This window comes from Ornithodoros turicata, chromosome 1 (assembly GCF_037126465.1).
Source record: "Ornithodoros turicata isolate Travis chromosome 1, ASM3712646v1, whole genome shotgun sequence".
NCBI lineage: Eukaryota > Metazoa > Arthropoda > Arachnida > Ixodida > Argasidae > Ornithodoros > Ornithodoros turicata.
The window spans coordinates 178,701,219-178,773,307 of NC_088201.1; the positions used below are offsets into that span (position 1 = coordinate 178,701,219).

The 72,089-nt window shown below is 45.4% G+C and overlaps 3 non-coding genes across 3 annotated transcripts; all 3 read right to left on the minus strand.

The window, feature by feature from the left end:
• Positions 1-30,263: 30,263 nt before the first annotated feature.
• Trnai-aau (transfer RNA isoleucine (anticodon AAU)) lies at positions 30,264-30,337 on the minus strand. The gene has a single exon. It is a non-coding gene; the product is annotated as a tRNA-Ile (tRNA).
• Positions 30,338-30,433: 96 nt separating this feature from the next.
• Trnai-aau (transfer RNA isoleucine (anticodon AAU)) lies at positions 30,434-30,507 on the minus strand. Its single transcript has one exon. It is a non-coding gene; the product is annotated as a tRNA-Ile (tRNA).
• A 114-nt stretch (positions 30,508-30,621) lies between these two features.
• On the minus strand, positions 30,622-30,695 carry Trnai-aau (transfer RNA isoleucine (anticodon AAU)). Its single transcript has one exon. It is a non-coding gene; the product is annotated as a tRNA-Ile (tRNA).
• Positions 30,696-72,089: the final 41,394 nt, after the last annotated feature.

A 72,089-nucleotide genomic window follows, 5' to 3' on the forward strand; every position in this document is an offset into this window, starting at 1 on the left:
TTTTGTTTCTCCTCTTCTCTATTCAGTCATTTCCTAATCTCTCTCTCTTTCTCTCTCTCTCTCTTTTTTTGCGGGATCGTGATCTACCAGCGGTAATCCCCGAAGGCAGAGACAGTGTTGACACACACGGGTGGATTGTTGGGAACGTAAGTGACCCATTCTTACATGTGTTACACGTGGCGACCCTTGTTCGTCTTCAGCGGAAACGTCACTTGAGGATTTCATAGTAACTGAAATTCGGGGTGAAATCGGGTTTAACCCTAGTTGCTCTTGGGTCAGTTCGAAGGGGAATAACCGGGCGGAAGCGGGTTTAACCCGAAAAAGTCATTCCCTACTTATACCGCGTCAGCGCCGCGAAGCAACTGTGGCTATAGGGAGCGGCGTGCACACGTGCACAGATGAGGAGAGGACAGCAGGAAAGAGTGGGGGGCAGGGAGTTAATACGTGTCCTGGGCCGACTTTAAGGCAACTGTACCGACATTCGTATGGAAAGTGTGTTGGAAAACTCAGCGAAAACCTGAGAGAGGAGCGCGTAGCCGGTGCAGGTATTCGAACCCGTGTCACCTCCCAGTTCCGGCGTGGAAGGCGGTCAACCTAACCACTATGACGCTGCATGTGTGGGAACGTGCGCTGAATGATACGAACAAATCCCAATCCGATATTCAATTCGCCTTTGTCATATCGCCGTTCGAGATTTGTAACGGCTTCGTGACCACACGCTTAAAAATGAACTTGACCGCATAGCCCGCTCCTAACCAACCATCATCTCGAATGATATCGTTATCTGCCATGATTTGTTGAAAATGGGAGGCGTATGTCTTTTTTGTGACACTTATGCTATTCATAATTGCCACCAAAATGGCGTACGCCTCCCGTTTTCCCGTTTTCAACAAATCATGGCAGATAACGATATCATTCGAGATGATGGGTAATAGATTACCGTCACTATTACTGTCGTGGCGAAATTATTATTTTTCTGTTACAAATTACTCTGCTGAAATTGTAATGAAGTAACGGCGAAAAATGTAACGCGTTCTTTTGATGGCTACTTTCGATAACAATAACTCATATGGCTAATAAGAGTTCGTGAAAGAAATTACACATACCTTGACCCGCTTTCTGGGATTGGAGTTTGTCACCGTTGAACAGGATAGGAGCAACAACACTTTCTTAGGGTCTTTCCGTAATGCAAGCACATTATTCATTTAAAGAACGCATTGTTTTCGTCCGTTTCTCTCCGTCACCTTGTATACATTTCTGGAAAACTGTAGTCATGGTGATAAATTATTAGCAGAGCTAGTCGACATGGCAGTGTCGAAGAGGAAGGAACTGTTCTGAACGACGTATCTGTGGATCTCCTTCCACACGCTAAGAAAAAAGGCTGTGAAAAGGTGGTGAAAGCAATTATCATATAACCAAATTGCTACAAAACGACGTAAGCCCCTCTCGCTCGCCGAATCTGCAAATCTTCTATCTGTTACTTGAAAAAGGTAAACGATCGTTACGAGCTAACGAGTGGCGGGAAATTCAAGAAAGCGTGCGGGAAATTCAAAACGATTTTGCGCGTATACCACGCCCTTCACGTATCGCGCGAAGAGCACCGTGCACGTGTTTTATCAGGTGCCCTTCTCGACGAATGCCCCGCCCCTCGTTCGCTCGTAACGCGTGCAAGCGATTAAGCCCTCAGACACGGTAACCCTACCTTTGGTGGCAGACAGTGTAGTAGCAGGTAGAACTTTGTAACCTTTTAAGCACAACACATGCGACAACTATTACCTCATAAAAGTAACTGCTCCACCTTTTTTTTTTCTAACAGTGCAAGACGTTGACCCTTGAGGTCTTCACAACAGAAGCGCTCAACAGCGCTACATACATTCTAACTAGAAATTCCGGGTGACTCACTATATGCTACAAAATGGTACGGGCTTGACGTACGGGCGGCACACACAGAAGATCGCGGTCGGAAAGGATTAAAGCAGGTAAGAACTCCAATATTTATGCATGTATTTAGTTACGGGTTTAATAGATGCAATATTGTTCTTCTGCGCTTCGTAATTCTATTTACAATTTATTGGCATAACGTGTGCAGCGTTTATACAAAAACGCACTTTTTGTCGGATACGGGCGATAGACGCACCGCCATCCAGATACCTCTATTCAGTGTTACGTCATCTGAAGAATTGCAGCATCCAATGAGACGTCAACGCGGAGGTACACATAACGATCTGCCTTACACTCTTAAAAATGAGGGGGGAGGGGGGTAATGGCAGGATAGGCTCGCCGTTGTTGGCCACACAGAAGTGGGCGTCGTCACGACTATAGCAAAAAAAAAAAAGAACGCATAGCAAAACAAAACACAAAGGAAGGACGGACGAATGGAGGATAGAGGAGGTTGAAGGATGGGGATGTGGTGAGGGTGCACGAGTTCATCGGGGAATGAAGTTCACCACATGGCACGCTCTTAGCCAACCATAATCCTGAATGACAACGTTCTCGTCACTGATTTGTTGAAAACGAGAGGCGGAGCCTATTTTGTAGTCATAATGGCTCCGCATAATATGCTCCGCCTGCCGTTATGAACAGAGCAGGAGCGAGAACGTTGTCATTGGGAATGATGATTGGCTGGAAGCGTGCTATACATGTAGTGAAGATACGGACCTATCGGATTCATCTATACAAAAGGTATCACAACCGGCAAGTTCAAATCGCCGTTTGGGGACGACACAGTCGGCGCACTGTTAAAACAGAACTTCACCACATAGCACGCTCCTGACCAACCATCATACCGAACGATATCATTCTGCGTCATGATTTGTTCAAAACAGGGGGGAGGCGCCTATCTGGGACAAGATAATCTGTCAGATAGGCGCCTCCTCTCATTTTTAACAAATCAATGCACAGAATGATATCATTCGGAATGACGGTTGGCTACGAGCGTGCTATGCGGTGAAGTTCTGTTTTAACAGTAGGGGCTTCCTTGGTAGAGTTCATAGCCCCTTTAAGGTGACCTCAGTCACTCAAAATGTATGTGCGCCGGAATAATATACACGCTGTTTTCACTGCTTCCAGTTTGGTGCCAAAACGACATCTGGTTTCACAGGCTCTGCGCCAACCACTGTACCGATTGATACAGTTATTGCTCCTGATTTGAGGAGAGATGGGAGTCGTATACGCCTTTTTGTGGCAATTCAAATTGCCACAAAAAGGCGTACGTCTCCCATTTTCAACAAATCAGGAAAGCGAAAGATATAATTCTGCATGACGACCGGTTCCGAGCGCTCTTAATCGCTGAAGAACCGGAAGTCTTCGTGACACCGGAAGTTGCAGCGGGTGCTTGTTTATGTTTACCCGAGAACGTCATGTATTACGATAACCTCCACTCATACTATAGTGGAAAGCAAGGCACATTCTAAAAACTGAACTTCACCGCATAGCACGCTCAGCGCCAACCATTGCACCGAATGATAGTGTTATCGCTGGTGATTGCAAGACAGAGGGGGGCGTACGCCTTTTGTGTCAATTATCATATATCCAAATTGCCACAAAAAGGCGTACGCCTCCCTATCTCTTCGAATCAGAAGCGATAACCCTATCATTTGTCGCAATGGTTGGCGCAGAGCGTGCTATGCGGTGAAGTTGAGTTTTTAGAGTGCAGAGAGCAATGGCTGTGATGGATCGAGCGTGTGGCTTGATTTCGTATATGAATAACGTCTAGTCGAAAAGTAATCGATTACTCACAAAATCGATCGTAAATATCAGATTACTTGAAAAAGTATCCGCGACACGTTATACCAGACACATGTGAAAGGCCATTACATGTAAGCGATGTTGACTTGCATTCCAAGTTTTACAGCGAAGGGTGTAGCAGTCACGTAGAAAAACTCTGAGAAAGAAGGGCGTGAAAAGGCGGTAGCTTCTATATAGTTACTACCTAGGTCAACATAGCGTCTGATAAAGGGTGTAAAAAAGTGGTAAAAGCAGTTATATTATACATATTCAAATTGATACAAAAAGGCGCACGCCCTCCTCGCTCACAGCGAAAGATATAATTCTGCATGACGGCTGGTTCCGAGCGCTCTTAATCGCTGAAGAACCGGAAGTCTTCGTGACACCGGAAGTTGCAGCGGGTGCTTGTTTATGTTTACCCGAGAACGTCATGTATTACGATGACCTCCACTCATACTACACTCTTAAAAATGAACTTCACCGCACAGCACGCTCCTAGCCAACCATCTTCTCGAATGATATCCTTATCTGTCCAGATTTGTTGAAAACGGGAGGCGTACGCCTTTTTGTGACAATTATGAACTGCATAAGTGCCACAAAAAACGCGTACGCCTCCCGTTTTCAGCAAATCACGGCAGATAATGATATCATTCGAGGTGATGGTTGGCTTGGAGCGTGCTGTGCGGTGAAGTTCATTTCTAAGAGTGTAGTGGAAAGCAAGGCACACTCTAAAAACTGAACCTCACCGCATAGCACGCTCAGCGCCAACCATTGCACCGACTGATAGTGTTATCGCTGGTGATTAGAAGACAGAGGGGGGCGTACGCCTTTTTATGTCAATTATCATATATCCAAATTGCCACAAAAAAGCGTACGCCTCCCTATCTCTTCGAATCAGAAGCGATAACACTATCATTCGTCGCAATGGTTGGCGCAGAGCGTGCTATGGGGCGAAGTTGAGTTTTTAGAGTGCACAGAGCAATGGCTGTGATGGAGCGTGTGGGTTGATTTCGTATATGAATAAAGTCTAGTCGAAAAGTAATCGATTACTCACAAAATCGATCGTAAATATCAGATTACTTGAAAAAGTATCCACGACACGTTATACCAGACACATGTGAAAGGCCATTACATGTAAGCGATGTTGACTTGCATTCCAAGTTTTACAGCGAAGGGTGTAGCAGTCACGTAGAAAAACTCTGAGAAAGAAGGGCGTGAAAAGGCGGTAGCTTCTATATAGTTACTACCTAGGTCAACATAGCGTCTGATAAAGGGTGTAAAAAAGTGGTAAAAGCAGTTATATTATACATATTCAAATTGATACAAAAAGGCGCACGCCCTCCTCGCTCACAGCGAAAGATATAATTCTGCATGACGGCTGGTTCCGAGCGCTCTTAATCGCTGAAGAACCGGAAGTCTTCGTGACACCGGAAGTTGCAGCGGGTGCTTGTTTATGTTTACCCGAGAACGTCATGTATTACGATGACCTCCACTCATACTACACTCTTAAAAATGAACTTCACCGCACAGCACGCTCCTAGCCAACCATCTTCTCGAATGATATCCTTATCTGTCCAGATTTGTTGAAAACGGGAGGCGTACGCCTTTTTGTGACAATTATGAACTGCATAAGTGCCACAAAAAACGCGTACGCCTCCCGTTTTCAGCAAATCACGGCAGATAATGATATCATTCGAGGTGATGGTTGGCTTGGAGCGTGCTGTGCGGTGAAGTTCATTTCTAAGAGTGTAGTGGAAAGCAAGGCACACTCTAAAAACTGAACCTCACCGCATAGCACGCTCAGCGCCAACCATTGCACCGACTGATAGTGTTATCGCTGGTGATTAGAAGACAGAGGGGGGCGTACGCCTTTTTATGTCAATTATCATATATCCAAATTGCCACAAAAAAGCGTACGCCTCCCTATCTCTTCGAATCAGAAGCGATAACACTATCATTCGTCGCAATGGTTGGCGCAGAGCGTGCTATGGGGCGAAGTTGAGTTTTTAGAGTGCACAGAGCAATGGCTGTGATGGAGCGTGTGGGTTGATTTCGTATATGAATAAAGTCTAGTCGAAAAGTAATCGATTACTCACAAAATCGATCGTAAATATCAGATTACTTGAAAAAGTATCCACGACACGTTATACCAGACACATGTGAAAGGCCATTACATGTAAGCGATGTTGACTTGCATTCCAAGTTTTACAGCGAAGGGTGTAGCAGTCACGTAGAAAAACTCTGAGAAAGAAGGGCGTGAAAAGGCGGTAGCTTCTATATAGTTACTACCTAGGTCAACATAGCGTCTGATAAAGGGTGTAAAAAAGTGGTAAAAGCAGTTATATTATACATATTCAAATTGATACAAAAAGGCGCACGCCCTCCTCGCTCACAGCGAAAGATATAATTCTGCATGACGGCTGGTTCCGAGCGCTCTTAATCGCTGAAGAACCGGAAGTCTTCGTGACACCGGAAGTTGCAGCGGGTGCTTGTTTATGTTTACCCGAGAACGTCATGTATTACGATGACCTCCACTCATACTACACTCTTAAAAATGAACTTCACCGCACAGCACGCTCCTAGCCAACCATCTTCTCGAATGATATCCTTATCTGTCCAGATTTGTTGAAAACGGGAGGCGTACGCCTTTTTGTGACAATTATGAACTGCATAAGTGCCACAAAAAACGCGTACGCCTCCCGTTTTCAGCAAATCACGGCAGATAATGATATCATTCGAGGTGATGGTTGGCTTGGAGCGTGCTGTGCGGTGAAGTTCATTTCTAAGAGTGTAGTGGAAAGCAAGGCACACTCTAAAAACTGAACCTCACCGCATAGCACGCTCAGCGCCAACCATTGCACCGACTGATAGTGTTATCGCTGGTGATTAGAAGACAGAGGGGGGCGTACGCCTTTTTATGTCAATTATCATATATCCAAATTGCCACAAAAAAGCGTACGCCTCCCTATCTCTTCGAATCAGAAGCGATAACACTATCATTCGTCGCAATGGTTGGCGCAGAGCGTGCTATGGGGCGAAGTTGAGTTTTTAGAGTGCACAGAGCAATGGCTGTGATGGAGCGTGTGGGTTGATTTCGTATATGAATAAAGTCTAGTCGAAAAGTAATCGATTACTCACAAAATCGATCGTAAATATCAGATTACTTGAAAAAGTATCCGCGACACGTTATACCAGACACATGTGAAAGGCCATTACATGTAAGCGATGTTGACTTGCATTCCAAGTTTTACAGCGAAGGGTGTAGCAGTCACGTAGAAAAACTCTGAGAAAGAAGGGCGTGAAAAGGCGGTAGCTTCTATATAGTTACTACCTAGGTCAACATAGCGTCTGATAAAGGGTGTAAAAAAGTGGTAAAAGCAGTTATATTATACATATTCAAATTGATACAAAAAGGCGCACGCCCTCCTCGCTCACAGCGAAAGATATAATTCTGCATGACGGCTGGTTCCGAGCGCTCTTAATCGCTGAAGAACCGGAAGTCTTCGTGACACCGGAAGTTGCAGCGGGTGCTTGTTTATGTTTACCCGAGAACGTCATGTATTACGATGACCTCCACTCATACTACACTCTTAAAAATGAACTTCACCGCACAGCACGCTCCTAGCCAACCATCTTCTCGAATGATATCCTTATCTGTCCAGGTTTGTTGAAAACGGGAGGCGTACGCCTTTTTGTGACAATTATGAACTGCATAAGTGCCACAAAAAACGCGTACGCCTCCCGTTTTCAGCAAATCACGGCAGATAATGATATCATTCGAGGTGATGGTTGGCTTGGAGCGTGCTGTGCGGTGAAGTTCATTTCTAAGAGTGTAGTGGAAAGCAAGGCACACTCTAAAAACTGAACCTCACCGCATAGCACGCTCAGCGCCAACCATTGCACCGACTGATAGTGTTATCGCTGGTGATTAGAAGACAGAGGGGGGCGTACGCCTTTTTATGTCAATTATCATATATCCAAATTGCCACAAAAAAGCGTACGCCTCCCTATCTCTTCGAATCAGAAGCGATAACACTATCATTCGTCGCAATGGTTGGCGCAGAGCGTGCTATGGGGCGAAGTTGAGTTTTTAGAGTGCACAGAGCAATGGCTGTGATGGAGCGTGTGGGTTGATTTCGTATATGAATAAAGTCTAGTCGAAAAGTAATCGATTACTCACAAAATCGATCGTAAATATCAGATTACTTGAAAAAGTATCCGCGACACGTTATACCATACACATGTGAAAGGCCATTACATGTAAGCGATGTTGACTTGCATTCCAAGTTTTACAGCGAAGGGTGTAGCAGACACGTAGAAAAACTCTGAGAAAGAAAGGCGTGAAAAGGTGGTAACTTCTATAGTTACCACATAGGTCAACATAGCGTCTGATAAAGGGTGTAAAAAAGTGGTAAAAGCAGTTATATTATATTCAAATTGATACAAAAAGGCGCACGCCCCCCTCGCTCACCGAATCAGAAGCGGTAACCCTATCATTCGTAGGTAGCAGGTAGAACTTTGCTACCCTTTTAGGCAAAATATATGTGACAAGTATTACCTCCTGGGCCATTCAACGCCAAATGATCCAGAGGTGCCGCTCGACGCCCCGTAGAATTTCGTGTGAATTTTTTTGGTGGTTCCTTATGACTTCGAAAGCAAGAGAACATTGGTCTTTTCTAACGAAGTCGAAAATTATGGGCTGCAGAGCCCCTCAAAGATGCAGTGCTGGGCGAAAACCTGTGTAGTTTTAAGCAGGCACTACGACCCACGTAAGACACGGATCATGCTAAAAAGCATCTTATTTGATAGGGGAGAGTTCCTTTTATGGTATGGAAGTAATTGTCGCCATCGCACTCGACTGGCTCGACGCTTGTAGCGTGCACGAAATTTGTAAAGTTTGTGCAAGTTTACGAATTGTTTTGCGCATTTTTCTGCATCAAAATTTTTTGTTGCATAGCTCCCATATTGTGCTTTGAGCACACAAAAAAAAATCCAACCCCGCCGGTGCACTGTGAGTCACAGTAAAAAATCGGGAAGCTGTGAAAATTTGACGAAATGCAGATTTTTGACCGAAAATTTCGGTATGAGGAGGTCGGGATAGAAGCGTGATCAAGGTTTCATTCCATGCACCGTCATCCTAACAAGACGTAGCAAAAAACCCTGAGAGGGACTTTTTGATGAACTCCAACAATATTTTTTTAATTGAAGGTAACTTCGCGAACGTGTATCGTACTGAGCGGGTCACCCACAAAACATTCGATGGAAAGAACACACTAGGCAGTCGCATTATTGAAGAGCAAATACGATTACAAACACGTGTTTCCCTCCTTCGAGACAGGACGGTTGTGTAGTGTGCGCTCATCAACCTGGCTATCTTGTGCACCAACGAAATTTTAGCCAGCTCGTGGTGCTGGCAAGTGAGAGATAAGGAAAGACGTGAAGATAGGGGTCCATTCAGGCTTCATGGTACCATGTGGTTGATTTTCGGGCGTGTGGCATCCCGCATCCATCAGTAAAGTTGTTGACACAACTAGAGTAATCATAACATGAACAGTTGATCAAGTACTGCCTGCACCGAACACACGGAGAATGCTTTCATCAGTACGTTCCTGGGATGTTCCATTGTTCCTTTCATTTTTTTATGTATTTATTAACTCATTCCCATATTGGGAACACAACCTTTTAGCTGTCCACTCCTCTTGCACGTATATAAATCTTACATAGTAGCTGTGATGTACGATCTTTTCGCTTTGTGCGCCAACAGTTGAAATGTACGTATGAGAGAAAAATTTTGACAGTCACGGGTGCTATCGCTTTCGATGCCAGACATGCTATTTCCGGGTATTTCTGTTGTGCACAAAGCTATGATACATGACTCATTCAGGTCAGATCTAACGTTTCTTTCATAGTCATCTTGCATAGGGGGGATTGGGATTGGGCAGCTAAGAACGTAAGAATGGACCAGGAACGTACTGGTTAAAGTATGCCAGCTTGGTGAGCGCTCACTGCACAACAGTCGCGTCTCGAAGGAGGCAAACACGTGTTTGCAATCGTTATGTGCTCTTCAATAATGCGACTGCCTAGGGGCCCTTTACATCTAGTGTTTTAGGTCGTGAACAGTTGTTCATCCGGTACGATGCGCCGCAGCGCGCATACACGTTTGCGAAGTATAACTTTCAATTTAAAAAAAGTTATTTGAGTTTAACAAAAAGTACCTCTGAGATTTTTCTTCGTCTTGCTAGGAAGACGGTACATCAAATGACACCTTGATCACTCTTCTATTCCAACCTCCTCACCGAATTTTTCGGTAAAAAATGTGCATTTTGTCGAGTTTTCACAATTTCCCGATTTTTTACAGCGGCTACGGGGCACGGGGGCTATACGACAAAAAATTCTGAGCATGAAATTCCAGAATTTTATATTGCAAAAAATTCGTAAACTTGCACAAACTTTGCACATTTCGTGCACGCTACAAGCGTCGAGACTGCCGAGTGCGATGGTGAAAATTGCTTACATACTGTAAAACAAATTCTCCCCTATCAAATAAGACGTGCCTTACATGGGCCGTAATGCCGGCTTAAAACGACATAGGTTTTCGTCAAACACTGCAGCTTTGAGGGGCTCTGTACCCCATAAATTTCAGTTTGGTTAGAAAAGACCAATGCTCGGTTGCTTTTGGAATCATAAGATACAAAAAAAAAAAAAGATCGCAAAAAATCTAAGGGGGGGGGGCGGTCGAGGGGCACCTCTGGATCACTTGGCGTGGAATGGACCTCCTAAAAGGCGTTACTGTTCCACCCCTTTTATAAAGAGTGAATGGCACAAGACATAGCACTCTGGCATGAAGTACAATGTTTGTATGATGTAATGACCACATCTATGAATGTGTCGCAGCCTTGTAATCATACTTCCTTTAATCTTTTCATTCGATATCATCACGTATCACAATAATGTATGCTACCCATATCAAACGCTTACGGCATCCAAGGGGAGCTGTTGTACAGATAGCAGAGTCGATTGTGGTAACTCAATTATGTAACTAATTGAACTGACATGCCAAATTTCCGAGGACACGAAGGGCCCAATGTACTGTGTCCATTTCAATTCAAAAACATATGAAAGACAAATTTGTGACACACCATTTTGCTCATCCTTTTCAATTAAATGTGCTCCCAATTATTATTATTATTATTGATGTCGCTGATTGAATCAATTTTGAATCAAGTTGCAGGAACGATTACGTCAGCACTTGTATTGCAACGACCGTAGTGAATGAAATGATCTGGTCTTCTGTATTGTGCTGAGTTGTATTTCCCGTGAATGCAATTTGACCAAGTGACAAGCCTCTCGGCTTAGGCCTGCGTGCTGTACTTTGCTCGATTGTGCCTAATGGAAAAGTAAATTTATTATTATTATATTATTATTACTATTATATTTATTACTATTCAGTCACTGTTTGATTGCTTCACGGCGTGTATTTACCAACCTCTACACGCTATTGACGATAGTCTATTGTAAGTGGCATCTATCGTCAAACATAGTCTTCATATTGTTTATAGTGCATCTATTCAAGGCGTCACCGCAACAGTCACTGCCAGCACTTTGGCACGTCACAGGTCCATCCTCACGTTCTCGTGATCGTTACGTGAGCCCCCGTATATTGTTCATTCAATGAAACCCGTCCCATGCCGACAACAAAGAATTGATGCAGCAGAAACCGTGCACGGTGGACGACGCAGGATCGTATTCGGATCCCCCTAAGCAGCCGTTGCTCGGGTGAGTCGCATTAGAAGCAGACGACATATTCATAACCAGTTTCGTTCTCGTTCGCGACAAGCAAAGCGCATTCGTGCATAGAAAATGGAAGCGGGCTACAAGCAAGCATGGTACCTCCTACTTCTGGTCTTCATACTACTCCCTACCGTATTTGAGCCCACAGCAACTGTCGATATTCTGTATCCAGTCACAAAAGGAACAAACGCAGCAGGAAGACCACCAGCCTCATCCTCTTGTCGAGCAAGGTCAGACAGTAACGCCCTCGCTACTCGATCCATGTGCCCTTTCCACTACGAGATCGATACGGACACAGGTCGGAAGCCAGTCAACATCACCGTTGCAAGATGCCGTTGTGCAAGGCATCTCTGTTCTGATTCGGGGCCGTTCGAATGTACCTCACTCTTGTACCCGATGTTTGTGAAGAGAAGACAAGGAAGAAAGTGGATAGACGGCATCCAGGTGGTGTCTGCTGGCTGTGTTTGTGCTCTACCGTACAGTGCTAAAGCCGTTGACGGTCCCTACAGACTTGTAGGCTATAAAGACACGGATAATGGGCGCAACCCACAAAGAACCTACACTATACAAGTATAAGGATCGCGTGAAGCTTGACGTACATCCGTCACACTTCGGCACATTCTTGTTTACCGTAATATCACGCCTATTAGCCGCGGCTTATGCGCGATTTTCTTTTCTTTTTTCATGGGCGCTCTGCGGCTTATCTACAGGGGCGGCTTATCTGATGACTATGTTTCCCCGGTATTTTCCGCATACGCCGGTTTTAACGAAAGGGCCGACAGTGTCTCTGGAACAGCACCGCCCTCCCAATGCGGGAACAATGCGTAACAAGGGAGCGTCCGCAATCGTGTAGACTGACCTTCCTGGTGCCTTCCCCCAAGCAGCTTTAACGAAAGTGGTGACAGTGATTCGTGTCTTTTGGAAGGCCACTGAACTGTCGATGCACGAGAAACACCCGACCAGGGCACAATCCGATCTTGGTAGAACACTGCACTCTTAAAAATGAACTTTACCGCATAGCACGCTCCTAGCCTAGCATAATCTCGAATAATATCGTTATCTACCTTGATTTGTTGAAAACGGGGGGGGGGGGCACACGCCTGTTGTGTGACACTTACGCTGGTGATAATTGTCACAAGAAAGGCGTACGCCTCCCGATTACAACAAATCAGGGCACATAACGATATCATTCGAGATTATGCTTGGCTAGGGGCGTGCTATGCGGTGAAGTTCATTTATAAGAGCGTAGAACCGACCTGCTTTGTTGTACACCATGCCGATCTTGGAGTGTGGACCACAGGGCTTATGGCCTTCTCTATGGGCTTCTTTGTCGCACAAATCGGTCGTATCGTATTTCCTGCGGCTTATCTGCGAGGGCGGCTTGTCTGCCCGAAAATTTTCAAAGCGTACTTAAAAACCAGTCCTACAGCTTATCTGCGGTGCGGCTTTATACATGTGAAATCACGGTATATTCCGTTTTTTTTCTCTCTCTCTCTTTCTCTCAAGTGCATAACGTAACAGTGCGGCGACAGATCGTTTAATAACGACGACATGCACATGAGTTACGCACACAACGAATCCCTGCTCGAAAATCCGTCCAGCAGAATCCCGAACGCTAGCCCTTTAGCGCGTCTGTTCTGAGCATGTAATACACATGTCATGACCTTTATAAAATTTTTTAACCTATAACAACAATAAAGTACCTTTAGCGTTGTGATTGCGTGTTTTCTGTATAGCTACGCTGCCCTACGCTGTTAAAGTAAAACTTCACCACATAGCACGCCCCTAGCCAACCACCATTCCGAATGATATAATTCAGTGTCATGATTCGTCCAAAACGGGGGGAGGAGCCTATCTGGGACGTGCGTAATGTGTCCCAGATAGGCACCGCCTCCCATTCTCAGCGAATAAGGACACAGAATGTTATCGTTCGGAGTGATGGTTGGCTAGGAGCGTGCCATGTGGTGAAGTTCTGTTCTAACAGTGTACTAACAACCTTTTAGGACAACACTCTTAAGAATGAACTTCACCACAGAGTAGCTCCTAGCCAACCATCAGCCCGTGTGACATAGTTCTCCCCCCTGATTCGTTGAAAATGAGAGGCGTAGGCCTTTTTGTAACACTTATGCAGAAATGTTAATTGTCACAAAAAGGCGTACGACTTGCGCTTTCCACAAATCAATAATGATAGAGGTATCACTCTGTACAGTGGTTGGCCTTCAGCGTGCTATGTGGTGAAGGTTTGTGTTAAAAGTGCGGGTCTCCAACCTCCTTTCTTCTGACTGACAACGATTGCACTGAAAAAGCTCCGCTGCGTATAGAGCATGATTTTCGGCTATTTTTCCGATACCATAGCTCCTCATTATCCCTATCAATTGTCATTAATTTGAGTAAATTCGGCATGCTCCTCACATTGGTGGGGTAAAAAAACTGACCTTTACTTGGCAAATTTCCGAGTTTAGTTCTCAAAAATTTACGTAATTAAACTTACTTTACATGACATTCACATCAGGAGGCGGCAAAAACCTAGCAAGAACAAATGCCGTTGACCGCAAATAATTCTAGATGGCCTATTTTTAATTTGAAATTCAATGGCACGTTTTCTCGAACACCCTGTATATGCGCTTTACGTTCTCTTCAGAGGCTTCGTCGTTTTTACGCGCACACTCTTAGAAATGAACTTCACCGCATAGCACGCTCCTAGCCAACCATCATCTCGAATGATATCGTTATCTGTCCTGATTTGCTGAAAACTGGAGGCGTACGCCATTTATGTAACAATTATGAACAGCATAAGTGTCACAAAAAAGGCGTACGCCTACCGTTTTGAACAAATCAGGGCACATAGCGATATAATTCGAGTTTATTGTTGGCTTGGAGCGTGCTATGCGGTGAAGTTTATTTTTAAGAGTGCAGTCATCACATGCAGCGCCATTCGATTCATTTAATCCTAGATGAAACCAAGATTCGACTTACAAAACTGACTCATCGACGAATCCAACCCGACAAGCAATCGGAAACGAATGCCCCCGGATATGCAGTCAAAGCCAGCTGCTGTCTGAACTGCAGATGGTATATTTTCCAAGTGAGTGTTTCATGTTACGTTGAAGGAGACGTCCGCGTGCAGAGCTTCCGTGGAGGACTCAAAAGGGTTTCGGTGTTTTGCTACGTCTCCTGCGCTCTAAAAAGTGGACTTCACCACATAGCACGTTCTGCGCCACTATTGCAACGAATGATAGGGTTATCGCTTGCACGCGTTACGGTCTAACGAGGGGCGGAGAGCACTCGTCGAGAAGGGCACCTGATAAAACACGTGCACGGCGCTCTTCGCGCGATACGTGAAGGGCGTGGTATACGTCACGCGCAATGTGTCACGTGCCCATCTTTTTTAATTTCCCGTCCGCCTTTTTTCAACTTCCGCCACTCGTTAGCTCGTAAAGACCGTGACGATGATGAAGCGATTAAGACCCCTTATTCAAAGACAGAGAGGGCCGTACGTACGCCTTTTTGTGTCAATTTGGATATGTAATAATTGACACAAAAAAGCGTACGCCCTACTCTCTCCTCGAAACAGAAGTGATAACCATATCATTTGTGGCAGAACTTCAGTTTGCTCTTCAGTTTGCAAACAAAAAGAAGAAAAATCGCGGCCTCGTCTGCTTTCTCCGAGAATCCGGCCTCGCTCAAAGGCTATGAGTACTGCTCGGAGTTTTCACCAACTCTGGCAGTGACTGCCCTAGATCTAAACTTTCGGTCGTCATCATTCCTTCATCTGTTATCACATCATCATCTCACCTCATCCTACACTCTTAAAAATGAACTTCACCGCATAGCACGCTCTTAGCGAACCATAATCTCGAATGATATGGTTATCTGCCCTGATTTGTTGAAAACGGGAGGCGTACGCCTTTTTTGTGACACTTATGCTGTTCATAATTGTCACAGGAAAGGCGTACGCCTCCCGTTTTCAACAAATCAGGGCAGATAACGATATCATTCGAGATTATGGTTGGCTAGGAGCGTGCTATGTGGTGAAGTTCATTTTTAAGAGTGTGGCTGTGACTGCCCTAGATCTTAACTTTCGGTCGTCATCATTCCTTCGTCTGTTATCACATCACCATCCCACCTCATCCTAGCTACAGTCATACCGCAGCCCACATAAGTGAGGCCAACAACAGCAAACCGGTTTTCGTCACCACAAGCACCACCATCATCAGTTTTTCGAGTGTGCACTTAGCATCCGGTTCATCTCTGGTGCGCAATAGACCTCTCCCTGTTTACAATCAAATGATGTCAGACGTTACAACCGTCCGCCAACTTGGTAAACTGGAACCACTATAGCAAAAAAAAAAAAAGTCAAATAAGACACCAGAAAGCCAAGTTTAAATGATGTAAGATTTTTATGTAATTCCTTACATATCGTTAGTTGTATGGCCTTGCTTTGTTCCATTCTACCGACAGTCCCGTCTTTTCGGTAGCCCCTCCTAAAGATGGCTACCGGGCTCTTCCCTCTACAGGGGCCTGAGGGGCTCCCTTGGAGCGCACGTGGTGTCTAAGCAAGCCCAAACTAAGGCGTAATCACAAACTACATTCAGCGCAGGATTATGATATTGACTTTTAGACGGACCAGGGACGCCAATTAGGGACGTTCGGCTGGTCTTTCGCAAGGCGGCACTAACGCCGCTTTTCTCCCGTGGTGGTACGAGGCGGAAACGTTTAAAAGTAGACTCGCCAGGCGAATAAGGTGATTGCATGCGCCGTGCACGACCTTTCACTTGTTTCCGTGCAATATCTCAGAATGTACAGCCTGGGGCGCGGGGGAAAAAAGAGAAGAAACGAAAGCCTGGACCTCTTTACGGTTACAAAATGCACCATGCTCCATGTACCATGCAAAATGCTCAAGGAACACCAGAATATGCCTGTATCATGTCCGTTTTTCCTTTTAATACGGTAGCATTAGCAGTGTCAAAATGGAAAAAGTTGTATGTATGTATGCGTGTGTGTGTGTCCGTGTGTGAGATGGTGAAGCCTCACTAAGTGGACATGCAAAGGGGATATAAGAGGGTAAATGGAGATAAATAATTTTAAATTGACGTAGTCGAAGGTAATTAAGTGTATGAGGTATGAGTAATTGAAGGTAATTACAGGTAATTAAAGCCTAAAAGCAATTAAAGCAAGAAAGCTGAGCTTGAAGGAAATTAATGAAAGTTATATGTAAGAGAAAGATAAAAATGAAATTAAGGATTACCGCAGCTAAGCGCAGGTTACAGGAGGTAATCAAATGTCGCTAAACGTAATGAACGTCAATTAAAGGGGGAACTGAGAGTAACTAAAGCAAGTAAACATAATTAAAGTGAATAAAGGGAATTAAATGAAATTCGAGATTACCTCAGGTAACCTGCGGTTACCTTCGTTAATTAAAGGGTAATGAAAATTATTAAGGCTAATTAAAGGTTAATTAAATGGACATGCATATAGCAATTGAAAGTGTCGAGCAGCAGTCAAGTATACACTCTTAAAAATGAACTTCACCGCATAGCATGCTCCTAGCCAACCATCAACTCGAATGATATCGCTATGTGCCCTGATTTGTTCAAAACGGTAGGCGTACGCCTTTTTTGTGACACTTATGCTGTTCATAATTGTCACAAAAATGGCGTACGCCCCCAGTTTTCAGCAAATCAGGGCAGATAACGATATCTTTCGAGATGATAGTTGGCTAGGAACGTGCTATGCGGTGAAGTTCATTTTTAAGAGTGTAGACAGGAGGTGGACAACTATAGAAGTCGAGTTGAACCGGAAGTGAATATCGGAAGTCGGAAGGTATAGAGGGGAAGCGGACAACCGGAAGTTGGGTTTAGACCGGAAGTGAGTACCCGGAAGTCAAGTATGGACGGGAAAAGGCGCTTTTTGGCTTACGCATTTCTCTCGCATTTATCCCTAAATCGCCACTGACTTTTTTTTTTTTTACATTCAAACCCAAACGGATAGCTGTGTGATTCTGCAAGCTTATAAACTTGAGCTGTGCGGGCTTTGTATCTTCTTCGTGCCCCACGCTCAGGCTTCTTTCATCATAAATTTCGTCCACCAACTTGCCCGCGTCTACGCCATGCTGTTATAAACAGACCTATGTCTGGTGCTGCATAGTACGTGAAAATTATGAGTAATGTGTATTATGCACTCGCTTATTTTATAATTCTTAATCTTCTTCAAAGAGGAACTAAAATGCAAAAACAAGTTTACTTCACATCATGTTACACGCTATGTTAAGTTGGCATTTGTTGTCATAATTCAAAACTTTGATTCCGTTACGAAGCTACAATCAGAATTATATAGGACTCTTTCTTGCTTCGACACTAAGCAGTGAACGTGGCTTCAGCTCGTGCATCGGTATACATTGTGTGCTTCTAGCCCATGCTGCGCGCTTGGACGCGCGTGTCACGTGTCCGGGCGAAAACATTTTGCGAGTTACGAAGCGGACTGGTGTCACTCTCCGAAGGATGTTAAGGTAATAGTTGTCAACTGGAAAAATTGTCATAACTGTTGTTTTCTACAATTCAGTAAATCGGTATTTAAAAATGCAGTAATTCGCATCATGCCGCGCATGTTCGAAACACCAGGACCGGCGCCGTTCCTGATCGAGGAATAGGAGGGAGGAGGAGTGTCGTTGGGAGGAACCCGAGAGGTCTGCCTGCCTGATTAGGCGGCATGTTTCTCGGGAAGGGAAAGGTGGTGGAGAGGAGGAGAGGAAAGGGTGAAGTGGAAGACCGAGCGGAATCCGCTCGGGGGGAGGATAGCTGCGTCCATGGGCCGACTTCAGGGGAACTGTGCCGGCATACGCCTATTACACATCTGAGGGAAACCCAGGAAAAACCCCAGACGACACAGCCGGCCCGCGGATTCGAACCGCGGACCTCCCAGTCTCCAAGCGCACGCGTTACCGCTGCGCCACCGGAGCTGGTCCGTTCCTGATCCACACGCACACGATAGGCATTCGCGCGCTTCTCTACTGTCTCATTGGATGCCGCCGATCTTTGGATCCAGGGGATCCCGTTTGTTGCCGCCAAAGACGGCTCTGTTTTCATCGCGTTTTTCTTCTAATCGGTAGCGCTGTGTGAACTAATTTTGATTGCACTATACTTATTGAAACACGGACCCTCATTTGACAACAAGCCGTTTTTGCATTTTAATGCCCCTTCAATCTTCAATTTTCAGTTACATATTCTACAAATATAGCCGGAAGAAATTCCTAGACATCGAGTGCTCATAGGAGGAGTATGAGATGTCGCGACTGCATTCTTTCAAATCTCCCAAAATGACCATACCTATACGCAGGATCCACCGGGAGTCGTTCCAATTGGTTTTTGCATTTTATGCAGTTGTATTCTGCTCGAGACAGGTCTCTCATGAGGTTAGTTCTCATTCACAGTCAAGTGTTCCAAAGTCAATAATCTCAGGCGCAAAGACTTATCTAAACTATTGTTCGGATGTCTGTGTTCCCATCTGACTCCCATATTTCTTCCTTCCGAAACCGTCATGAAAACGTGACAAGTCGTAGCTCGGTTTTGTGTAAGCAATGAGCGAATGTAACGCTCATAAAAGAGCCGACTACTGACTGCACTCTCAAAACTGAACTTCACCGCATATCATGGTCTGCGCCAACGATTGCCACGAATGATAGGGTTATCAGTTCTGATTTGGAGAAGAGAGGGTGTGTACGCCTTTTTGTGTCAATTTGGATACATGATAATTGGGATAAAAAGGCGTACCCCGGACAGAACACCGCCTCCTACGGACGTCCGAAATACATTCCAATGTTGATATCCGAAAACTTACCTCCGTGGGACTCTCCTCGGATATTTGTGGAGGGGTAGCCGTATATCCGCAAGGGGTCTTGTTGCGGGTGTTTCACGGATTGTCAGCTCCGTGATTGGATGCTGTACGGATCATGTATTTCAAGAGAGAGTGAAACGCGGGACGATACAGCACTCGAGAAATTTAACTTTCCATGTCCCGGACTGACTGTCCCCGGGCTGTCCCCACTGACTTTGTCGAACTACATGAGTTAGAAACAGAGACATTACCTCTACACCGACTTAATACGCAAAACAATTCCTCATTTCAGGGTTGTTTGTGCGCGAAATCGAATTAAACTCAGACATCTCACCCTTCATTTCGACTCACAAGGCGAACAAGGCTCTCGAATGTGTAGAAGCTCGCGAGAAGAACATGGGGTAACTTCGCAAATAATCCTGGCGGTTACCGTGGTACAGGAAGCATCCCAATGAAGACTACTGAGAGGAATGCTCACATATTTCTGTGGTGGGTAGTCCTCTTGGACTGCCATAATAAGAGGGACTGCACACCCCTCCCTCTCCTCAGTCACCATCATCTCTCCCCTCCCTCTTTCACCCTGCCCTCTTCTCCCTCCCCTGGGTGCCCCAAGCCGCCATTTCAGAGCAGGCTAACCGCACCTTCCCCATACATCCTCCCTGCAACTGTTTGCAGCCTCCTCCAGCTGCAGCATCCTCCCTGCAACTTCCTGTTTGGAAGTGAATGCAACTTCATTTCCAAAGCTTTTCGGCTCAGTGGCCCAATCTCTTGTTGCTGTTTCTTTTTCGTTTGATTTCTTTTCTCTTTTTTGCTTTTTGAAACGCCGCGCTGACTTTCCCTCATGAGAAGCAAAGCGGAGCAACAGAAAGTAAAACGGCCTAAGGAAACACGCTGTAGATTTTACTACAAAGCGTATACTGACTTCCAAAAAGTAAAAAAGTAACACTCGCTCGAAATACACGCTGCATCCGAGAGAGCTCCTGTTTACATCCGTATCTCCTGGTTATGTCCACAAAGTGGTCGTTCGTACGAAGTTCGAAGCCCGGCCAAGTGGATCTCCGTAGTATATCCGCTGGAGGAATTTCATTATTTTGCGGATATCCGAATCTCCGTGAAAGTATATCCGACAGACATCCGTAGGACATAATTTTCTGACGCCTTCCTCTCTCTTCGAATCAGAAGCGATAACTAAAGATGAGTGTGCCGCGCAAGTTTGTTCTTTGCGGGCACACATTTCCGTGTCATCGCGGGTTGCGGGTAAGGTGCGGGTAGACCCGAACTACCTCTGCGGATTACGCAGGTATACTAGCAATACCCGCAAGCCCAACCAGTCGGATTTTGGTGTATGATCCCATTCATGGCGAACATTTGACCCAAAATTACTTTCCTTCCAAGTTGTTGTTTGCCACATATGGTTATCTTTGGCTATCTTTCGACACCAAGACTGGAACACTTCGCATTACGGTAAGCTGGAAACTAGGTCAGCCGTTGCCACAGCGTACGCGTCGGAAAAGTGGCTCACTGACGGACAGTGTCCTCAGCATCAATAAATCATTTCGTGCCGTCACAACCATACGGCATAACTGAAATATGTGTACGCTTTGGGCTGCTGGTATATCGGCGGGTGTGCGCATAGGCGTCGGGATGTGCGGGTGCGGATGCGGGTTGAGCCAATGACAATGTTGCGGATGCGGGTGCGGATACTGGTTGTGCCTCCGCTGGTGTGGTGCGGTGCGGGTACCAATTTTCATACCTGCACGCATCTCTAGCGATAACCCTATCATTCGTGGCAATGGTTGGCACAGAGCGTGCTATGCGGGGAAGTTCAGTTTTTAGAGCCTACTGAAAGGTATGGTCTATAGTGCTCGCTGCATTCGTTCCATAAATCATTGCTCCAACACCTTCGCTGTTACACCGTCTTCGTAAACGCGAGTAAAACATTTGAAACCGGAGATATGCAACTGTATGCATCCAGGCTTTATTCTTCAGTCAGGTTTCGCTCAGAGCTAGTATACTCTTAGAAATGAACTTCACCCCATAGCACGCTCTTAGCCAACCATAATCTCGAATGATATCGTTAGCTGCCCTGATTTGTTGAAAACGGGAGTCGTACGCCCGTTTTGTGACAATTATGAACACCATAAGTGTCACGAAAAAGGCGCACGCCTCCCGTTTTCAACAAATCAGGGCAGATAAGAACATCATTCGAGATTATGGTTGGCTAGGAGCGTGCTATGCGGTGAAGTTCATTTTCAAGTGTGTAGATCTACGACACCTACATTCTTAAAAATGAACTTCACCGCGTAGCACGCTCCTAGCCAACCATTATCTTGAATAATATCGTTATCTGGTCTGATTTGTTGAAAACGGGAGGCGCACGCCTTTTTTGTGACAATTATGAACAGCATACAGGCTGGTTCACATTGCAGCGTTTACGGCTGCGTACGGCTTCTTACGTGTACCTTCGTTCTATCTTAAAAGACATTCCGTTGCAGTGATTCGTTGTCCGCTGACGTAACACGCAAGCGCAGCCGTAAACGCAGCAGTGTGGATCAGCCTTAAGTGTCACAAAAAAGGCGTACGCCCCCGTTTCCAACAAATCAGGGCAGATAACGATATCATTCGAGATGATGGTTGGCTAGGAGCGTGCTATGCGGTGAAGTTCATTTTAAAGAGTGTGGGAGTCACATTTTACTCGTACACTCTTAGAAATGAACTTCACCACATAGCACGCTCCTAGCCAACCATCATCCCGAATGACAACGTTCTCGCCCCTGATTTGTTGAAAACGGGAGGAGGAGCCTATTTTGTGCCATTATGCACGGCACAAAATAGTCTACTCCTCCCGTTTTCAACAAATCTAGGGCGAGAACGTTGTCATTCGGGGTGATGATTGGCTAGGAGCGTGCTATGTGGTGAGGTTCATTTTTAAGAGTGTATTTCAAGCCTGTCCGAGAATATTTTCCCACGCGTGGAAGCCCGCATCTGTTCACGGTTTCCGTGTTTACAACTTACGGTGGAGAAACAATCCCCCTCTCTTTTGGAATCAGAAGCAATAACCCCATCGTTCTTGGCAATGGTTGGTGGACAGCGTGCTACGCAGTGAAGTTCTGTTTTCCTGATACGCTTTCAGACATATTTCGGCACATTTCCCTTAGAAGACGGCCCAGGACGCACATCATCGACATTCCGCCGCCAGGGGCGACGCGAATATGGAAATGGTCCATTTGGTAACAAAGCCCCCCTTACCACAGGCACCTGTGGGTTATAAGCCGGCGATTGTGGTTCATTACATTGAGCGCGACAAAAGCACCTGTCGACTAGTTGGTGGACTGCACCAAAATGACGCCAATCTGGTAGCAGATAAGCGGATTTCGCTTGGATTGAGGCCTTTTGGGCGGTGCAACGGCGTCTCTGACGGCAAAACAGGCTCCTCCCGTGAAGCGGCAAAATATCAAAAGATGGCCACTCTCTCTATATACGTCTCTGGACTGCCTCAAAGCCGTATATTAAAAGGGAGTCTGGCCATTAATGGGTCATGCCTATACCTGAAGCTCCACCCACTTTTTCAGCTTTCCGACCAATGAAGTCTTGAAATATGGGGCGCTATCAATCAGCGTATACTCACTATTTGCCCCCCTATCCAACGTGGGCAGCGCCATTTTGGGTGGCAAGTGGATTGGATGGGATTGAAATAGATACCTCTCGCAATCTGCAAAAGTAATGGATTGTTGGTGCAAATTTGATAAGCGCCACCTAGGGAGCGTAAGGCACGTCGGGAATTGTCGTCTGCTTCTGTCGTTGTACCGCTGCCGGCAGAACCACCTGCTGGGACACATTCTGTTGTCGGTATGATTTTTAAACAAATATACATGAATAGTTGGAATATAAGAGGCAAGAATGTTTATATCCATGAAATCCAGCTGTTAAAAATAAGATTGTACAGCACAGCGCCGTTTTTGTTATGATTTCGTTGTGATCGCCGTGTTCACTAGGCCTAACACCGGCGACAAAACGTATTATTTTCAGTTAGATATTGATGGATGAGCATAAGTTGAAACTGATTTCCGAGAAATTTATATTACGATGTACATTTGCAGCGTAAAATCAGGTTAGTCTGTGAAACTTTTTTGTCATGAAATCCCCGCTTCACTGTGTTTGTTTTCGTCGCCATTTTGGGTGGCAGTATGGTGTCATGGCGACCCCCTTGGTAAAACGCAAACCAATCAGAGGAGCGAAACTGTGATTGACAGGTCGGGCCTCTTTTTGTGACTCCTCCAAATGGCCAGACTCCCTTTTAATATATGGCTCTGGACTGCCTTGAACAGGAGCGCCCTCTAGCCCAGCCGAACAGCCCCATGAAGACACAAAAGAGACAAGACGCCATGATAACAAAAACGTGACCTCATTTGTGTGTACCACTACAACTAAGGCGCCACCTGTGACCTGCGCGAAGGAATGCGGTTTTGGGCAACGGCCACCCGCGCTGTTTCGATTTCGATACGTCGACCAACGTCATCATTACGTACATACCCAGGCAGCACATGGTGGGATAGTAGACGTCTAAACATGTCTAGGACGAAACTTTGAGGCTAAGTGTAGATGTCTTATAGACGTCTAACAGCCAATATACGTTATTTAGACCTCTACAGAAAGCCGTCTACTAGACATCGCTCAGACATTGCACAGTAGACATCTAATTTTTGGCGTATATATTTTGGCGTGGTGTATAACTTCTTAACGTACAGTAGACGTCTAATTTTTTATGTCTAATAGCTGGCTAATTGTAGACCATATTGAAAAACACCTGTATACGGTCACACGGATGACGTTTTGAACTTCCATGCCTTGATATACAGGGTGTCCCAGAAAACGTGTCATTGAATTATAATTAAAAAAAAACTACGCCACCTACAATCATGCGGTCAGCGGCATTTGTTCTTATTAGGTTTTTGCCACCTTGTAAAGTTAATGTCATGTACCCCAAGTTTAATTATGCAAATATTTGCGAACTGAACTCAGAAATTTGCCAAGGGAAGGTCACTTTTTTACCCCACCAATATGAAGGGCGTGCCGAATTCACTCAAATTCATGATAATTGGCAGTGATATTCACGAGCTATCCCATCGGAAAAAATAGACGAATATCATGCTTTTCGGAGCACCGGACCATAACGCGCGATGTCTTTCTGAACGCAATCGCTCGCAGTCTGACGAAAGGAGGTTCCGAAGCCAGCCCACAGAGTGATAGTAAGAAAAGTAGCAGCTCTTAAAATTGGGAGAGGGAAAGCATTATCCCAGCGAAAGTCGGACGTGATAAGCCATGCCTGCGTTATCTCTTTCTGCGATGCCGGGGTGGGCTGGGTTTCCAACCTCCTTTCGTCGGACTGACACAGACTGCGCTGAAAAATTCATCGTGCGCTATTCTGTGCGACCTCCGTAGAGCATGATGTTCGGCTATTTGTTCCGATGGGATAGCTCCTGAATATCCCTGTCAATTACCATTAATTTGAGTAAATTAGACACGCTCTTCACAGTGGTGGGGTAAAAAAGTCACCTTTACTAGGCAAATTTCCAACTTAAGCTCGCAAAAATTTACATAATTAAACTTACGTTACACGACATTCACATGAGGAGGTGGCAAAAACCCAGTAAGAACAAATACCGTTGACCGCATGACCCCATGTCATCATCACTTCTTCATTTATTGTTGTTGTTGACCGCATGACTCTAGGTGGTGTAGTTTTTTTATTATAATTCAATGAAACGTTTTCTGGGACACCCTGTATAGGGCCATCATGGTGCCATGCGTAGTCTTACCATACAGGCGATGTAGGACCTACCTGAAGCAATACAGAATTCGATAGAGATCAGATATCTCAAGTGAAACATGTTTAATCCCATATCACGCTACAGAGCATCCAAAGCCATAAGGTGGTTTTTCCCATCTTGCATAAATACCCCTGGGGACAATCTAGGCCGATGTGAGATGAACCGATGGGGTGTATATGTCCATCGTTCTGATGTACTATGAAGGAATAGCATACGGTAAAATTATTTGACAAATTTGTCGCAACAATGAAACTCCAGTGCTGTGATATATCTGGTCACCAAAAGCTTTACTTTTGAAGATCTGCACTGCACAGAAATGTACACTTCAAGTGCTGAAATTAACGTGATCCTATAAAAATAGCCGTGATTTTCAAAGTATGTACATGGCTGTATGGTTTGTATTGGTGCCCTCTCAGCTTAGTGCCAGTATGTTGGAATAAACACACGGTACTGTTTGCAAAGTTCATTGCAATCTATAAGAACATTGCATGCAGTAGTACACGCATATCATTAAAGCTCCTAGCCTTCTGCTGTAAAAAATTTTATCATTCCTGCAAAATGAGATTCATACGTAAATCCTCAGGGTTTCATGGGCGACAGAAAACAAGAAAAAAAAACATTCTCCCATGACTGCTTTCTGGCTTGTCCATCTTTTCCAGCCTTTCGTGTCCACCATCAATGCAGAATACTGATGACGTTCACTTGCATGCAGGGATCGGCAGACATGTACAAAATACCGCAAAAAAGTATTTGAAATAAGCAGAGTTCGAGATAACTCGTTACAAGTAACTCGTTACTGTAAGTAAGTTCCTTTTTTTGGTAACTTGTAACTTAACTCGGTACTTTTGCGCCGTGGTAACTTTCAGAGGAACTCGTTCCTTTTTCAGGTAACTTTGCCAAAGTAACTTAAGTTAAGTTCCAATGTACTTTTAACTCGATTTTCACTCACGTCCACATATTTTCTTGCTTTCTCTCCGGTTCCTTCATGGCATTTTTTGCCATAAAACGTGATATTCAATCAATGACAATATTTTATTGAGGCAGTAAGAACGGCTACCATTGAAATGAGGCTGAACCATTGTGAGCCCACAGGGAGTAAGATGCAAAGCGTTCGAATAGACCCCTACCAGACAAACGTCATCATGACATTGGTAGACAGACTGAAACCGAAACAAATCGGAAGGAGAGGGCCGGGTTCCACGAACGGGCACTTGTTCGCGCCTCCCATTGAAAGAAATGTAGGACCGAGTGTCACGTCCCTTTAAGGGACCATATCGTAATCCCTTCAAGACCGTGGCTTTCGGGCGCGACCTTCTTCACATCTAGCTTCGAGCGTAGTTCAATTCTACCAAATTTCGCGCTGTCGAGCACTATGACGTCATTTGTTTGCAAACAGGGAGAGGTCTATTGTTGGACATAAACGAAAACGATCTAAGCGTGTTGCACTCCTCAGCAGGCAACTCAAGGTCTAATTCAACTGCTCACGCGCGCTGCACCTGCTCCGAAGTAACTTGGAAGTAACTTGTTCTTTTTTTAAGTGTGAGGTAAGTGAGGTAACTCAGTAACTGCGAGTTACATTTCAGGCTGAAGAACTTCGTTATTAACTTAGTTACATTTTGCACACGGTAACTTAACTTGTAACGAGTTCTTTTTGACGGGTAACTTCTCAATCTATGGAAATAAGATACAGAGTACATCAGCGAAAATGTATTTGAAATACAGTACAAATTACTTAGGAATAATACTAAATACTTGAAAACGTAATTAAGCTACTCACGAGATACTTTCGTGCTCGGCATAAAGAACAGACACCACGATAGCCTTTATAGCCGTTAGTCTCTGTTTCGGCAACGCATTCGAAATAGGGCCTCGGATAAGGCCGAGGAAGTAAAGGCGCAGCCTTCGTGTGGGGCTCCATCCTGAGACGAGATCACGCGCGCAGCCAACAGTGACTGAAAACAACCCTCAGAAATCGTCTCCCTATATGGTATCTTTCAAAGCTGAAGGTGGTCAGCACTCAGGTCAATGGCATATCCGAAAAGCAGGTCCGGAATTCACCGAATTCCAGAAGCGGTTAGACCATCGACCTGAGAGCCACTTCTTGCATGGAAACTGGCCAGAGGTACAAGTCCCGCTTTGTTTCTGTGTCACAGGAGGGTTGTAGGGGATCCCATTCCACGCATGAGTATAGAACATCCACACTCTTAAAAATGAACTTCACCACATAGCACGCTCCTAGCCAACCATCACCCCGAATGACAACGTTCTCGCCCTAGATTTGTTGAAAACGGGAGGAGGAGCCTATTTTGTGGCCATTATGCACGGCACAAAATAGGCTCCTCCTCCCGTTTTCAACAAATCAGGGGCAAGAACGTTGTCATTCGGGATGGTGGTTGGCTAGGAGCGTGCTATGTGGTGAAGTTCATTTTTAAGAGTGCAGGAGGATGAACATGCGTCCTGGTACTCTGTACACGCAGAGAGAACAAAAATGGTGAGGTCATCTCTGGACTGCCCTACCCTGACCTGTCATCGGTAGTATGAGAAAAAGGGAAACGTCAGAACACTTCGGGGGGAAAAAATCCTCACGAGACTATGAGCCAGAATAATGAAAGTAATTGAAATACTGAGTAGAAAATGATTTTAAAAAGTATTTAAATTAGATTACAAGATACATTTCAAAAGATACAAAATACTGCAAAAAGTATTGAAATTACTGTGTTTCAAATACGATACGTAAGATACGTACATGTCTGGGGTCGGAACCGCTACCTTTTTCGGTTCGGTTTGGGTTCAGGTTCAGGCATATTGGTTTGGTTCGGGTTCAGCTCCGCAGCAGTACAAAATATTGGTTCGAACCGGTTCAGGAAAGTGAATTTTAAGCAAATTGCCATGGGCTAAAAACAAGCACATCCTTACGATTCTCAAACAACACAAATGTACTTTTGTTGTTATTGTTGCCAACACAGCAATGGTTCACAGTAACACTGCGTGTGACAATTCTATATTTCAGGTGTAATGCTACGGTGCCATACTATATATATACTTCCTATGTTCACTCACCATATACACCCCGTTACATCCTGCTCAGGGACTGGCCAGGGACTTGCAGCAACCAGTCTACCATATGACCAACGAAATGCGACTGCCAACTACAACTGCAAGGAAGTTTTCGTCTGATCTGGGGACAAAGTAGAAGTGTCGCACATCTTGAAGATATTGAGGTAGAAGATTAATATACTCGGAAATCCACTGTCACCTGATATATGATGGACTAGACCCGATACAAACACGTCAGAATTAATGACTGCGATTATTTACCACACCGTCACATGTATAGTTCAAGCTCCGTGTAATACGCTACATTGCGATTTATGTTGTTGTCTCTCTAGCGTTAGGTCTAACCCTCTGCTCTGTCTTCTATAGTCGTCATTTTGCCAATACATACGTCATTTTGGTATAACGTCACCCGGTTGTCCCTTCTGCGAGTACAGGGAGTCAGCAGAACATGCTTTCAGTTTATGTCTGTTGCCGGGTGCCCTGTGGCATCGTGTGGCAGGCCTCTATAACCTGACGGATGTTGAGTGGAGCACAGTTCGTGGTCTGTACCCCCTCCCTGTCTCGCAGCGGGATAGGCGGCATTTTGTGCTCTTGGTGGTCGAAATCAACTACCAAGTGTGGATTGCACGCTGTCGACGAGTGCACGCGCAGGAGAGCCGCAGTGTGCAGGAGGTGATTCGGCTAGTTAACGCCGGTATTCGCAAAGTTCTTTGCAGGGAGCGTGCGATGCTTGGTGCAGTTGAGTTTCACCGTCGCTGGATGACCTCTGACATCCTCTTCAGGGTGGACAATGGCAAGTTCCATGTTAACCTATGAGGTGTCCACATCCTCGTGTTGTTCTCCCACTTGCAGCTTTCCAGTGTCATGGACTGTTGCATGGCGAAACGGACACGTATAGCAATCTCTGAACAGCGTTAGTCGCTCTGCGAGAGTTGGTATTCAGAATGTTGTTCGAGTCTGTTTGAGATGCTACAAAAAGCCTGCCCCTGTGGCCGGCCTTCCATTTGATGCCAATACACTCTCTCTAGAGTCGTCGTCTTAGTTTAGTCCATGTGAAACGTTAGAGGGAGCCAGTCTGTGTGGCTGGTCTTCCGCTCCAGTGCCAATACATATAGTTCTCTTGTTTGATGAGAATACACTCCTCTGCCTCTGAACGCGCGGCCTATAAAATAGTTGCCGGGCAGTATCGCTTGCGGTGCTGTTCCTAAGAAGATTTTTTCTTAAAATGCACTGTTTGGAGCGTTGCCCGCTACGATGCCAATGCATAGATCTCATAGATCATAAAGTCAACAAAACACTATACATTTGGAGCGTTGTTATCTGGTATGTAAGATGGGCGCACAAATTCTGTGACTCATCTAATCAATCAACAATACAACAAGATAGAGACGGTGTAAAAGGGGCTACCTCCATAGTAGCTCTCTTACTTAATGACAATACATACTCGTCTTGTCGTGAGTCCGGTCCCTGCGAGAATGGCCGTTAGTTTTAGAGCACAAAATGAAAACATGGGCTGCTGGATGACAAAAATCGCGCATAAGGAAGCCTATAACTGCAAAAAGTACAACCCCAAAAACTGAGTGAACGCAATAGCTGCGAGGAGCAAATACCTCGCACAGTTGCAGTTTTGTTTTGTTCAGTTTCAGTTTCGAATTTGTTTGGCAACACGGCTCAATCCGCTGTGTAAATCTTACTTCCGATCTCTCACAACGTGCATTAAGTCTGAATCGTTTCGCGAACTGGTAACTGCTTAAATTTATTCCAGTTCAGTTTAGGTACTGATCCCTGCTTGCATGACAACAGTGTAAAAAGACAACGAGGATGAAACAAACTACACAGACATGAACTCACTTCGAATGCAATATTACTGCATGCAGCAGCAGACAAAGGCTGGTTAGAACACACATAACAGACACCACTACTGCCATCTGTGCCGACTGTTTTATGTGTTCCAACCCATGGTTTGTCTGCTGCTGCCGTTCTGCTGCCGTTAAAAAGCCGTTCAAAGGTAAATGAGAATTCAAATGGCCTGCACAGGGATCGAACCTGTGGCCTTCGCGTTATTAGCACGGCGCTCTAACCAACTGAGCTAGCAGTCCACGTGCACCGGTACAGATGTAGTCGTTCTGAAGACGAAGCGCGCGTAAAATAACGCAAATTATGAAAAGCCATTCAAAGGAAAATGAGAATTCAAATGGCCTGCACAGGAATCGAACCTGTGGCCTCCGCGTTATTAGCACGGCGCTCTAACCAACTGAGCTAGCACGCCACGTGCACCGGTAGGGATGTAGTCGCTCTGAAGACGAGGCGCGCGTAAAATAACGCAAATTATGAAAAGCCATTCAAAGGTAATTGGGAATTCAAAGGTAATTGAGAATTCAAATGACCTGCACAGGGATCGAACCTGTGGCCTCCGCGTTATTAGCACGGCGCTCTAACCAACTGAGCTAGCAGGCTTTTTTTTTTTTCTTTCACCGTTTATTATGGTTCATGGCGCTACGTACAAGAATGACATGAGTGAATGAATAACAATATTTACATTATGTACAACTCATTGAAAACTGCTGCACATTAACATAATACGGCAATACAAAAGCAAACTCCACAACAACCCAAACGTCGCGAAACGTTACAAACACAAAACCTCGCATGAACAAGGAAAGGTAAGCTTAGTATAATAAGGACACGTAGAAGAAGTAGGAGCATGAAGACATGAAGGACTGACTGGTAAGAAAAATTAGTAGTCTACGGGGCCCGTTCGTAAGAGATTAATGACGTTCAGCCAGGTGTGCGCAGTTTCGTCAGCGGATGTGAACACTAAAAAGTGCGCTAACGAAAACACCATGCGACGGAATATGGGCCAGGAGCCGACCGGTGGCTCATTTGCGTCATATATTCGTCGAGCTACCCACAGTGCGTACAACTCCAACAGGAGTAGGATGTCCAGAGGCAAATCGCATCCAGGCCTGACAGGAAGGAAGCGTATAGCACGGGAATTTAAGTAGATGTCCCTTTTGAATGCGCGCTGGAAAACGTCCCAAAAGAAGATGGCGTCTCGACAATAGAGAAAAGCGTTCTCAATGTTTTCCTCTTCCGGACAAAGGCGGCAATTGAAATTATTCCATGGAACCCAAAACCCTGTGTCGCGCAGCCACGCACGAAGCGGTAGCGTTCCAGTGTGTAACCGATAGAAGAAAGTCTTCACCTTTGGACGCACTAGCATGCGCCGTACACGCAAGAGAACATCACCACCAGGCTGGGGTGCAAACATCGTACGGTACATTGGAGGCGGAAAAAGCGAATCCAGAAGAGCGTGATAGAGGCGTTTCCGAGTCGTTTCAAAGATGAACTCTCTAGGGAACCTTGCCAGGAGGAATCTGAACGAGGCTGCTACCTCTTTGTAGAAGCCCCAAACAACCATAGGCGTGTCAAATACTGTCGACAGTAAGAGTTCCGGTAGCTCATCACGAAGGATGGCAGCAGTGCAGTGCTGGAGGAAAGGGTGTAGCTGGTCGCGTACAAAGCACACGCGCCAAACCAACTGACGAACGAAAAGGCAGGACAATCCCAACCCCCCGAGTTTGACGGGCCGGAACAGATTTCCACGTCCCATTGGTTCATACGACGAACCCCATATAAAGGTGCAAATGACCCGCTGGACTCGATTAATATGTGTTCTTGCGCACGGGAGTACTTGCAGGTAATAACTTATGCGAGAAGCAAGAAATGTATTTGCCACATATGCACGACCGAAAATGGAAAAGTCCAAAGGTTTCCGGGTTGCCACCAGGTAACGCAGGCGACTCAAGAAAGAAGTCCAAAACGACCGTGAGCGTCTTGAACAGTTGAGGTCAATTCCCAAGTATTTGGGAGCTTGCGTAGACCATGACAAGCTTGCCATAAAGCTCGGCGTGGAATCCCACCGCCCTAGCCAGGATCCACTGCATTTAGGCCAGCTAATGCGAGCGCCACTAGCATCACAAAACCTTCGCACATGACATATCGCACGATGGATGCTGCCAACTGTTCCGCAGAACAACGTTACATCATCTGCATAAGCAAGAACTTTAACTTCGAATGCGTGCCTACGAAAACCGCGAACATACGGGTCTGCCAAAACCGATCGGCACAGCGGCTCAATGTAAAGGGCAAAGAGGAGGGGGGAGAGCGGGCATCCCTGTCGCACTGAAGACCTCACAGGCATAGGGTCCGAAAGGCTTCCATTGACTTGGAACTGTGTGGTGACGCCCCGATAGCACAATCGCACCCACTTGAGCAGTACACGTCCCACGTTCACGCGACGAAGTAGCCAAAAAAGGAAGGCGTGACTCACTCGGTCAAATGCCTTTTCGAGGTCCAACTGAACTAATGCCGCTGATAGCCCGAAGAAGTTGCAACAATCGACCACCGATCGCGCCACATGCGCGTTTGTGAATATTGTACGCCCCTTCATTCTGTAAGTCTGATGTTCACCAACAACATAGGGCATTAGCTCCTGAAAGCGGGCAGTGAGAACCTTCGCAAGTATTTTGTAATCCACGTTCGCCAATGTTATGGGGCGGTAGTTGCTTAGTAGCACACGAGATTCTGCATCAAGTTTCTTGGGAATAAGAACCGTACGCGTACGTGTAAATGACTGTGGTAGCAAGCCACAAGAGAAGGCAGTATTAAATACGGTAGACAATATTGGCGCCACCGAGTCTTTACAGCATTTGTAAAACTCGGGCGTCAACCCATCAGGACCGGGGGCCTTCCCTGCCTGTAGAGTGGAAATGGCTGCGACTACTTCATCAACTGTGATGGGGCCGCTCACCGTATCCGCTACATCCTGTGGGACTTGCGGCAATAAGGCAAGCAGTGAGCGTGCTAGTGGTACGTTCTGCAACGGCACCTGCTGCCCAAATATCCCGGAAAAATAATGGAAGAACGCAGCTAAGATATCTGCTGATGAGGACACTGTTTCGCTGCCAACTCGGACAGAGGAAATGTGATTCTCCACTGCATGGCGGGTTTCTGCAGCAACATAGTACTTGGTAGGACGCTCACTGTCAACTAACGTACGAGCGCGGGCTCGCACGGCAGCACCGCTATACCTCGCATGCATCAAATCACTGATGTCTCGCTTCACCTGACTTATATCGTCAGAATAGGCACCTGGATAATGTGCTTCCAGCTGTAAGAGTTGATAAAGGTCCGCCTCCAAAGCACGCAAGTGCTGTCGAGCTTCATGGGCAATAGTTACTCCGACACCAATAGCCTCCCACTTAAGCTCGCACTTGAATTCTTCCCATGCAACTACGGCATCAGTCCGCTTGCGTGCTGACGTCAGCATATCCTTTATTTTGCCAACCAGACTTTTCCTGGACAAAAGAGAGTTATTCAGCTTCCACAGAACGTACGAAGTCAGACGAGGGGCCCTACTAGGTTCCGGAAACTTGATTGAAACACAGAGGTGGTCCGAAAAGTGAACGGGTAGAATGCGAATGCTAGCAGGCTTTTTTTTTCCACCAGGTTATAACGTTTATTTACAAACATTAAAATAAGCTATGACTGTACATTGTTAATGAGTGATGTATGATGAATGAATGATGCACACCGTAGCATCCAAATACACAGGATAAAAAAAACACACAGGTTACACAGGTCACACAGAGAATAATAATTTACATACACACAGGATACAAAAATACATGGTACACTACACACAGGTTAAGCATGTCACACACAGAGAGTAACAATTTACATCGAGGACAGCGATTCACACAGATGCTCTAACCACGGTGGTGCTTCCAAATGCATGCAGCATAGCTTCAGCTGCGTTATTTCTACTTTAAAATACTGCATGGGTGACGCCAATGGCTCTTCATTTCTGTCTGCCATACGCAGCTTCCACAAGCAATACATAGCTATCAACATGATAATATCGTAGCGTATATCTTCATTCGGATGTAAGGGTAGGAATCTGATTGTATGTGGGTTCAGAGAGGGGCGTTTATTCAGTACTTTAATCTGTATGTCGTCCCAGAAAAACTGTGCTTCCGTACAATCAAGAAATTTGTGGTCAACAGTTTCAGGGACTTTGCAAAACCTGCCGTTGGCAGACCATGGAACATATGTGCCTTTCTGTTCCAACCGCGTGCTTTCACAGAGAGCGTTGATGTCTGAAGCTTGAAAAAGAATGTTTTCATATTCGGCTTTATGTGCATGCGTTTGACCCTGTGTAAAACGTCCGCTCCAGGCCGCTCAGACGGAATTTGCCTGTAAATTGGCACGGGAAACAAGGTATATATCAAATGGGCTGCCAACACTTTCTTTGAAACCGAAAAGAGGTAATCTGGGGTAAACCTGACTTTTAGAAAGTTGATGCAGTCCACGACCTCCTGATAAAACCCTGTCAACTGCAGGCTTTGTTCGTGGAAGCCAACATATATATCAGGCATATAGTTGTAGGCTACTGCTCTCTTCACGGCGTCTAATAGGGGGTGCACAGACTGCCTATAAAACCAGAGTCTCATAATTAGCTGCTTTACAAACAAGTGCTGTAGACCTAAACCTCCATCCTTGACTTTCTTGAAAAGGTTTTCTCGGCGCATTCTTTCAAATGTTGAGCACCATATCGTGGTGGCAAACACGCGATGGCATGCATGTACGATTTTACGGGAACACTGAAGTACTTGCAAAATGTATACCATTTTCGCCACCTAAAACACATTGCAAACTGAAGCCCGCTGGAATATTGACAGTTCCTTGCCTCTCCAAGTGAATGCATGCTTTTTCATCTTATCAATTCTTTCTGACCACATCCTGTTTGTGTTTCTACTTGCGTGTAATGGCACCCCCAGGTAGTCCGGGTTGCTCGTCTGCCACTTGATATCACAAAACAGGGTGTCGGAGCGAACCGAAAACCGGAACCGAAAACCGAAAAAACCCGCTATTTTGGTGCGAACCGGAACGGAATCGAAACCGTATACGTTTTTTTCGCTCAGGAGGGAAACTGAAAAATATATTTAACGGTTTTCGGTACAAGAAAAAACTTCGCTAGTTTGAACTACGGATAGGCTAATGAAACAGACGTCGTGTGCTCTGAAGTCATGTCATGAATACTATACCAGGGTTACGGTTACGGTGGAATGTATGTACGTATACTATGACCCTTAGGCTCCCTTTGTAATGGTTTATCGTTCGCGCACGCACACAGACTTAGAGGTACATGTGACTCTCTCGCAATGTGCCGTAGTGTTCGTTTTAATATTATCCCCCCAAACTCTCCTCAACTAAACAGCGACCCAAGGGGGCTGCATAACGGCTTCTTTATCGGTAATGTCGCGCAACGCGTCCCTTGTTTGAGAGCAGCTAAGTTGAATACATTTACGTATACGCGAGGGCAAGCCCGTGCGAAGTGGCAACTCTTTTGTGGACAGGACACGAAGAAAATGAAACGGAGGCGTCGAGCGCGTTTGCGAGTGAAGGTGTTCCTCGATTTGCGTCGTACTCGTGCGGTGGTGCTTGCTGGCTAGACAGTAGCAACAGACGGATGGGACGGGATTGCTCCAACCCAGCAAGAAAGTACTTTACGTATGACATCACGACAAACAAGTCCGTTTGTCGCATGCGCTTCAAGAAAGGAGAAAGCCCATTTGAACAGACAGTAACCTACAGGAACCAGGAGCTACCAATTTCACAGCTGTCTATTAATATTAAATACCATGTATGCGAAATAAACGGGTTTACATTTTGTAACATTGATTTTTTGTTGCAGGGATGAATATTCCCAGCAGAAGCAGAACCGGTTAAAAACCGGTATGAAGCGTTATTTTTTAGCTCCGGAGCAGAACCGGTACCGGATCGTTTATGATATAACCGGAACGAAAACCGGAACGAAAAACGTTTCGGTTCGACACCCTGTCACAAAATATTTCTGGAGTTGAACCCCAAAGCCCACACCATACTCCTAAAGACTTCTCTTTGTTTACTTGAGCTCCAGAAGCTGCACAAAACAAGTCGACCTGCTCCATTATTTTTTCGACACTTCTCTTATCTTTCACCAAGAACGCAACGTCATCTGCATACGCCACAACTTTAACTTCAACACCACCCAGCTGAAAGCCCATTAACGTCATACTGACAGATTACGTGTCTACACAACGGTTCTAAGTACAAATCGAAAAGTAAAGGCGATAAAGGACAACCTTGCCGGACTGAAACTCCAAGCGCAATCGGTGTGGCACACCACACCACATACACCAGCAAAGATGTAGCTGCCCTGAGGACGAGGCGCGCGTAAAATAACGCGAATCGTGAAAAACATTCGAAGAAAAATGTAGATTCAGATGGCCTGCACATGGATCGTACCTGTGGCCTCCGCGTTATTAGCACGGCGCTCTAACCAACTGAGCTAAGCAACTAAGCCTTATTTTTCAGAGCTTACTACTCTGAGTCACATACGACTCAATACCATACACAATACAACACAATCACAGGGAGAGAATACGGTGTTTCTCCTCTATACCGGACACGTCAATAACACAACTTCTACAAAACATACAGCCTTTCGCAGACTGTATCTAACCACTCAGGCACTCCTAAGAGCTGAGTACAAGCTAACTTTACCTGCAGTAGTTCGGCTCTGAAATATTTCATAGGAGAACACAAGGGCTCTTCGTTCCTATCGGCCATACGAAGCTTCCACAAACAGTACAATGCAACAAGGAGAACGATATCGTATCTCACATTTTCACCGGGGCGTAATGGGAGGAAACGGATAGTATGAGGATTAAGCGAAAGACAGCGCTTAAGGACTTTGAACTGTAAGTCATCCCAAAAGAATAAAGCTTCTGCGCAGTCCAGAAAAAGGTGATCGACAGTCTCGGGCGTATTGCAAAATCTGCAATTCACGGACCACGGAACATAGAATCCCTTCTGTTGAAGCCAAGCTTTCACGGGCAGTGTGGACGTGTGTAATTTAAAGAAAAATGACTTCATGTTGGGCTTGACCGGCATCTTCTTGACTCTGCGCAATACATCCGTGCCGTGCCATCCGGAGGGGATTTGACGGTAGATGGGCACAGGAAAGAGCACATCGAGAAGATGAGCTACCAACGTTTTCTTGGCGACAGAAAAGAGGTACTCTAAGCTGAATCTAGCCTTCAAGAAGTTTAGGCTCTCGACAACCTCTTTGTAGAAACCGCTTAAGCGTAGACTTTCTTCGTGAAGCCCAACATATATATCGGGAATGTAGTTGTACGCAAGGGCCCGCTTGATGCTTTCCAGAATCGGGTCTATAAAAAAACAGTCTCATGACGAGTTGCTTGATGTAGAGATGCTGTAAGCCTAGTCCACCGTCCTTGACTTTCTTGAACAGGTTTTGTCTTCGCATCCTTTCGAACGTTGAACACCATATTGTGGTGGCAAATATGCGATGACAACGATGTATGATTTTGCGGGAGAATTGCAGGATTTGCAAGAGGTAAATCAGCTTAGCGGCCAGAAAAACATTGCACACGGAAGCTCGCTGAAACATTGAGAGATCTTTTCCAGGTCGAAGCATGTGTCCTAATGTCCACTTTTTAAGGCCACTTCTTTTTCTTTTCCACCTTTTATTAACAAATACACACGAGTACACACAAGTACAGGTACGTCACACTGTTGCAACACCGAGGGCACTAGAAAACGGCTAAAGAGAAAACTTAATACCTTAATACATTGCCTGCCCGCCTTAATGGCCTGCACAGGCATCGTACCTGGGGCCTCCGCGTTATTAGCACAGCGCTCTAACAAACTGAGCTAGCAGGCCACATACACGTAGGGTCACTAAATAAGCTATGCTTCAGAGTACCGTCACTGAGACAAAAGTAGCGAGTTCGAGCCGCCGTGTTGTTTCCGTTGACCTCCAGCCCCGCCTTTACTTTGGCAATAGAAATAGATGAAGATGAAGTTCGGCCGTGGAAGAATCCAACAATTCGAAGACCGCTCCACGGATGGCGCTGGAGGTCAAACGGAAACAACATTGGCGCCATTTTGCCTCAGTGTCGATAAACTGAAGCGTAGCTTATTTAGGGACTCTACGTCATCCCAAAGAGACTCCCTTTCTTGAATGTACCCTTAGGGCTGCTCACCACTGCAGAAAAAAATTAACGACAAGAAATGGATAGTCATGTTTACTTTATAATGATATCGCGGAACAGAGAGAACACGGTTGAGAGCGTCTAATGACACAAAACTTTCGCATAGAAGGCTGCACTTCTTCAGGTCTAACATCGAGTTGCAAAATTCCAGAATATATAAGACACGTTGTGAGGTAGGGAGCAAGTACAGCGAGAGTTGGTACAAACATGCAAATAAAAATACGAACTTATATAATATAATGAAAAGGGGGTACGATTCCATCAGTTTCAAACAGACAAGGGATGAGTTGTGTAGCATAATACATGAAGGACCACGGCGGCCAGATAAGTACTTGGCACAAAAAGCATTCACGGGTGACACATTCAGGAAAACAGTGCTGCAGTGTCTTGTCAACTCGTCCCTTGCCGGCTTGAAAGTGATGGAGTTTTACCCCCTTTTAATTTTATTATATATGTTTGTATATTTATGTTTATGTGTGTACGAACCCTCCCTACCTTATAACATGTTTTATATATTCTGGGGTTGTGTAACTTCATGTTAGACCTTAAGAAGTGCAGCCTTCTGCATGGAAGTCTCGTCTCATTAAAGTTTAGATGCGCTCAACCGTCTTCTTCCTGTTCTGAATCTCTATCTCAGGATACTTGCACATTGCTCTTCTTCGTACAATGATTTTGCAGTAAGATTACGGACTTTGGATAAAGGGCTACACAGCACTGCTCAGGTATTTTTGCCTAGTGAACAGCATGTATCTAGTATGCACACAGTACTTGTGCAGTAGACCCACCAAAAATGTAAGGAATGTGGTATTGTCCACAGTAATGCTACAAGTGCAACACAAGTATTGGAGAATCTAGGTATTTTAGCTTACATGCCAATCCACTACCACTATCCAGTGTCAAGTTGTGACAAATAAATAGTTAAAACTTTCCTTAGCTCAGAACACAGACAGTGAATTAATAAGAGTAGACAATGTTAACATGAATTCTCGACTATTCTTCAATTAAGCATTTACAGATAGTAAAGGCACCTTCCCAATGGACGTTGATGAGAGTGAAAATTCTAAAACGTTATCGGAGACGACAACAGCCTCTGCGTGTCAGAAAGGATTGTATGTCCAACAGTAATCCAGCTAACAGTAACAAAAATGTGCAAAAGACAAATTAACTGAACTAGTATAACGCACCTTTCATATCAGACAGTGAAGCTTGTACCACCCCATCCACAGGAACCAGTGTCCGGACAGCAAAGGTGCTTGAACTGGGACATCGCAGTTAATCGGAATGGCGACCTTTATTTTCCACCCTGACAGCAGAGGTTGTAATGTTGAGGGCAGATTTAAGAGTGGTGCCAAGATGTCTGCAGGAGAGCGCCCATGGAAAGTGGAATATGGGAAAGTGGAACTGGCGCCCAACACGTTTGGCGCCAGTTGTGGAAACCCGTGTTTCCACAACCTCGGGGCGTCAGTCCGTCCGCTTCGTCGCCGAGGAAGACACAGCAAGCAAGAGGTTCAAACAACAAACAAGGATTTATTGCATACTTTTGAACAGCACTTGCCGTCCCAATCGCCACAGCAAGAAAGGCCCCACCGCATCAGTCTCGATGCCTTTTATCCAGTTTACGGCATACGCCCCCCTCGTATCAATCATGTGATCTGAACGTAGTGCGGGGATTATCTGAAGCCCACAAGGTGAACACTCAAATTACACCACCTGTTTGTGGCAGCTAGACTGCAACTAACGCATCAGCAATTTCTTCATGCACCAGATGCAAGCCAGACCAGAGCCCTGCACGGGCCCCAGTCTCGACACGGCCTGCGGGCCGGGCCGAGCGCGGGCCGACAAAATGCGCCGTCACCGCGGGCTGTGCCGGGCTGGGCCCGGGCCGACAAACATGTCTCCGAGAGTCAGGCTCGGCCGGGTCACCCAGCTAATTCCACGCAATGGAGGACTATTAGTTCATATAATCACGCGCTTGCGTCATTCCTGTGCATATATTTGCAAAGCCAAACAAAGGACACTGCATTACGCGTATGATTGGACCCTCTAGAACATTCTCAAAGGCACTTCACATTGCTCCTCACTCCTCACTTATTTCACAATCGCGTTGGCAAAGCTTGGTGAGACGGATAGGGACTGCGAGAAGTAGTATGTCGACAGCATGCTCTAGCTCCACAAAAACTTGACAGTGTAACGATAAAGCCCATGCCCGCGTGCGTTCTGGAATTAATTTGATCTCGTGCTGTTACGGTGTTAAACCGCCAGCACTTGTATGTTTGTGGCCGTGTGTTCTCTTCTTATAGATTTATTTATATATTTGTTTGATAAGCGCCAGAAACGCGTACGTCACGGCTGGAAATACTAGGCCGGGATCTACAGGCCGAGACACCGGGCATAAGTCCATGCGCTTAGATGCTGGGCCAGGCTGGGCCGCATAAAAATATGAAGGTCCGGGCCCGGCCTGGGCCGGGTCATTTTTCGATGTGCCCGGGCTGGGTCGGGCTCGTGCAGGGCTCTAAGCTAGACCCTGCTTCATTTCCACCTTAAGCTTGCACCTGGAGCATGCACCTGGAGCTTGCATCTGGAGTCGGGAGCAACCTGTGATCACATTCGTGGACGAAATCCTTGGAGAGAAACTCAGTCCGCACAGCTGTCGTTGTCAGCCAAGAGCTTCGCCCTGCTTGGTACTTTGACAACTTAAAATAGGTAACACTTGAATGCTCCGATGAATTGTTCTAACAGCGTAGGACCGTCGCATTCTCGACAACATCGCCTCACCGTGGCCTATCAGTCCAGACCGCGGATTTGCATGTTTTCTTTCGCGGGCATGCAGAGCTTCGAACGCAATATATTTGCATGTTTTGAGGCCATATGAATGCATTAGTGAAGGTTTGAAAATCCATGAAAATGCATGTTTCGGACGTTAGTGCATGTTTGTATGAGTACTGCATATTTGTGCATAAATGTATTGTTCAACGGCGTGCGTCGGGCTGGCGCGATCTTCTCGGACACAGGGCACGCGAAGACGCGCGGAAGGCTGCGTTCACAACAGACGCATGCGAAACCAGCATTGGAGTCGACTCAGACTTGTACGTATGTTGAGTACGTACTCAAGATACAGTATTTCAAATACTTTTTTCCGATATTTTGGTACTCTACTCAATACTTTTGCGACAAGTATTTTTAAAGTATTTAAAATAATTTTTTCAGTATTTGCTACTCAGTACCCAAAATACCTTTCTTCCTCGTCAAGCCGTATCCAGTACACTTCCCCGACGTGTCCAGATTTTCAGCTCAGTGGAACTTAGCCCTCTTTCTTCCAGCCTATTGTACCAGACGACCAGATGCGCGAATTCCCCGACGTGTCCAGATTTTCAGCTCAGTGGAACTTAGCCCTCTTTCTTCTTTATTTTTTGCGGGGAATTCGCGCATCTGGTCGTCTGGTACAATAGGCTGGTCCCACGCTTGATTTTGCTTGTGAATAGCCCGACCCCTTCGTCAGAAAATGATTCCTACTCATATTGCAAGGTGAATCCCCAGGGGATGAGGTACAAGGGAATCCCAGCATTTATCGCCTTGGTCACCAAAGCAATGTTGTTGAGAGGAGCTTTTCAGCATACAAGCCTATGCGTACAGAGAGATGTCGAAGTTTCAGCCCCGAAAACTTGGAGTTGTATATAATGGAATAGAAAAGAAATATAAAGAAAAAAAAAGGAAACGCAGGTCGCACTGGTGCGTCAAGATGTGGAGCAGTATACCGTGGTCTACTGTCACCAGAACTATACAAGTAGTTGATGGTGGTGCAACATTCGTTCTTCTAGTCATTGTTGATGTTGTAAATGTCGAGTGTACCCTGAGGTTCTGTATAACATGCATGAAAATAAACCATGCGCATATTGCATATTTCTGTACAGTTTTTGTCGCATGTTTAATGCTTGCTTTGCCACTTTACCTGCATGTTTCGCCGTTTGTTGCTGCATGTTTAGTTGCATGTTTTCCCACTTTTTACTGCATGATTGGATGCATATCTAGTGGGTTTTTAGTGCATATAATTTCGCGGTCTGCCTATCACGTATCACATCGCTTCAGCTTATAAAAAGCAAGGCCAGCACAAGGAAGTGTGCTTCGCAAACGACTTCGTGCCAAAGAATTATTCACATCCTTTGTTTCCGGCTCACAAATAACATAACAGCTATTCGCTAATGAGCTATGCACAGAGAACGAAACCAAAGAAGACACGCGGCCAAGCCAAGAGTCCATGCCAAGGCAAAGACAGATAAACCTTAAAAAAATGCTTTCTAAAAATCTACAAACCGTTGGATCAGGCTATTTCGCGCACAGATTCAGTGTTCGCTAATGAACACACAGCGCGAGTATGGCTCAGTTCTTGGGCACTTCAAAATCGGCATATCTGACCTTTAGCCTTAACGCGCAATCACATTTACACTTTTGACTTCTTTCACATTCCTAAACTTTCCCGATGTTTCCTTTACATTCTTGATATTTTGTTTTGCTATTCCTGTTTTGATTTTGTATTGCCTCTGCCATGGTTAAATTGCCATTGACGTTGTTGGTGCACCATCCGATAGACGTCACGGTTGTTGAAGGGCACCGTTAAGAAAAAAAGTAGTATTTTTATTAATTGACTATATCCTAAGTACAATATGTACTTTATGGAAAACGCCTTGCTTAAATATCTATTTAAATACCTTTCGCAACGACCGGCATGGACATCTCGACTGAAAAGTCCGTGGTAATCCCGTTTACGAGAAGGAACATGCATACCTCCTCTCTTTCAGTTGCTGGTGTACAGCTGAGGAGAGCATCTTTTCATCGTTTCCTAGGTGTCACGGTAGACGCCAGGCTGTCTTGGGTGAAGCACATAGCGAGCTTGGAAGCCAAGTTCCACCGGTAGATTGCTGTGATCAGGCATCTGGCAGGCATGAAGTGGGGCAGTGCCATGGCGTCGCTTTTGCCCGTACACAGAGCTTTGGTTCGCGGGTCAGTTGCATACAGCTTGCCAGTGTCGAATGCCGATCCACCTTCTTCAGTCCATAGGCTTCAGTTCCTCCTGGCGCGCAGTCTCCGAGTGTGCTTGGGGGTCCCTCGGGCGGCAGAAACCCATATGGTCATTGCTGAGGCTAAGGAAGCCCCGCTTGAAGTTCTTCGCTACGGGGAGACGTGTCGGCTATCTCCGCCTTCTAGCTCACCATCAGCGGCATCCGCTAGCTATGAAGCTCCACCAGCAGCGTACACCCAGGGGACTCTCAACTGAAGACTAGTACATACCTGACCTTGTGGTCGCACCCACAGCTCCCAGCACTCCTCTTTGGACTTTTCCGACACCCTTCATCTCCCTGTCGGTGCCTGGTCTATCGGGGAAGAAAGGCAACGTTGCTGCATGCGTGACGAAGCAGCTCACTCCGATATGATGAGCTCGTGTTATGAGACTTCACCCGCAGTTTTCACGGGCGGCTCAACCACGAGGTGAAGTTCGTCGTCTGCCTTTGTCATTCCCTCCGAGTCAGTTTCAGATGGCCGTCATCTCTCACATAAAACATCGTCAACATGCGCTGAGCTTTATGCTATTCTTTTCGCCCTGCAGAAAATTACTGACAGCCCCGTTCGCTCCTGGGCCGTTATTACGGATTCTAGATTTGCGCTGCAGTGTGTGGCAACTATGGGACTTCGCGGCTTCCTCAGTCCTGTGGTCATTGAAATTCTGCAAGTATATAATAAAGCAAGCGCACAGGACCACTCTATCATCTTCCAGTGGATCCCGGCTAATGTGGGCATCAGCAGAAACGAGGACGCAGATCGAACAGCCGCAGGCGCGCACCAGTACACCGGCACACCACATTGCACCACATCATCATCCCATTTATGTGTGTGTGTGTGTAAATACCTTTCTGATGTATTTAAACATAAATACAAAATACTTTACTGAATCATGTATTTAAATACTTGCATTTACTTAAATGTATATTTAAATAGTTGACAGGAACACTTTGTAAGTGCAGTATTTAAATCCCTAAATAAAATGTAAATAAAATATACAAGTAAAATAAATGGAGAAATACAGTATTTCACTACCCGAAGTACAATATACCGGGTGTTTCAGTTAAATCCCCGGGCTAAATAATTCGCGAACCGGTGCACCAATCGAATAACTTTCTTTTTTACAAGTATCTGTCCAATACCGCATACAAGATGCGCACCGCGTGAATGAGCGGGAGGCGCTCATTATTTAAATAAAAATTCAAATGAGTTTCGTGAAAAAAGCTAACTTCTAAAGCAGGGCGCCGTCGGCATTAAAATGGGTACTACCCCTTTTGGGACCTTCAGTGGACACCTTTTAGAGAAAAATCTGCCACCGAAGCGGGTCATTTGTTGCAGTAATTAATTGGTTTCGGTTTACGTATTTTTGTCGCGGCTGGTCGCGGCGAAGCGCAAAAGGACGTAATTCATTGGTGTAATTCATTGGTGTAATTCATTGGTGTAAGGACGTAATTCATTGATGGATAAGGGAGTGAAAGAGCGTCTTTTTCCGCTTCGCCGCGACCAGCCACGACAAAAATACGTAAACCGAAACCAATTAATTACTGCAACAAATGACCCGCTTCGGTGGCAGATTTTTCTCTGAAAGGTGTCCCCTGAAGGTCCCAAAAGGGGTAGTACCCATTTTAATATCGACAGCGCCCTGCTTTAGAAGTTACGCTTTTTTACGAAACTCATTTGCATTTTTATGTAAATAATGAGCGCCTCCCGCTCATTCACGCGGTGCGCATCTTGTAGGCGGTATTGGACAGATACTTGTAAAAAAGAAAGTTATACGATTGGTGCACCGGTTCGCGAATTATTTAGCCCGGGGATTTAACTGAAACACCCTGTATACATTATGGAAAATACTTTGCTTAAATATGCATTGAAATACTTGTATTTACCTAAATAAGTATTTAAGTACACTCTTAAACCCGTACGTTTTATTGTAACTTTTAGAAACATGTAACTTCTATATAGACGTAGATTTCGAGATTTCTTATAGGTTACACCACTGTAACGTATATTTAGAGGTTAAAAGTGACCAAGGTCATGTCTTTACAACACGAATAGAAGTTACATCTCGGAAAAAACAAAAACAGCTTGTTGTAACTTATAAATGTACCCTCTACTCCGACACTGTAACTTCTAAGCGAAATCTCCAACGATAATTTCTTTGTTAGTTTCTTATCGTTTGTTTTCCTTCTGTTTTTCAGCATAATGCCACGTTTCAGCCTCCCATTCGAGACGACAGTTGCGAATCTACGCTGTTATTTTTTATCTGTTTCAGCGTCATCTATACGTCGACTACATGTTATCAATGCTGTATGAACACAGATTATAAGTTCGCAGCCTGGAATACTGATAGTATGTTTCTTTCTAAAGGGTGGAAAACCATTGTCAATGCCGCAACCACCAAGATTTCCGATTTCGCTGCGTAGCCGAGCGTGGTCTAGGTCTATCCACACTGATAGCGGTTTCCTTGAAACGCTTAACGCTCGTCGTACGTCCGTTAACAAGTGTAATCTGTTTTCATCAGTGGTTTTCCTCGCGTTTATCATAGTATCGTCAGGAACAACGGAAAAGCTAGATGTCGCTTGCAAACAAGGATATTTTCGGTGTTCTCAGGGGAAAGTGTAGTGAGTGCGAAGATTGCAAAGAATATATAACCGAAAACGAACGTCACCAGCGCAGCCCTAATTCACACACTTCATACACTGGGTAAGTGTACATTTTGTGCTAGGTGCGTGCGTTATTTTGATAGCAAGAGCTCTTAGCGCATGTTTGTTGTGATTATGGCAAGCGTTTTGCGGTCCTGCATATGAACGCCACTAACGCTTGCTACTTTTCAGCTCTAACCGGCGTGCATCTTGCGAGCTGCGGATATATGCATCGAGATATATAATTCGCAGCTTCCTACTTGTTGTATTCTTACGATATTCTAAGACTCAATCGCGGAGTGAACGCCTTTCCGCATTTATGCTGCTTTATAGCTTGTGCTTTGTACGGATTTGAATGGTTCCGTAAATGTTACTCTCATTGCCCAAACTTTTGTTCCCAGGATCCCACATGCAGGTTCACATACCGTCACCAGCGCAATGCAGTACCTCACAAACTCGTCCCAGAGCGCCTCCAACGCTGATAACGCAGTAAGGTAGTGTCTCCTGCGTTACTGTACAATCATATTCCTCAAAGTTGTGTGCGTTTTATGTAATACTGCATTGCCATTTGCGCTCGCCTCTGCAACACGAATGTGGAATAAATTTTTTTCTGCTGCAATTCTCCATTTCGTTGGGTCTGTTCAGCTTAGCAAACATAGGTCAGTTGTTTTGACTCGCTGGCTTCCTCGCACTTTTATGCATTGCTTCTCACTTAGAAGATAGTTCTTTTTTTCACATACGTGGTAAAGCGGCCATGGTTTCTCCTCACATCAGAATCGCACTTGTGCACAATGTGTCACCTCTCGACAGACTTCTGTTTTTGTAATATACATATGTTCAAGATCTCCTTTTCTGCTGGTTCATTTTGGTACCTTGGTGTGTTCTGTAAAGGTCTGTCCATATCCCACGCACTGGGTGTTTGTTTTTATTCGCATCACACCAGCGCTCATTTGACAGGTGGGTTATGTTAATTTTCGCAAATTAACCCATCCGTAGTTACAAACATTTCCGACATTTCCTGACGCATGTGTTTGTAACTACGGATCGATTAATTAGCAAAAATTCACATAACCCACCTGCCAAATGAGCGCTACTCTGTTGCGAATAAAAATAAACATCCTGTATAAAAAGCCGCACGTTGGCGTAACCTTTACGGGCAGGTGCTGGATTGAAGGCCGTAACCTGTAATTAGTGGGTTTCCTTGTAACTTTTATAAAAGGTACTGCTCAGAGGGTACCTGGTAGCTTCTGAAATAGAGGGTAAAATATTGCGATTTTTTACCCTTTACTAAAGGGTACCGAGTTAAGAGTGTACTTCACATAAATACTATTTAAATGCAAAGGATAAACACAGCAGTTAACGGCCCTAGCAGACTTAACATCATTCCTTGAACATGGTGATTTTATTGATTAAATTATTTAATTAGGTGATCCTATCGTTCACTCAGCTCCTGTTTGATCAAACGATGTTGATTCGAAGCAATGAGCGCCACGGGAGCTGAAGAACAAATATTGCACATCCACAAAGTCCTCTAACATGTGAACATTGGTCCCGGATACTTTCCGAAGTTTCAGAGCGAAATACTCGTATTAGATACTGAGTTTGTGATTGGTTGAATGCTAATTTTTTTTTTAAATTCCGTGTTATAGCGGCCTGCTGTGTAACGTAGGGCGCAGGCCTTCTCCTTGTCTTGGAGGTGCTGGGTAAACTCTGTTCAAATAAGCCCGCGAAAAAGGAAGAAAGGTGTAACGGCAAACGGTGGTGATCAGATGGTATGGGCGTCATATAAAAGCTTCCTTTCAATGCATCAAGAGTGAAGTCGCGCAAACGTCCGTGATGTTTCTCGCAGAGAATCGCCATTCTTCTGTAACCTTTGAGGGCGTTTGATTCGCTTTATTGTGAAATGGAGAGAACATGATGCAATTTTTTTTAATTTCTTGTTAGCACCACGAATCAACTGTGGCTATGAGCTGCGCAGAGATGTGAAGAGATAGAGAGACGACAGCCGGAAGGAGTGGTGGAGAGGGGGGTAGTATGCGTCCTGGGTCGACTTCAGGAGGAATTGCGCCTGAATCCCTCTGGAAGGTCTTCGGAAAAACCAGAGAATATCTCAGACAGCACATTCGGTGGTAGGATTCGAACCGACCACCTCCCAGTCTTCTAAAAGTGTTCTCATCCTTCAAACCGGGTGAATAACCTCTAGCCTCTAAGCAATGCCTCATTCAGGATACATGCAGCTGTGAAATGTGGAAACCGGCGCACTTCATGTATTTACGTGCGTTTGCAAAGTATTTAAACAAATATATACACAGAAACAGTATTTAAGTACAACTATAAACGCATTTTTCAGAATTCCATTTAAATACTGCACATCCCTATTTCCACATAAACCCAGAGATCCGGGAATTTTCTCGAGAAAATTCAGGGAATACTCCAATACTAGACAACAACAACAACTTCATTTGATGATGATGGGGTGTTTCATTGCAAGGGGCAATACCCAATAGTGGAAATGCCGCATTAAAAAAATCCCGAAATAGCGGGAGTATTTCGAGTAAATCCAGGGATTTCAGGATGTCAAAACTGCCGTGGTAATGGAATTTAGGGATTTGAAACATTCGTATCCCAACAGTATGGAAATAACTTTCACTCGAATCCCGAGATCCAGGAATTCGGGAATATTCAAATACTGGACAACTACAGCTTCATTCGATGACAATGATTGGGGTTTTTCATCGCATAAAAAATCCCGAAATGGCGGGAGTTCGAGTAAATCCAGGTATTTCGGGATGCCCCATTGCCGTTGTCCTGGGATTTCGAGATTCGGAATATCCCGTATCCCAACGCTATGCAGAGAACTTTCGCTCGGATCCCAGACAAACCGCTGTGGCGTCGCTCATGATCTCAGTTGTCTCGCGACGTAAACCCCCAATTATTATTATTATTATTATTAACATAACACAGACAGCGACGCACCGTGGCGTTTGCAGAAATTACCCCACAAGGGCATGCCCATGGAGCGTTTCACCAGGCAAATTCCTATCGCAGTTGGAAGATAACAGGAATGACGAAACATATAACAAAACACATAACCAGACCGCGGAATTATATCACTAAAAACCCATTAGATATGCATGCAATCTTGCAGTAAGAAATTGGAAAACATGCAACTAAACATGCAGCAACAAATGACGAAACATGCATAAGACATGCAGCTAAACTGGCAAAGCAAGCATTAAACATGCAGCAAATCTTGCAAAAAGTGCAGAAATATGCAATATGCGCATGGTTTATTTTCATGCGTGTTATACAGAACCTCAGGGTAGACTCTACGTTTACATCATCAACAATGACTAGAAAGTCGAATGATACACCACGATCGACTAGTTGTAGTTCTGGTGACAGTAGACCACGATATACTGCTCCACATCTGCTCGCACCAATGAGACCTGCGTTTCCATTTTTTTTCTTTCTATTTCTATTCTATTCCATTCTATATAACCCCAAGTTTTCGGGGCTGAAACTTTGACATCTCTCTGTGAGCATAGGCTTGTTTGCTGAAAAGCTCCTCTCAACAACATTGTTTCGGTGACCAAGGCGATAAATGCTGGGATTCTCTTGTACCTAATCCCCTGGGAATTCACCTTGCAATATGTGTAGGAATCATTTTCTGACGAAGGGGTCGAGCTATTGACAATCAAGATCAAGCGTGGGACCAGCCTATTGTACCAGACGACCAGATGCGCGAATTCCCCCCAAAAAATAAAGAAAAAAGGGGGCTAAGTTCCACTGAGCTGAAAATCTGGACACGTCGGGGAAGTGTGCTGGATACGGCTTGACGAGCAAGAAAAGTATTTTGAGTACTGAGTAGCAAATACTGAAAAAAGTATTTTAAATACTTTAAAAATACTTGTCGCAAAAGGATTGAGTAGAGTACCAAAATATGGTTTCGCATGCGTCTGTTGCGAACGCAGCCTTCCGCGCGTCTTCGCGTGCCCGGCATCCGAGAAGCTCGCGCCAGCCCGACGCACGCCGTTGAACAACACATTTATGCACAAACATGCAGTATTTATACAAACATGCACTAACGTTCGAAACATGCATTTTCATGCATTTTAAAACCCTCACTAATGCATTCATGTGGCCTCAAAACATGCAAATATATTGCGTTCGAGGCCCTGCATGCCCCGGAAAGAAACATGCAAAACATTCAAATCCGCGGTCTGCACATAACACATAACAAAAATTATATCCTAAAGTTATCATTTTTCTAGAGTATTCAGGAACATCCGATCACGCCTTCTTCGGCTGTATGATGCTTGGGGTCTCCCTCACCCCATCATCACTGCAACTGTATAAAAAGACAAAGCCTTCTTCACCTCAGCACTAGTTCAAGATGACCGGCGACAGGATTAGTCTGGAGCAGAGGCGACAGATCGTCTCCACGTCGCTTGCAGGACATTCTAAGCGAACGATTGCTCGAGAGGTGGGATGCCGCTTGTCTTCGATGAACCGTATCATTCAACACTTGATGATACGGTGATGAAGGGCAACTTGAAGATGCATCAAGGTCTGGACGGCCGCGTGCAACGGCGTCGGACGAGGAGGTAGTTTCATTTTAAATCGAACAACGTGTGAAAGTCGTATTTTTTAATTCGCCCAGAAAAAACGTACGTTAGAGGACAGCTCAAACGACGCAAATCGCGCCACGTGCGACCCTCGTGCGTGTAGTAGTTTCCGCGTAGGAGAGGAGTAAAGTCTGAGGCTGCTTGAGCACGCTTTCCTCTGGACCGACTTTGACGGGATCTAGCACCGCTAATTTTATGTCTTATGTATTAATTTTATGTTTTAGGTTTTTTGTGAGTATAGGCTGCACCATAGACACTGTCGACAGCCACCCACAGAACTTTGAGAACCACAGATTTTCTGTTAAAAAATGCCGAACTTGGCGTAAACGTTGAAAAAGGCCAAACTTTGTTACCAATTTGCTTCATGATGGAACCTCTGACAACATCGAGCTTAGTGCCATTCGATAGGACATTGAAAGAGCTTTCGTGCTGTATAGAGCTCATTTTTCTCAGCCCAGTCATTTCTGCGTTATTAGCTTGAGAATCACACATGGTAGGCGGAAATTGCCAATGTTGCATCTCAATTTTCGCAAAAATGCCATCTTCGATTTCCTTGATTATTTTTGAAAAGGTGGCTTCATGTCTCTACTTTAGACGCCAAGTGAGACAATATTTTATTTTTGCCTGATAGACGCGCAGCGATTTTTTTTTGCCAGGCAGGGTGCACGAGGCTGCGGCCTTGCGCGCCCCACCTACGAGCACGCGACCTTCAACCTCTTCTTTGCTACAGGTGTCCCGCTGACGGAGAAATCAATGATCACACTGCGTGAGCTTGTTGTAGTGTCCCCAGAGCATCACTTTACGTTTACCCAATGGTCTCCTAGTTCCGTCAGGCTCACTCATGGGAGAGTACATGAGTTGCTGTGCGCCCTTGGCGGGAAGCCCCAGTTCGACGAACATACCGACAAAGCAGCCAAGGCCAGAGCCATTTATAGGGAGAGTTTGGCCATTCTTTGATGTTTTGCCGCCTCATGGGAGGAGCTTATTTTCACGTCAGAGTCGTCGTTGCGCCGCCCAAAAAGCCTGAATCCGAGCGGAATCCGTTTATCAGCCATCTAGTCGGCGCCATATTGATGCTGTCCGCCACCTTTGTGGCCGTGTTGAGTGTAATCTACAGGAATAACCGGCTTATGACCCACTGACGCCAGTGATAAGAGGGGCTTTGTTGCCGAACTGAAAGAGTTCAAGGACGAAAGGCTTTCGAAGCAAGAAGTACACACGTGTCTTCTCTCCTTGGATTGTAAACAACGATGAGCATCAATATGGCGTCGGCGACCGGGTGACGACTGGATAACAATAGAGCACGACGAGGGAGGTCGTTCAGCCGTGACGTCGCATGACGCGCTTTAAGTTAGGCTCCTCCCAATGGCCAAACTCTCTCTATAAACGGCTCTGGCCAAGGCCGCAGCCTCGTGCCCCCTGCCTGACACAAAAAAATCGCTGCGCGTCTCTCAGGCAAAAATAAAAGATTGTCTCACTTGGCGTCTAAAGTAGAGACATGACGCCACCTTTCGAAAAATAATCAAGGAAATCGAAGATGGCATTTTTGAGAAAATTGAGATGCAACATTGGCAAGTTTCGCCTACCATGTGTGATTCTCAAGCTAATAACACAGAAACAACTGGGCTAGGAAAAATAAATTTTATACAGCATGAAAGCTCTTTCAACGTCCTATCGAATGGCACTAAGCTCGATGTTCTCAGACGTTCGGTCATGCAGAAAATTGGTAACAAAGTTTGGCCTTTTTGAACGTTTACGCCAAGTTTGGCATTTTTTAACAGAAAATCTGTAGCTCTCACAGTTCTGTGGGTGGCTGTCGACAGTGTCTATGGTGCAGCCTATAATCACAAAAAACCTCCAGTTCCTAGACATAAAGTCAGCGGTGCTAGATCCCGTCAAAGTCGGTCCAGAAGAAAGCGCGCCCAAGCAGCCTCCGACTTTCCCCCTCTCCTACGCGGAAACTACTCCACGCACGAGCGTCGCACGCGCGCAGTTTGCGTCGTTTGAGGTGTCCTCTAACATATATTTTTTCTGGGCGAATTAAAAAATGCGACTTTCACACGTTGTTCGATTTAAAATGAAACTACTCAGGGGCCATAATTGCTGCAAACGTGGTCTACCCGTTTCAGATGGTTGTCGATCTAAAGAAGGAGCTGAGCCTACAAGCGTCGAGTACAACCCTCCGGCGAAGATTAACGTGCCTCGGGGGGTCTCCGTTCCGGAGTCGTGGTTCAGAAGCTCGCGCTGAAGCCGGAACACCGAGAGGCAAGACTGGACTTTGCCTTACGCTACGCGGAGTGTGACCCCGGGCTGCGGAGCCACGTGCTGTTTACTGATGAGGCAACGTTTAACACGAAGCGGTCCCACAGGAGGCGGGTTTGGCGTCCTCCTAACTGCAGGTAGTGCCTTGAGAGTCCGCGCCTGCTTCGAGACGGCCCTATTATTATTTTTTTTTTCCTTTTCAGATATCTACCACAGTACGTTCACAGCGTGGTCTCAAGTGGACGACACTCCGTGAGCGTGTGGGGCGCTGTTTCGCACCAGGGCTTGGGACCTCTTGTCCGCACGGACGGTCGCTTCAACGGAGCAGCATACGTTATAGAGTAATTGAAGATCATCTGCTCCCATACGCCTTTGACGGTCCTTTCCCTGACGGTGGCTTTATTCTGCAGGAAGACAGAAGCCCGGTTCACATGTCGTCCACTGTACAGCTCAAACTAGACGATCTTGGTATCACACAGCTTGAGTGGCCCGCGTGAAGCCCGGATCTGAACGTGACTGAAAATATGTGAGACATGATGAAGTTCCGAATGAGCAAAAAGCGGGTGCCAATTTGGTCCAAGGACGCCTTATGGGAGGCGATAAACATGGAATGGACTTCCCTCAAGGAAGACGTAGTACACCTCGTGGGCCGGCTCTATCAATCTCTACCAGACCGCATGCCCGCTGTCATCTCCGCAAGCGGGTACTTCACGCGATACTAAATGAAATAGTAATGAAGTGCCATTTGGCTCTTTCTGCCCTCTTTTGTTTTTACGTCAATATTGTACGCGTTTATTTGCTAGCGCCCGTCATCCCCAGGCAAAATAAAAGGAAGACGAGAACGAAAAAGAGAAAAGAAACTGCAGAAGGGCCCAACTGTTGTCGCTCTGTGTCATTCCTGTTATTTTCCACCTGCGAACTGCGCTAGGAATTTGCCTGGTGAAACGCGCCATGGCCATGCCCTTGTGGGGTAAGTGCTGCAAACGCCACAGTGGGTTGCTGCCTGTGTTATGCCTGGAGCCCCCTCAAAATGAATGGGCCTGTCCGCTCCCGCCAACTTCCCGCCGCCGCTAGGGTGGCGCTGCGCGGACAAAAACGCCACTCGCGTGTTCCGTGGACTTTTGGTGCAAGCTGCACCAAGGTCTCCGTCATCTTTGGGGTTTCCTGTCATTAGCAGGCCTCTCCACCGCACTTTGAATCCTCGTTTACATCATCATCTCTCACTATGTACAAATGGCACTGGGGCAGCGCCCAATATGCTGGCCGGCATCAGCCTCATCTCATCATCGTCTGTTTATGTGAGTGTACCTCGGCTGTACAGCAGCACAAAGGCTGGGTGCTTACCCACCTGCACGAAAGAACTCTTTCAATACCAGCTAAGACAAAAAGGGCAGATGAGTTAGCAATAGACATTGAAAGCATATGCATGTTGGGAAAGCCTGGTATTCGAGTGTGCTTCACAACTGATGGTGCCGCAAAGAAACTACAAACCTTGCCATGTGCATTTTAATGGTCTATCGCGGAAATGAAACGTACAGCAGAATTCACCTAACAGGGCTCTGTTTCATCACCTAGCGAGGCGGCCAAGTCGACAACAAAGTGCCATTATCGAACGTCCCTTTTCCCATCGTTCTCCGACCAGAGCTCTGCGACATCTGACTCTTGGGCATAGCACAGACACATCCCAGGGGGACGTTCATGAAATCTTCGATGGCAGTCCCATTTATCGTCCGCAGCACTGGAAGGGCATACGACAACTCTGTGCACACTTGAGGACCCACAGTCGAACACGCATGTAGTTCACAGCGACACTTAGCCATTGTGACGTTGACTGGCCACCTGCTTTCATCCGTGTCCACATAGTAGTCGAAAGGACACTGAGCGCGTCCCGACAGTGCTTCAGTGCCCGCGTGTGGCTCGCATTCGAGTTGTCCGTGCAGAACGCTGGGAAGCAGCAAGAACATCAACGCAGCACAGTTGAATGGCATGTCTTCGCATCGCCGTAGCATGCTTTCCGCTTGGGTTTCTACCGACTAACCGGGAGACACGGTGAGGTATGAAATACATCCACCGTGCTGCCTTTATATCTTTATATCCTCCCAGCGTACCCGGTTTTGTTCCGGTGTGCAACGCGGCTGCCAAACGTGCAAGGCCAAGCTTTAGCGCGTAATGCTGCCGTGTTCTGAGAAGTGTATGCACACGAAACGGCGACAGTTGCCACTTAAACGTTAAGGAATGCGGTAGGCTGCGTATAAGCGCTCACAAAGAGATAGAGTGCGATACCAGTTACGATATCATCCCTCGAGTGCTTCTCCGGCAAGTAAATATGACCGGGTCAAGCATTCATGTCGGGGTTTATCATTTATCTGCGTCGGGGTTGCGCTAAATTCTTTGTTTTTTACTTCTGTGTTAGCGCTGCGAAGAAACTGTAGCTTTGAGCGGCGTACAGACGTGGACAGATGAAGAGAGAACAGCAGGTGTGGGGGACAGGGGGGGTTAGTATGCGTCCTGGGCCGACTTCAAAAGGAACTCTGCCGACATTCGTCTTCAGACCCAGGGAACACCCCAGACAGTGCAACCGGTGCCAGGATTCAAGCCCGTATCACCTCCCAGTGTCGGCGTGGAAAGCGATCATCCTAACCACTATGCCACGGGAGCTGGGGTTGTGCTAAATCGTATAACGTTGTGGCGGTCGTTGTACCACAATAGAGGGCGTGCCTCTGCTGGCGCGCGCCTCTGCGCCTGCCAGCCAGTTCCGCCCCAGCAGGCGGCCACGACCATCTGCCCGCTGGGACGTTCTATCATCGCCGGTTTGGACTCATGTAGAGGAACACCACTTCCTCTACAACGTCTTAGCACTTGGGTGGTACAGCACATGGTGGTCGGGTCTACGATATTGCTAGTCCCAACATGGTGGGTGCGATATGTTTAATGCTGATAAAAAAAAAGAGAAACCAGAAGGGGAAGGTTAGCCATAATGTAGGCTCCCTATACCCAAAAGCAAACAAACAAAAGGAAGAGAAAAGCAGCAGAGACACGGAAAATTACGAAGAAATACAGGAAAAGACAGCTCCTTCACTAATCGTTGTGCAGGCAGTCATATAGGAGGTATCAGAGAGTGCCCAACAGATACGACAACAACGTGGCTATTATTAGAGTCCTACACGCTTAAAACTGGTGGTGGTGGTGGTGGTGGTGGTGATGTTGAAAGGGCTTGCCGTTGTCGGCCTCACTTAAAACTGGACTTCACCGCATAGCACGTTCTTAGCCAACCATCATCTCGAATGATATCGTTATCTGCCCTGGGGGCTTAATCGCTTCATCGTCGTTACAGTCGTTACAAGCTAACGAGTGGCGAGTCTGATTTGTTGAAAACGGGAGGCGTACGCCTTTTTTGTGACACTTACGGTGTTCATAATTGTCACAAAAAAAGGCGTAGTCCTCCCGTTTTCAGCAAATCAGAACAGATAACGATATCATTCGAGATTATGGTTGGCCAGGATGGTGCCATGCGGTGAAGTTCATTTTTAAGCGTGTACGCTGGCACTGGACGAAAGCCTTACGGAAGATGGGAGCGTCGTCTTTCTCTCCCTTATAGCGACACCCGGTGGAAGGAAGCAAGCAAGAATGCGCGCCCATTCAGAGGGGTCGACCAGTTGAAGCCCGCTTTGATGATGACCCTAAAGGGATTAGAGTGATCCGGGACGCCCCCCCCCCCCTGCCCCCCTGTCCCTCACTCCTTCCTGCTGTCCTCTCTCCATCTGTCCACATCTGTACGCCGCTCATAGCAACAGTTGTTTCGTGGTGCTAACACGGAATAAAAAAAATGTGGAAAATGGGCGGATGTACACCGCTCAACTGCACTAATTCTGCTGAAATCGGGGAGGGGGTATATTTATTGGACCAAAGGAAAAAAAAAGGCGGGGGGGAAAGGTCAGCCAAACGGACTTCGGCTTGCTATTCCGCCAAAACTAAAGAAAAATACGTGTAAGAAGAATAAAATAAATAAAAGAAAAGAATTTGGAAATAAAGGATAAACTAACAGATGGTGAAAGAATGATGAGATATATTAAAGACAAATCGGTGACAGACAAAAAGACAAAGACAAAAGACAAAAAAGATGACGAACAAACGGTGAAAGAAGGAAGAGATGAATTACAGAATAAGACGACATTAAAAGAAAAGCATGACGTTAATGCATTGAGGGTGAGAGTGGGGCACTGAAGAATGAGATTGCGCGAGTGGTGTTCACAGGCTGTTCATCAGACCTGAATCGCTCAGGAAAGTCAAAACTCCTTTGGTCACAGACCGCTGTGTGTCATGTAGTACTGGGCCGATCAGAGTGGCCAGCGAAAAGTCTGTGCACCGCAGCTCGGTAATACGTCGTCTGAGCGTCGCTCGAAGGGTGTTGAATCTGTGACAGTTGATCCAGCAATGCAACGTAGAGCATTGACAAAACCGCTGGAGTAGTAATAGGTCTGGACGTATTCTCGGGGATGAGTGTTAGCAACATAGCCACCTGGCCCTGGGCCGACTTCACTCGCGTATTTTTTCCCGGGCGCGGCGGGCGGCGCGTATGCAGAGGGTTGTCCTCGCGCTTATAACACGCATATAATGCAAAGAAGAGTCATACAGAAAAAGTACAGGTTGAAATATATTTATTTAAACCAGTTATATTGCCAATAGCGCTGGGAATTGTGCCAATGGTAATGCCAATAGTGCTGCCAATTGTTATGCCAATCAGGTGAACGAGAAAAACCCAGCCGAAAAATCTTCACGTCCTGAAACAGAAGAAACAAAACGCAAGACAGTACATGTAAAGAATATACTTACTCATTACCAATTTCACAGCTTCCATATGGGTATGATTTAATGGCATTAAAGAGGTATCTCTTATCATCATAGGGCATGAGTTTAAGCTTAGTTGTTTCCACATTATACATGCATTGGCGCCAGGGGCGGATCCAGGGGGGGGCCTGGGGCCCGGGCTCCCCCGAGACATACCTCTACCCCCCTTCCGGCAGATTTTCCTGCCGCACGCTTCGTTTTCCGCACACGCCGCACGGTGGCGTTCCTCTACAGCTTGCTAAGCTTCGCAACTTGTAGATCATAAATAGAGTTCTGGTGTGAAATGAAAGCGCAGCAGCTCGCCGTCTTACATGGCGACCCCCCCCCCCCCACCGGAACAATGCCCCTTTATTTTTATTGCTATAGAGTGGATGATCAATAGGATAGCTTTAAAGATCGAGGCGATCATCTGTAATCTTTTTGATTTCCTCTTCATACTCTCACGTATGAAACACACCAATGATAGAATCGGTATCCGAATACATGATGGGACAGTCCAACTTTTCCAAGAGAGGGCAATAGACAAATTCATGCATTATCAACTTACTATAATCTAAAATACAAAAACCAATCTGGAATGGAAAGCTACATTTTACCTTTCTTTTCTTCATAACATACAACACACAATTCTCTGACAAAATTTGAAATCGAATGCAGTCGTTTGAGGAGCTATATCTTTCGGCCTCTTCTTTGGTGAATGCTATCTTAGTTTATCTAAATCGCCTGGGGGAAAGTAAACAATTATTGTACAAAGACTTACAATTCATGTTATACATGTGCTTTTAGAAGTCTGTTTTCGCTGCAATGCGTCGCTTATTGTTCATTTCAATGTACGGACCAAAGACCGTACCCTGACGAAATTTCAACACTCTGTGAATTTTGCTCAAACGCATACCTAACTTGCAATATAGACTCAGCAAACGATAATGCACAACATACTCTGTTTTATCGTTACAAGTGAGAAGTAACTTACTCTGTGCTGCAGGTTTGTAATTCAACTGGTCTTTTAGAGCCAACTGGTACTCTGACAACCAGCTCTTGTCAACCTTTTGCTTCACAGGCGCTAGTTGGAAATACCTGGTATTCTGGTGTAGCTCCGGTGGGTAGACGAGGTCGCACATGTAAATGTAACCATACTCTGCATCCTGAGGATGGTTAATGATGTCCAGACTCGAAAATTGGGATTCGGGCACCCACTCCAACCTTCCGACAGGCAATGGTAACGTTTTGCAACTTGCATAGAGACTATATGACGAAAACAGGCGATATAACTCTGTGGCTTCTCTGGGTCAAAGTTTGTACAATATTTGTTATTGGCAGCAACATACCTGAATCCTTGCTGGCAAATACGACGTCTAATAGAAGACTCGATGGTTCGATACATATCTTCATCTGTAAGCATCTCGATTTCGGTTTCCTGTACTTGAGTGCAGCCTGCAAACTGATTCCGGGTAGACTCACAAAATGCAACACTTCCGAGCCATATGTCTTCATAGAAAGCTGTCTACAATGCTGCATTACATCTAACAGGAGCAGGAAATCACATTCCAAATAGATGAAAGTATAATCTTTCAGCGACTTGCAATCAAAATGATCATATGTTTCCCGAGCGAAAGCATAGCCATCATCGCTGAAGTGTGTACCATTCAAATCATCATAACGAACAACAACAACAACAACTTTATTTCAGGATGATGGGTGAGGAGGTTCATCGCCGGGGGTGATACTCTACGTCAGTGCTGGAGGTGAATCGGGGAATTAAGGAATGGGCCACGTTACAATGAGGATCGAAGTCCTGTGGCGTTCAAAAAGGCGAAGAGAGCCTTGAGGGCAGAGCTTTGGTGAGCTGGATGCGGCCAGGGGCCAATCAATTTTGTGAGTGGGAGGGGACGGGAGTCTAGCTCGTTGAGGGAGACGGAGAGTACGGGGCGGGAAGGGTGGTAGTGTGGGCAATGGAGAAGAATGTGCTCGAGATCTTCAACAGCACCGCAGTGACTGCAGTGGGGAGAGTTAACTTGTCTCAAACGGTAGCGCCACTGTGCTGTGAAGGCCACGTTGAGGCGCATTCGATGAACTAATGCGGCGTCTTGACGAGAGATACGTGGTGGCATGCGGAAAGCGAGCGCTGGGTCAACTCTGTTCAGTTGCCGTTCCTTGAAGGAGGAAGTGCCGTGCAACACAGGCAAGCAGTAGCGTAAAATGCCCATAATAAGAGCCGTGTGTACTTGGAGGAGGTCGGTGCAAAAAAGTGCCCAAGAGGACTCACAGAGGCTCATGTTAATATAAGAGTCTGTGGTGGCACAGAGGGCAGTAATCTGTCGAGACCATGTCAGACCCTGATCAATGGTGATGCCAAGGTTACTTGCACCAGGGAACAAACGGCAGTCTTGATCCTGTCAATAAGAGGGGGTAGCTGCAGAATGAGCGCCGCGTGAGTGCCATAGCCACGGTTTTGGTTGGCGATACCGATAGCCCTGGATCAGCGAGATATGACACAGTAGCGTCCAGAGCAGACTGCAGGCGGTGTTGTATGGTATCCCGCCGCACAGCAGAAGTCCATATGCAAATATCATCCGCATATATGGTAATGTGGGTATGGTTAGGCAGTTGAAGGGGCAGGTGCGCCATGATGACATTGAACAAGAGGGGACCCAGAACACTGCCCTGCGGCACGCCTCGGCGCAATAAGGTACGTGGCACTATCGCCCCCTCGTGTGCGGACAAACAAGAACCTGCCCGAAAGAAAATCGCGTAGCCATGAAAGTGTGCAGCTTATTACAACGCTGTGAAGAATACTATCGCAGGCTTTTGTGACGTCAAGAAAGAGGGCAGCACTGACGAGTCCTTCCAACTTCACTCGTGAAAGCGAGAGCTATCACATTATCGACAGCTGAGCTTCCTTGGCGGAATCCGGCCATTACCTCAGGGGAGAATCGTGGCGTTTCAAAGTACCAGTTCAGCCCGACGTACACCACGCGCTCCATAACCTCCCCGACACAACTGGTAAAATAAAGTGGGGCAATTTTTTAAACGAGATATTCCGCTTCAGTCATTTTTATTACCTTGTGGTCATTGTGTACACGGTTATTGTGAAATAATGACATAATGCTCTTGAGTGGATAATTCTTACAAAGACGAGAAGCAAATACGGAAACAAAGAGGCCGCAGTGGGAGCTGTAGGGATTCTGTATACACTTGCTGCAATATTCGTCAGCAGGTAGATCTAGCAATTCTCCTTCAATTGGTGGTAGACCAAAGATGTCCACATAGATGAATCTATAATTTCCATCCATCATGTACAACAACCAATGTTCTCCCGGGCCGTCATGTGGATGCATATTAATGACAATGAAGCCTTCTTCTTTAAGTGGCGAAACTCTGTCGAGAGGTAGGTTCCTCGATACATTCTCAGAGTTTGAGGATCCATCGAAAACAATAATTCAACATCTAGAACATTCATGATTTAATCCAAGTGAATTGCAAGGTCGGAATTGACTGTCAATATCTTGGAGCTCTCACTTCTAAGTATAGCCGACACCGCGTGAGGCAATGATTTTGCAAATTTAAGTTCAATTCTGCAATTTCCCTTACGTATGGGATTAAAGTAACCACCCACAGACTCGTCTGCACTGAGGTTCCAATGTAAGATGAATGGATTAGTTTTAACGTAGCTCGACGCTTCTATCATTCAGTTGAGATAGGAACTCAAAATAGCTTCCTCTGCATAGATCATTGTCCCAATCGTATGAGATTTGTTTTCGATGTCCTCACTAGTTAGTGTTACTGAACTTAATTGAAATGTTCAAAATTGAAGGGACTCAATTTGAAGTCGCCCTGATAGGCTTCGGTCATTATCATAACCATTGAAATTCGATCTGGAATGCGATCGGTGTATAGATTATCAAAAATTCCATCCACTGAGCTGACAGTTAATGTCTTAATCTTGCTCATTAAACCTCGCATAGTATAGCATGCTGGATGTTTCTTCAATATAGACTGGTGAGAGAGGAAAGCTGAGTTAATGACTTTGACTTTACGTAATGACAATACTGCATTGTATATCTTGATCTGGTGTTGGTGCGTTTCTCATTTACAGGTCAATAAGCGATGCATGTCGCTAGCGTGCACAGCAGATACCGTAACATCCAATCCCGGTAATAATAGCTTAATTTGATCTGTCAAATCTGTATTAACACGCATGACAACTTCAAATAGTTCACCACCCCTTATTCTGGAAATGAGTTCTTCAGCAACTTTCGAATTTGGATCATTTGCAGCCTATTCACCTGAATCATAAATAGACAAACCACAATCAACTACTGTTTTCTGAAGATGCGTGTTTGTGTGGAGCAAAGTATCCAGCATACATCGACGGGAATTCAAACAATTCGATGATACTAATCGCTGATTGATTTATACATTAATATACTTAAACATTGCAGCTTCTAAGTTACTCACAGGGAATACAACATTGTCGACTACACCATCCGCAGTTCTTGTATTTGGATCACTTCCATCACTTCTCAATATCTGCATAGTTAGTTTAATGTACATGCTAGAAACATCAGGATAGAGAGCAGATAGGTTGCCTATATTCCATTCAATCGTGCATTCGCCACTGGTAATTGTCGATATAGGATAGAACAATTGATTCTCGCATGATTCTATAGAAATTTGAGTTGGCGGGATTTGAAATAGCGAACACTCTCCCTTCAAAACCAGTTTGGACTGGGTGGTGACTACATTGACCAGGGACGTGTTTGCGACTGAATACATGTATCATCCTCTCCATTGTTTTATTTTTTTCAGGATTTTCCAGACCATTTATCTTGCGTTATGACTCTTATTTCAACTTTTCTCGCGAAGACTTTGTCTTATCTCGCAAACACTGAACCCGATTGCAATTTTAAAAGTGGATGACAAAGCGTCGCGAACGCTTTGACTTATCCCTCCGCAATCAGTTATCAGGGACCACTTTGCCTTGTTTCCCTTTTGCCTTATCTTGGCCCCCATGTAAGGTTTGTTTTTGTTGCGCAGCTTTTTATTCGCATATAAAAATGTGTGTTCCATGGTACGTTATGCAAAATTTCAGGCTTGGGCGCTTCGTCATAAGCATCACAACTTGGATAGTCTTCTGAAGGAAGCTGCTCTCAGTATCCATTCCAGCAAGCGGCAGGAGGTTGTCAACGTAATAAGCGAAGGCATTCCATTCATGTCATTGCACCTGGAGCAAATGACAAAAGTCAAGGATAAAATGATCTACGTCAACGTCTTCAATTACCCCTGGCCTATGGCAAAAGAAAAAGCCCTTTTCAGGACCATCCCACATGTATGCATCAAAGACCATGCCTGTGCATCGAATAAGACCTTACAATCATTGATGATTATGATATTTCATATAAAAAATACCTAGACGTGCATTACAAATGTTCAAGATGGAACAGCGGTTTGCAACTTGTTGACATGTCGTCCGCCTTATTTTTGCTCATGTTACACCGGTGTGTTCATGAGCCCATGCAGGCTCAGATTTTCATTCGGTGTCAGGGGTTGCATGCTAAGATGTCCAGCACATTGAATATAAAAGGCGTGGAAATGTTTAAAAAGATTAAAAATATCAGAAATATCTAGATGTGCATAACAAATTTCTAAGGTGGAACAGCTGTTTGCAACTTGTTGACATGTCGTCTGCCTCATTTTTGCTAATGTTGCACCGGTGTTTTCATAAGCCAATACTGGCTCAGATTTTGATGCAATGTCGGGTTGCACACCAAGATGTCCAGCACGTTGAATATAAAAGATGTGGTAATGTTTAAGAAGTTTCAAAAAATACCTAGATGTGCATGACAAATGTGCAAGATGGAACAGCGGTTTGCAGCTTGTTGACATATCGTCTGGCTTATTGTTGCTCATGTTACACGGGTGTGTTCACAAGCCCATACTGGCAAACATTTGGAATCCATATCAGGGGTTGCAGACTAACATGTCCAGCACGTTTAGTATAAAAGATGTGGAAATGTTTAAGAAATTTCAAAAATATCAGAAATACCTAGATGTGCATGACAAATGTGCAAGATGGAACAGCAGTTTGCAACTTGTTGAGATGTCGTCCGCCTTATTTTTGCTCAAGTTACACATGTGTGTTCATGAGCCCATCTGGCTCCCATTTCGAAACGATATCAGGGGTTGCACACTAACATGTCCAGCACGTTGAATATAAAAGATGTGGAAATGTTTAAAAAAATCAAAAATATCAGAAATACAGAAATGTGCATGACAACTTTCTAGGATGGAACAGTGGTTTGCAACTTGTTGACATGTCGTGTGCCTTATTTTTGCTCATGTTACACAGGTGTGTTCATGAGCCCATCTGGCTCCCATTTGGAATCGATAACAGGAGTTGCACACTAACATGTCTAGCACGTTGAATATAAAAGATGTCGAAACGTTTAAAAAAATTCAAAAATATAAAAAAATACCTAGACGTGCATGACAAATTTGTAAGATGGAACAGCGCTTTGCAACTTGTTGACATGTCGTCTGCCTTATTTTTGCACATGTCACACCGGTGTGCCCATGAGTCCATGCTGACTCAGATTTTGATTCGCTGTCAGCAGTTGCTAGCTAACATATTTCAGCACGTTGATTGTAAAGGTTGCGGAACTTGAATGTTTATGTAGTCAACTATTATTGTCCCTTACTGCAATGTATGTCCACAGCACTGACCAATTGTGTTAAAATTGGGTTGTTGGTGTCGTGTAGTCATAATGATGTTCAAGCTCAGAGCAACCTGTCGTCCTGTCCTGTCAGCAAGGCTGTGTCTTTTGCTGCTTGAACATCATATTATCACACCACTGATTTGTGGATATATAACTTACATATTTATATTATGCAACACTTTTTTCGCATCAACAGTGTGCAGGGAAAAATTAAACAGAGCTGTGAAGCCTGCGAATTTGAGTTGCTATATTTGTGACCCATTAATAGGTGTTGATTCTGACACAGGAAGGAGTGCCACTCTCCTCAGTTAGTGTCAACTACTGAAAGGGTAAAAAACAATATTATTGCGCATAGTTTGGCGATACACTCCTCCGTTAGAGATAACACCTTGGAGAAGCTATATACAAAGCTATTTGATGTAGCCTGCTGGATCAATCACTTGCTTCTCGCAATACTACCGTGGTACGCGGGACTGCCGTTTCGTGCGGTGCCGACCATTTCTGTACACATCACTTTTGGTGTCTTACCAACAAAGTAATACCTACCTTTCAACACTGCGTATCCAGCTCTTTGGACATCGTTGCCTATTACAGTTGACCGCGTGACGACCAACAGCTTTTAGTTTGAGCTGCATCCGGCGTCGTCCCATATCGTGCTCGCAGAACGTCTCTTACCTCATATGCATCGTGAACGAAACGTGCGGAGTACACGCGTGTGACAATCAGACCTTTTGTTGAAGATGCTTCGAGTATGTGACTCCCAACAGCTGCTTTTCTATATCCACTTTCGTCACATTGTCGTCGACAAAAGAGCTGTTACACCCGGGTTACGTTTCCACCACTTCCGTACGGAATATTCTCTTCGCAGGTAAGACGAACTAGAAATGCTCAAAATACCGAACGGTACGAGACAAGTTCGCAAATAAGCGTGAACTGACTTTATTAGGTCAAGTCATCCACGTAAACTCCCGCACGAAATGAAGATGCTAGACGTATTGACACTGTTGTTCGGCCACATTATAATACGCGTCTTTCGTTTGACCACATGCAGACAAATTTATTGTCCGTCGCCGTGATCCTCGAGCACCTTTTAGAAGTCGTCTGCTCTCACCGCTGCATAAGGGCGGGAGAGCAGACAATTTCTTAATCCAATAACGGGTCTGCCACCATATCGTCGTAGCGGATATCGCTGTTGCCAACACAAATCACGATGTGCTGGCGCTGTTGTTATCAACTTAATTCGTTTATTTAATAACCGTGACGATTCTGGACGTGCGAATTCACAGTATTACCAGGGGAATGAACGTGTAGTATATTTCTATTGTCGGGAAAAACTCACGTGACCTCAGACGTCGGGCCAATCGTTGGGCCTCGGTAGAGTAGTTTTTTGCTTTGTTTTATTTTGTCTCCATGGGTGACGCGTGACGTAAAGCGACGCTGCCGAGGGGTTCTCTTTCCCTTTCCCCTCTGTTCTCTCCCCGCTTTGGCGGTTCTGGATTTTCGTTCGAATCCAGTGAAATAAATAAAACGTGGAAGCGTTGGCTCTTTCTGTTGCACAAGGTGCTTTATTTTTCGGGATTGGTATTTCCAAATCACACATATGCAGTCTTCTGTATCTGTGCCAAACACGAACTTGACATGAACATTGTTTCTGAAGTTCGAGTAATATGCCGAAGCAACTTCACATTCACTGTTAGCTGATGTCTCAAGTGGAAGACTTCACAGTAGATCAGTAAATTCACTGCACAGGCACACACATTCACAAAACCAGCATGACAGGAAACATGTCCATATCCCTTTGCTGCTTGTATAGTGTCACATGTCAAGGCTGACCCGTCACAAAGGAACCTGTGCAGCTGCTAAGCCAAAAGATGATGTTCCAACCACTCAGAGTGGCATATCCATTCTTTTGCGTCCATGCCGATGCTTTTCTGAAGCAGATATGAGTTGAGCAGCACCTAGTTGATACCTGAGCAAGAAAGACCAGAACAGGGATCAGAAAACGTGAAAACTAAAAATTCTACCGGCCGAAATGCTGAGTATATGCCACAGGTGCGGTGCTATGCTATGCTACGCTAAGCGGCAGAATGGAATAGGAACTGACTTACCTGCCATCCAGTGGAAAAACACAGTATTGATCCTCCTTGAATCGTTGTCGCGCCAAGCAAGCGAAGCAGACCTGCGCCTTCCACTTATCTATGACTGAATTTACTTGCAGAAGTATCCAAGAGGATTCGAGTTTTGCAGAGTCGGTATCGACGGGCACTAAAAGCCATCCAAAGCGGTACCGGCAAAGATGCTTTGCGTGCGTCCCTGCTGCACCATATTTCGAAACTTTACGGCGAACTGCTCCGGCACCCCAGACACGGCGGTGCCCGCTTTCCCGCGCCACGGAAAGGTTATAATTTCAAACCGACCAATGAGCGCTCGCATACCAGGGGAGCGGCCGCAGGAGCCAATGGGATGCTCTCGGTAGAGAACTCGCGCTTCCACGTAAAAATTTTGACGTTTCATGACGTTTGATGACGCGAAAGGCTCGCAGCGCCTCACTTTAGTCCGCAAAGGAACTCGCGAGTTTCATCCCCTTGGTATTACGTTGTCAGCAATAAGGAATCGAATGGTACTCTTTGTAGACGGGCCAGGGTGTACGAGACCGTCCCTTTAACGAGAAAGGAAAAAAATATTATTCTATTCTATTTTGTAATTCTATTCTTCTAATCTATAAAATTCAATTCTTCTATTCTTAAGGCTACGGTCCCACTTCCCTCATTCCTATCGCGTCGAGAAAGCTGACACTACGGGGAGCCACCACCCTATTGGCACCGTGCGCTAGAGTTTCCTGTCGACGACAGCGGCCTCTCGAAGGGAAACTAGGCGTAATTCCCTGGTACCAGCCAGCAGCGTCTAGCAGTGCTGTGCTAGTATCGCCGTTCGAAAAGAGCAATTAATTTGAAGTTTCAAAGGAGAAGATCAAATGGAATCTGATTCTCTGTGGTAATCTGACACGACAACCAAGTTAATGTGAAAGAGAGTCAATCTCCGTAAAGTTTTCGTCCTTCTCGCTGTATCGTTCCGCCGGTCACGTATTTGAGAGAACGCTTTTACGGCATTTAGCATATTTGTCAGTGGCCAGTTGAGCATCACGATGAGGACTTATAGCACAGAAGCTTGTGTGAAAGAATTGCGAAATACACCAATGAATGACCAATGAATATAGTGGAACTTGGCTTAAAATAAGGTCTGCCATGTGGCAGACAGTATTTATCCCTTTTAGACGGACCCTAATTTTGCGTCGTGTCGGCAAAAACTGGCTTTCGGAAGCCTGGTCTTCCTTTAATGTAGAGCTTGCATACGAACGCAGGGGAGTATGGTAGTTGTCCTCCCCGAGCTGCCTTTCGCAACGCCGTCATAATTTTACGTATGTGCATTCAGTCCCTATGATCTTATTATCAAGGCCAAATATTACGAAATCGGTTGTTCTTTGTTCCTTCCTATTCGTCAAAAAAGAAATAAAAGAGAAGTAATGATGCGTTTGCCGAACAGCAAATATCTATGAAAGATGGAAGTCACTGAAAGGTTAGCAAGCTGTAGGACTCGAACCCACATCAGTGACTTCCAACTTTCATCGTTAATTTCTTAGGCAAGTTGAGGCTTTGTATGTATTTGTCCTTTCTATGTTGTTCCAGCCTCAGAACATCAGCACAGCAGGACGTAAACAACGTGCCTTTTTTGTGTGCTTGTTTGTTTCTTGGTTTTTTTTCGACTAAAGAGGGTAGACCACTAGTTATTTGCAGACCATTGTCATCGACAAACAGCACAGCCTTCTGGCGTTTTACTCCCTCCCATCCTAAAGGAAAATCAAATTGAATTAAATTGAATTGAATAGAACAATGCGGAAGTATCCCGCGAACCAGTAGGACACATATTGAAGAAAAGGGCCTCAAGTTGGGAGCAGCCAATAGTCTGTGCTTCTTCTGGGCACCCTTCCATTGCTGGCGACTAACTTAAAGGGAACGATCCGAAATGAAATAGTGATATGTGCGCGAAAGGCACTCGGAGTCCTTGAATGCTAAGAAGGAAATTTCGCCATTGTATAAAATAAAGATATTATATTAACAGCCATATAAAACCTTAGTTCAACCTTGATTAGAGTATGCATCTGCAGTCTGAGATACCTGCACATCCACACCATGAAAAAAATACAAAGTACAAAGATCTGCTCCCCGGAATATATTGTCTAGGTTTCGAAGGACTCCTTCGGTTACATGTATGTCGGGATAACCTAATTTAGATTCACTTACACCGGCGCAAAGTAAATAAACTAACCCACAACAAATAAGTAATGGTGATGTAGTAAATAAATTAAAATTGTTCTTTCTCCAAACCAATGGTCAATTCACTACAAACATTGATAATACATTGTTAAAATTTGTCCACGTTCGACGCGAACGAATCATTCAAAAATATCATTTATTTATTTGCTTTATTTCATGTCAAAAATGTTGATCATTTGACAATTGACATCAATTATTGTTTGACAAAGTGTTGGAGCACAAGGGGTGAAAGGCATGTATGCCATGTTCAGCCACTACATGTCAGAGAGGAAAAACCTATCATGTTGTCGAACGGGATGGGGTGAACAACCCAGGCCATCAGATCGCCTTCTGCGTGCGAAAAAGTGGATTAGGATAAGGAGTGTGTTTATGGGCAAGCGTGTCACACAGAATGAAATATTCCTTAGGATAACAGTATTCAGAACTGAAGCTTTCTTTTGTTGTTTTCGTCTTCTTTTTTGTTTCATCAAGGCTCCAAGCGAACCAATAAAAAATCGATCGAACGACCGCTGCCGTTTCGATCAAACGGTGTTCTATCAAATGGCTTTCGACCAAATGTCTCGCGTTCGATCAAACGGCTTTCGACCAAACGACGTTTCTCATTCACAGTCCAGTATTCCAAAGTCAATAATCTCAGCCGTAAAGGCTTATCTAAATTATTGTTCGGATGTCTGTTCTGATGTGACTCCCATATCCCTCCCTTCCGAAACCGTCACGAATATGTAACAAATCGTAGCTCGGTTCGGTGTAAGCAATGAGAATATGTAACGCTCATAAAAAGAGCCGACAACTGGCTGCACTCTAAAAACTGAACATTACGGCATATCACGGTCTGCGCCAACGCTTGCCACGAATGATAGGGTTATCACTTCTGATTCGAGGAGAGAGAGGGGCGTACGACTTTTTGTGGCAATTTGGATATATGGTAATTGCTACAAAAAGGTGTACGCCTCCCTCTCTCTTCGAATCAGAAGCGATAACCTTATCATTCGTGGCAATGGTTGGCACAGAGCTTGCTATGCGGGGAAGTTCAGTTTTCGGAGTGTACTGACAGGTACCTATAGTGCTCACTCAATTCGTTCCACAAACCATTGCTCCAACACCTTCGCTGTTACATCGTCTTCGTAAAGCAGAGTGAAACATTTGAAACCGGAGACATGCAACTGTACGCATCCAGGCTTTATTCTTCAGTCAGGTTTCGCGCAGAGCTAGTATACTCTTAGAAATAAACTTCACCGCTTCACCGCATAGCACGCTCCTAGCCAACCATAATCTCGAATGATATCGTTACCTGACCTGATTTGTTGAAAACGGGAGCCGTACGCCTTTTTTTTGTGACAATTATGAACAACATAAGTGTCACAAAAAAGGCGTCCGGCTCCCGTTTTCAACAAATCAGGGCAGATAACAATATCATTGGAGATTATGGTTGGCTAGGAGCGTGCTATGCGGTGAAGTTCATTTTCATTTCACGTCCCTAGGTCACCTGGCTAGGTCACACGCCAACTGCCCCATACCGTACGAATGTATCCCACGACCTGCTACTCCATGGCGTGAGGTAATGCCCAATATCTCGTTGCACATTCCAGGGCTAAGAAAGAAGGGCGAATCCAGCTTACTGGAAGCCAAGGCAGCTGCTGAGTTCCTAATTAGTGACACTTTTCACGCTCACACTCTGCTGTTCACAGACAGGCTCCATTGACGCAGAGTGTAGGAGCGCTACTTCCTCTTTTTATATGCCATCATTAAATGTGGCATGGCAAGGGGAATCAGTTCGATACCCAATATGCTCTACGACGGCCGAGCTTATCTGGCAATATTACATGCAGCAGCTGCAGTACAGGTCGAGGGAATCACCAAGGCTGTCATCCTCACGGACTCGCGTAGCGCTCTCCAAATTGTGATGAACCCCACATGCAATAGCATTCTAGCAAGGTGTATCTAAACGTCATGTGCCCAACACAGGACAGTCGGTGGAGACATCTCCCTGTAATGGATCCCCTCCCACGTCGGCATTAGTGGCAACGAAAAAGCGGACCAACATGCTTCTGCTGCACACAACAGCACTAGCCCTAGTTTGCCAACCCCGGGAGACAGCGACAGAAAATTGGTCATCAATGAGGCAGTTCTTATGCAGCACCCTGGGATCCGGGACATCCTGGAAAACCATCGTCTTGAGATCCAGCTGAAAGGGCTTTCCCGCAGTACACAAACCCTGCTCTTCAGGTTGCGAACAAGAAGTGATTTCACTAAATCACAATTATTCAAGATTGGCTCTCTAAACAACGCAAACTGCACACATTGTCAGCACATTAAACTATCGAACACATCCTACTGCATTGCTGTGCATATGCTGCGGTGCGGGAGAAATACCTTGGCCATTGCAGGGATTGTACGGTGGATGATGTCCTACATCCCAGAAGCGCTTTCACAGAAAGACACTCCAAAATTCGCAGCCTCGGCTGCTTTCTCCAGGAACCTGGCCTCGCTCAAAGGCTATGAGTACTGCTCGCACTTCTCATCAACTCTGGCAGTGACTGCCCTAGATCTTTACTTCCGGCCGTCATCATTCCTTCACCTGTTATCACATCATCTCACCTCATCCTGGCTACAGTCGTGACGCAGCCCACGTTCGTGAGGCCAACTATACGGCAGGCCGGTTTTCGCCACCACCACCACCTCATTTTCAAGAGTGTAGATATCTACTGCACATGGGACTGACATTTTACTCGTATTTCGAGCCTGTCCGAGAATATTTTCCCATGCGTGAAAGCCCGCCACTGTTGACGGTTTCCCTTTTTACAACTTACGGCGGAGAAACAATCCCCCTCTCTTTTGGAATCAGAATAAGCGATAACCCTATTGTTCTTGGCAATGGTTGGTGCACAGCGTGCTATGCGATGAAGTTCTGTTTTCCTCAGACGCTTTCAGACATATGTCGGCACAGTTCCCTTAGAAGTCGACCCAGGACGGTCTTTCCCCCAGGGCGTCAGTCGTGACGTTGCCCACCTCTGTGAGGCTGACAACGGCCTCACCACCTATTTTTAGAGCGCATATACCTTGTGCGTGATCAGAGAACACTCTACTTGGTATTAGTCACTTAGTAACTTAGTAACTTAGTATTATCGCCACAAGTGACGCTGACTGTCGCAGAGCTGGTTGTACAGAGAGTTTGGCCATTAGGAGGGGCCAACGTGAACCGCGTCATGCAATAGCGGCTGAACGACCTCCCTCACCGCACT